The following is a 72,089-nucleotide window of genomic DNA, read 5'->3' as shown; positions in this document are numbered from 1 at the left end:
GAGGAATATGATTGACTGGTTCAGCACTTCCATGATTCTGTGAAGAACGCCACGAGAGAGATAGCCACAAAAAGACGCCTGTCTTTGAGAAACTCTTGAGCTCATTTGCCAATGTGGCTTGGTACAAGCCTCAGGCAACCACAAGCGAATGCCTGAGCTTGCAAAACAGTGCAGAGAGGCGATAAAGGAAGATCTCAAAGAGAAAAGAGGTGCAGTGCTGGCAGATGCTGTAGAAGTCGGGAAAAGCATTCGCAACACCCGCTTGTCTTTCGCCAACAACAAGAGCAAGATGACTGCTCTTTGATTTCCTGATGAATCTGTCACATCTTTCAGAAGGTCAATGGAGAAGAATATTCATGACTTCTACTAGGATCTCTTCTATAGCCACGTCGACCTGCCCTCATACCAAATTCTGCAGGATAAATATGTCATTCCCAACATTCTCCCTTCCAAAATACGACATGCCATTTCATTGGTAAAGATGTGAACAGCACCAAGCCCAGACTAGGTCAGACCCGAACACCTGAAGAATCTGCCATCCGGTACTCATCAATACACTGTCTGGGCTCTTCAAACACTACTTGTCTAAATGCAAGTTTCTGTCCCAATGCAAAACCAGCTGGACTGTACTACTGTACAAGAAGGGAGAAATCCATGACATTGGCAACTACCACCTGATCTGCCTATTGTCTGTCATCTACAAGCTGCTCACTAGAGTCAACCTGAATAGGATTGGCAGAACACTAGATGAAGGACAACCACGCGAGCAAGTGGGTTCCGCAAATGATTCAGCACGATGGACCATATGCACATGATAACCAAGCACATTGAGGTTTCTCAGGAGTTCAAGATGCCTCTCTGTCTAACCTTCATTGATTTAAAGAAGGCCTTTGATTTTGTTGAGACGGAAGCAGTCATTGAAGCCCTAGCCAAACAGGACATTCAAACTCAATACATCAGGATCCTCCGTGAGCTGTATTACGGATTCACTACCAGGGTCTCACCATTCTACAGAGAAGTGATCATTGACGTCAAGAGAGGTGTTTGGCAGGGTGATACCATTTCACCAAAACTCTTCAGTGCCACCCTCAAGAACGTCATGCAACGACTGGAATGGGAAGGAATGGAAGTGAAGATAGACAGTCGGTAACTACACTACCTCCGCTTTGCTGATGACATCGTTCTAATAACACCAAACATTAGCCAAGCGGCACAAATGCTGGCTGTCTTTGACCATGAATGTAGAAAGGTCAGACTACAGATGAATCTCATGAAGACAATGTTTATGAGTTTCATTCCTGATGTTCCATTCACTCTCAACGGAATGAACATCTTCGAATGCAACAGTTCTGTGTACCTAGGTCGAGAAATCAACATGACAAAAGACCTGGCAACTGAGTTGCACAGGAGGAAGAGAACAGCGTGGAATGCCTTCAAGAGAGTCAAATAAATAGTTAAGAGGATGAAGAACCTCTGGCTCTGGGCACATCTCTTCGATTCCACTGTTCTTCCTGCATTAACATACACCTCAGAGACCTAGGCCCTATGAAAACAGGATGAGAACGCTACTCAGGTCTCCCAAAGATGAATCGAAAGAGCTATGCTTGGAGTAACCCGCTTCACTCAAATGCAAGAAAGAATCCAGAGTTCCGACCTCCGTCGAAGATCAAGAATCAGGGATGCTGTCTCATTTGCCAAGGCGTAGAAAATCAGATGGGCTGAACACGTAATGAGATTTGGAAACGACCACTGGACTAGAGCCGTTACCGACTGGATTCCACAGGACGTCAAAAGATCGCGTGGCTGCCCACCTACGAGATGGTCAGACTTCTTCGTCAAGACCCTGAATGTTCGTTTTGAGGCTCTTCGTGTTCCTAGAACAAGCAGACACCATCGGAGTACACTAGCATGCGACAGGGACAAATGGAGACGTTACTGGTACCCGCTTGAGCAAATTGATGAGTAACGGGATGTCTAGTGATCAAGTAATAGAAGAAGAGAGGTGAACATGTACAATGGAAAATGACAAAACTAAAAAATTGCAAATGTTTTGTTTTGACAAGTATGAAGCCTGACAGTATTAAGCTCTATGAAGCAAATCACACAACAAAGACAAGTAATTTATGATTTTATTCATTTGTTTAAAAGGTAAAGGTAAAGGCCCTCCCGTTGATCGTCGATTTGCTCGAGCGGGCCCAGTAACGTCTCCATTGGAGACTTTGTTGTTACTGTGTTTGGCATATCGAATACTCTCGGTAGCTTGCCGGGCTCTCCGAGAGGGGCGGAGGAATCAAACTCGGGTCGGCCATGATGGTTGCTTGTAAGGCGAACGCCCTACCTGCTGTGATATCGCTCCACCCAATTCATTTGTTTAAAAAATTCATTTGTTTAAAAAATGAAAAAAGAGGGCAGGAGAAACTGTACTGAGGGTAGGGTGTTAGCTTAGGTCGTGTCCATGTGAACTTCAGTACCCAGCATCCAGTATGATTCCCTAAGCCTAAACAGGAATTATCCCTGAAACCAAAGCCAGGCGTATCCCTGAGCAACATGATGAGTGTCCCATATAGTCCTCTCCATCCACCTCAAATGATCAATGAAAACAAGACTTTAGACAAGATAAAATAAGATAAAAACTACTATTAAAATATTGCTGATTAGCACTCTTTACAATAGCCAGAATCTGGAAAAATCCTGAGTGCCCGAGAACAGATGACTGGTTAAAGAAACTTTGGTACATTTACACAATGGAGTACTATGTAGAGGTTAGAAAAGATGAAGTCATGAAATTTACATACAAGTGGTACTACATGGAAAGTATCATGTTAAGCGAAATGAGTCAGTAAGAGAGAGATAGACACAGAAAGATTGCATACATCTGGGGAACATAAAGTAACAAAATAGGAGACTAACACTCAAGAATGGCCAAGATTAGTACCAGGTACTTTCCTCCATGGCTTTGAGGCCAGCCACACATGCTAGGGGAAAATGGCAGCTCAGAGAAGGGAGCACCAAATAAAGGGTGTTGGGAGGATCCTCCCAGGATGGGAAAAGCATGCTGAAAGTAGAGTATAGACCAAACATGATTGCCACTCGTTGCCTGTTTTGCAAATTACAACACCCAAAAGGAGAGAGAGAACAAAAGGGAATGCCCTGCCACAGAGGCAGGGTGGGATGGGGAGGATGGGTGGATGGGAGGGATACTGGGATTCGTGGTGGTGGGAAATGGGAATTGGTGGAGGGATGTGTATTTGATCGTTGTATAATTGAAACCCAAGTACAAAATTTGTAAGTCTACAACTGTACCTCATGGTGTCTCACTAATAAAAAAATAATTTTAATAAAAATTAGTTACCTTGACTCTTCACGCTGCACTGATCTCGTCCCAAACCCAGGTCAGTTGATCTGCCGGTTCTTGAACCCGGGACTTGCATCTCCCCCTTCAAGACCCCAGGCGTCCCCTCAGACGACTGTAGAAAAGCAGCTCTGAGCGTCTGCCCTCCCCTCTTCACTCCTCATGCTGCATTGATCTCATCCCAAACCCAGGTTTCCGAAGGGGCGTAGCCACTTCACAAGTAGGCATGGCTTCTGTAGAAGTGGGCGTGGTCAATGAACAACGCTATTGTGGCCGCAGGTAGTTTAGCCATACTAAGGAACCTAGTCCCCAAGGAATCTAGTCCCCAACCTACACAGCAATATAAAGAAACAACGCAAATCCCCACCACAAGGGGAGGACAACAAAAACAATCTAGAGGACTGTCGATAATGCTCACCTAAGGGACCTCTCTGACATAGAATTCAGATACAAAGTCATGAAGATGTTCAATCAACTCAATGAAACAGTCAGACAGAAATCCAGTAACATGACAGAAAAAATAAAATATTATGCGAAGAAATGAGAGCAGAAATGTCACCATTAAAAGATTCCGTAGATGAAATGAAAACTCAGTCTCTTCTCTCAACAATAGAATGACCGCAGCTGAAGAGAGAATCAGTGAGCTGGAAGATTAGCTGAATCAAGCCAACAGGCAACAACAAACAGTGGCAAGGGACCTCAAAATATCTCTACAGAGAATCAGAGTCCTAGCAGATGATTCCAAGAGGAACAACATTAGAATCATTGGAGCACCAGAAGCTCAGGGAAACAATCCCAATGAAAAAAACACAGTGAAACAAATCACTGCTGAAGAATTCCCAGGCTCCACAATGCAGCCATTCAGGTTCAAGGAGCCCGAAGGGTGCCAGCTAAAAGAGACCCTAAAAAAAAACACTCCAAGACATATCATAGAATAATTGATGCTGCCGATAGACATACAATAATGCAAGCAGCAAGGGCAAAAAAGGAAATCACATACAAAGGAGCACCCCTTAGATTCACAGCAGATCTATCAGAGGAAACCCTCCAAGCCCTAAGGCACTGGCGAGATATAGTGAAAAAACTCACTGAAATGAATGCTTCACCAAGAATACACTATCCGGCAAAACTCTCACTCAAAATCGAAGGAAAGGTACACTATTTTCTAGAGAAACAGCAGCTCAGGAACTTCATAGACTCAAAACCAAACTTAAAACAAGGGCTAAAGGGGCTACTATAAGACAAGACAAACCCTACAACTACATCACACCCTCACAGAAAGATGACACAAAACCACGTAACAAAGACCTCTCTTAATGTCAAGGGTCTAAATTCACCATTTAAGAGACACAAAGTGGCAAAATGGATTCAGAGACAGAACCCAACATTCTGCTGCCTACAAGAAACACATCTAAACAGTCAGAGCAAACACAGAATCAAAGTCAAAGGGAGGAAAACAATTGTGCAAGCAAACAGCTCCCTCAAAAAAGCTGGGGTGGCCATACTAGTATCCGACAGCATTAATTTCGCATTGAAAAAGATTAGAACGGACAGCGAAGGCGATTTTCTCTTCATCAAGGGATACGTACAACAGGAAGAAATCACACTCTTAAATGTATAGGCACCAAATGAGGGAACAGCTAAATATTTAAAACAACTGCTAACAGATTTTAAAGAGGACATTGTTAGCAACACAATAGAAGCTGGAGACTTCAACATCGCCTTATCACCTCTGGATAGATCAACAAGAACAAAACTCAGCAAGGAAACATTGGTTTTGAAAGAAGAAATAGAAGAGAAAGGGCATATAGACCTGTACAGGGCTTTACATCCCAAAAAGAAAGAATACACATTCTTCTCCAGTGCGCATAGATCATTTTCCAAAATAGACCATGTCCTAGGCCAAAAAACATACCTAAATAGAATCAGGAAGATAGAAATAGTATCAACAATCTTTTCAGACCATGATGCACTGAGGATAGAAGTGAATCACACACAGACATGGAGAACCAAATCAAACACCTGGAAATTAAACAACTCAATTAACCACGAGTGGATCAGGAAGGAAGTCAAGGACGAAATCAAAAGATACATGGAAGTAAATGAGAATGAAGACACGAGTTACCAGACCTATGGGATGCAGCGAAAGTCATTTTAAGAGGAAAATTTATAGCTCTGCAAGCATATCTCAGGAAAGAAGAAAGCATGCACATAAACAACTTGACTTCACAGCTCAAGATCTTAGAAAAGAATGAACAGAAAGAGCCCAAATTGGGCAGAAGAAAAGAGATCATAAAACTTATAGCAGAAATCAATGGCATAGAAACCAAAGAAACAATTCGAAAGATAATTGAAACTAAGAGCTGGTTCTTTAAGAAAACAAATAAGATAGATAAACCACTACCAACACTCACAAAGAAACAGAGAGAACCCTAATAAATCGAATCAGAAATAAGAATGGGATATCACAACAGAAACCAAAGAAATTCAAAAGATCATCAGAGACTACTTTGAAAGTCTGTATGCCACGATAGAAGAAAACCTAAAATAAATGGATAAATTCCTAAATTCCTATCATCTCCCAAAGCTGAATCAAGAAGATACAGAGTACCTGAATAGACCTATTCACATCAAGGAAATTGAAACTGTAATCAAAAGTCTTACCAAAAACAAAAGCCCAGATAGATTTACTAGCGAATTTTTTCAAACATTTATAGAGGACCTATTGCCAGTTCTTCTCAAGATTTTCCAGGAAATTGAAAAAACGGAAACTCTCCCAAACAGTTTCTATGAAGCCCATATCTCCCTCATACCAAAAGGAAACAAAGACACCACAAGAAAAGAAAACTACAGGCCAATATCCCTGATGAACACGGATGCGAAGATTCTCAACAAAATACTAGCAAATAGAATTCAACAACTCATCAAAAAGATCATACATCATGACCAAGTGGGATTCATCCCGGGGATGCAAGGATGGTTTAACATTTGGAAATCAATCGACATAATCCATTATATCAATAAAAGAAAAGATAATAATCATATGATCATATCAATAGATGCAGAGAAAGCATTTGACAAGATACAGCAGCCATTTATGATGAAAACTCTTGCCAAAATGGGGATAGAGGGGACTTTCCTCAATACAGTTAAACCATCTACCACAAACCTACAGCAAATATCATCCTCAATGGGGAAAGACTGAGAGCCTTCCCCCTAAGATAAGGGACGAGACAAGGATGCCCACTCTCTCCACTACTGTTCAATATAGTACTGGAAGTACTTGCAATAGCGATTAGGCAAGAAAAAGATATTAGGGGAATTCAGGTAGGGAATGAAGAAATCAAGCTCTCACTATTCGCAGAAGATATGATACTATACTTAGAGAACCCAATAACCTCCACCAAAAAACTCCTAGAAACAATGACTTGTATAGTAAAGTTGCAGGCTATAAAATCAATACCCAAAAATTCATGGCTTTCCTATATGCAAATAGTGAAAGATAAGAAAGTGACATGAAGAAAAACAATCCTATTCACAATTGTGCCCCAGAAAATCAAGTACCTGGGAATCAGCTTAACTAAGGAAGTAAAGGACCTGTACAAAGAAAACTGCAAAACGCTACTTCAGGAAATAAAAGAGGACACGAGAAAATGAAAAAATATCCCCTGCTCAAGGATGGGGAGAATCAACATTGTCAAAATTGCAATCCTTTCCAAAGCACTGTACAAATTCAATGTGATCCCTATAAGGATACTCATGACATTCTTCAAAGAAATGGAGCAAACACTCCTAAAATTTATATGGAACAATAAGCCCCATGAATAGCGAAAGCAATTTTACGGAGAAAGGAAATGGGAGGAATCAACTTCCCTAACTTCAACCTCTACTACAAAGCAGTAATAATTAAAACAGTATGGTACTGGAACAAAGACAGAGCTGCAGACCAATGGAACTGAGTTGAATATACTGACATCTCCTCCCAAGTATATGATCATCTAATCTTCGATAAGGGGGCAAGAAAAGTGAAATGGAGCAGGGAAAGCCTCTTTAATAAATTGTTCTGGCAAAACTGGATGGCTACATGCAAAAAAGTGGGCTCAGATCTCTGCCTAACGCCATGCACAAAAGATCAAAATGAATTTATGAACTCATCATCAGACCGGAATCCATAAAGTTTCTTGAAGACAAATTTGGCAAAACCCTCCATCATATTGAAAGCTCATGTTATCTTCAAAGATGTCACGCCACTGGCCAAGCAAGTGAAAACAGAGATAGACAAATGGGACTATCTTAATCTAAGAAGCTTCTGCTCCTCTAAAGAAACAGTGACCAAAATACAAAGACAGTCTACAGAATGGGAAAGAATATTCGCCGAATACACATCTGACAAGGGGTTGATATCAAGGTACTGGTTGAACTCCACAAGAAGAAATCACCCAATCCCATCAAAAATTGGGCGAGGAAATGAACAGAAACTTTCGCAAAGGAAAAATCTAAATGGCAAAAAGGCACCTGAGAAAATGCTCTACATCACTAATCATCAGAGAGATAAAGATCAAAACAACAATGAGATATCATTTCACACCACCAAGACTGGCCCACATCCACAAGAACAAAAGCAACCAGTGCTGGCACCAATGTGGCAAGAAAGGGACCCTCTTTCACTGCTGATGGGAATGCCGACTGGTCCTACCCTTTTGGGAAACAGTATGGACGATTCTCAAAAAATTAGAATTTGATCTCCCTTTTTACCCAGCAATACCACTCCTGGGAATATCCCAGAGAGGAGAAAAAGTATAGTCTAAGTGACATCTGCAATTGTTTGTTCATTGCAGTACTCTTTACAATAGCCAGAATCTGGAAATAACCTGAGTGCCCGAGAACAGATGACTGGTTAAAGAAACTTTGATACATTTACACAATGGAGTACTATGTAGCTGTTATAAAAGACAAATTCATGAAATTTACATACAATTGGTACTATCTGGAAAGTATCATGTTAAGCAAAATGAGTCAGAAAGAGCGGAATAGACACAGAAATATTTCATTCATCAGGGGAACATAAAGCAAAAAAATGGGAGACTAACACCCAGGAGTGGCTGAGATTAGTACCAGGAATTTTGCTCCATGACTTGGAGGCCAGCCACAAGTGCTAGAGGAAAAGGAAGTTCAGATAAAGAAGAGCACCAAATAAAAGGTGTTGTGAGGATCCTCCCAGTGTGGGAAAAGCATGCTGAAAGTAGACTATAGACCAAACATGATTGCCACTCAATGCCTCTCTTGCAAAACACAGGACCCAAAAGAAGAGAGAGAAAAAAAGGGGGAATGCCCAGTCACAGTGGCAGGGTGACTGGGGGGGATGGGTGGTGGGATGGATGCTGGGACCCGTGTTGGTGGAGGATGGGCGCTGGTGGAAGGATGGGTACTTGATCATTGTATAACTGAAACCCAAGCACAAAAATTTGTAAGTGTATAACTTTACCTCGTGGTGTTTCACTAATAAAAATTAGTTACCTTACCATAAAAAAATAAAAAAATAAAAATATTCTCTCTGCCTCTCCCTTTCCGCCACCCAAGCCGAGCTGGTCTCTCCTCTCCACCCCCCCCCACATCAGTTTTTGCGCCGTTTCTCAAACTCGGGACTTGGATTTCACCGTGCAAGCCCCGAGGCATTCCTTGGACGCCGGGAGACAAAGCAGATCTGAGCCTCTCTGCCTCTCCCTTTCTGCAGCCCAAGACGAGCTGGTCTCTTCTCCCCACCCAGTCTTTACTCCCCGAACACACACCAGGTATCCGTGGGGGTGTGGCCCGTTTAGAAGTGGGAGTGGCTTTTAAAAAGTGGGCGTGGCCTAATTTTCAGCGGGTCAACGCTCACGCGGCTGCAGGTAGTTTACTCGAATCAAGAAATCTGACCCCTATACCTACACAAAAACATGAAGAAACAATGCAAATCCCCAACACAGGGAGATGAGGAGGATACAAGCCCAGAAGCCTCAGTAGGTGCTAGCCACCTTAGGGACCTCTCTGACAACGAATTCAGATATTCAATCAACTCAATCAATCAAATCAATTCAGATATTCAATCAACTCAGATATTCAGATATTCAATCAAGTCATTAAGATGCTCAATCAACTCAATAAAACAGTCAGACAGATATCCGCTAAATTGAAAGATGACATGAAAGAAACAATCGACAAAATACAGGAAGAAATGAGAGTGGAAATTGGAAAGCTTCGCACAGAAATGGCACGGATCACAGATTCCATAGATGAAATCAAAAACTCACTCTGTGCCCTCAAAAATAGAATGACCACAGCTGAGGAAAGAATCAGTGAGCTGGAAGATCAGCAGCACCAAGCCAACACGCAACAACAAACAATGGCAAGGACCTCAAAATAGCTCTACAGAAAATCAGAGTCGTAGGAGACTATTCCAAAAGAAACAATATTAGAATCATTGGACTACCAGAAGCTCAGGGAAACAATCCCAATGAAAAATCCATGTTAAACAAGTCATCGCCAAGAAATTCCCAGAGCTCCACAATACAGCCATTCAGATTCAAGAAGCCCAAAGGGTGCCAGCTAAAAGAGACCCTAACAGAAACACTCCAAGACATATTATAGTTAGAATGATCGATGCTGCCGATAGAGACACAATACTGCAAGCAGCAAGGGCAAAAGGGAAATCACATACAAAGGAGCACCCCTGAGATTCACAGCAGACCTATCAGAGGAAACCCTACAAGCTCGAAGGCAGTGGCGAGATATAGTCAAAAAACTCACTGAAATGAATACTTCACCAAGAATACTCTATCCGGCTAAACTCTCACTCAAAATTGAAGGAACGATACATTATTTTCTAAATAAACAGCAGCTCAGGAACTTCATAGACTCAAAACCAAACCTAAAACAAGGGTTAAAGGGTCTACTATAGGACAAGACAAACCCTACAACCACAACACACCCGCACAGAAACATGACACAAAATTCCATAACCATACTCTCTCTCAATGTCAATGGTCTAAATTCACCATTTAAGAGACACAGAGTGGCATAATGGATACAGAGACAGAACCCAACATTCTGCTGCCTACAAGAAACTCATTTCAACACTCAGAGCAAACACAGACTCAAAGTCAAAGAATGAAAAAAAATCCTGAAAGCAAACAGCTCCTGCAAAAAAGCTGGGGTGGCCATACTAGTATCCGACAACATTAATTTCACCTTGAAAAAGACTAGAAGGGACAGTGAAGGCTATTTTCTCTTCATCAAGGGATACGTACAAAAGGAAGAAATCACACTCTTAAATGTATACGCACCTAATGAGGGAACAGCTAAATATTTTAAACAACTGCTAACAGATTTTTAAGGAGGACATTGCAAGCAACACAATAGTACTTGGAGACTTCAACATTGCCCTATCACCTCTGGACAGATCAACAATAACAAAACCCATCAAGCAATCATTGGATTTAAAAGAAAAAATAGAATAGAGAGGGCTTATAGACCTATACAGGGCTTTACACCCCCAAAACAAAGAATACACATTCTTCTCCAGTGCGCACGGAACATTTTCCAAAATAGACCATGTGCTAGGACACAAAACATACCTCAACAGAATCAGGAAGATAGAAATAGTATCAGCCATCTTTTCAGACCATGACGCACTGAGGATAGAAGTGAATCACACTCAGACATGGAGAACCAAATCAAACACCTGGAAAATAAACAACTTAATGCTGAACAACGACTGGGTCAGGACGGAAGTCAATGACAAAATCAAAAGATACCTGGAAACAAATGAGAATGAAGATACGAGCTACGAGAACCTATGGAATGCAGCGAAAGCCGTATTAAGGGGAAAATTTATTTATTTATTTATTTATTTATTTATTTATTTATTTATTTTTATAATTTATTTATTTATTGAATCACTGTGGGAAAAGTTACAGAGCTTTCGGGTTTAGTTCTCAGTCATGTAGATACCAAACACATTTCCCTTTACCAATACTCATTTTTAACCCCGAACCCCAATAGACCCCCACCTCCCACCCCTCCCAATTCTTGTGAGGCAGATGAGTTCTAGTTAATACTCTATCTACTTTGACTAGATAGATTATTTCGATAGAAGATGCACAATTATTGTTTAGAGTTTACGACCCACCCCCCCCCCCCCCAATCAGACATGCTGAAACAGCGTTGTGAAATGATTTGCTTTCTACAACTTGGTTTAAGAATAAAATGATGTTTTGAATTTCTGCTATTTTACTTATTGACCCTGGAAGAATTTCTATTAAAAGTTAGCTAGTTAAGAGATTGATTTCTGTGCCCTGGAGTCGTGGCCGTGCCGGAGAGCCGCTCGTGGGGGGCAGCTGGCGACCTCGGTGGGGCGTGGGGGACGGCCCACAAAGCCCCCCTTCCCATGAGGTCCCCGCCGCTTCCCCGAGCCCGGCTCAAACCCGCTTTCCACAAGGCTCCCGTGCGGCCGCCATCTTTCTTTCCAGAGAGGAGCGGGCGGGCTGGTCAACGCCCTTCCCCCTCCGGGCAGGCTTGGTGGCGCGGATCAACACAAGTCCATTTGCTTTTCTGCTCCAAGCGGCTGGTTCTCTGTGCTAAGTCCTTGTGCCTCCGGGGCCGTGGCCGTGCCGGAGAGCCGCTCGTGGGGGGCAGCTGGCGACCTCGGTGGGGCGTGGGGGACGGCCCACAAAGCCCCCCTTCCCATGAGGTCCCCGCCGCTTCCCCGAGCCCGGCTCAAACCCGCTTTCCACAAGGCTCCCGTGCGGCCGCCATCTTTCTTTCCAGAGAGGAGCGGGCGGGCTGGTCAACGCCCTTCCCCCTCCGGGCAGGCTTGGTGGCGCGGATCAACACAAGTCCATTTGCTTTTCTGCTCCAAGCGGCTGGTTCTCTGTGCTAAGTCCTTGTGCCTCCGGGGCCGTGGCCGTGCCGGAGAGCCGCTCGTGGGGGGCAGCTGGCGACCTCGGTGGGGCGTGGGGGACGGCCCACAAAGCCCCCCTTCCCATGAGGTCCCCGCCGCTTCCCCGAGCCCGGCTCAAACCCGCTTTCCACAAGGCTCCCGTGCGGCCGCCATCTTTCTTTCCAGAGAGGAGCGGGCGGGCCGGTCAACGCCCTTCCCCCTCCGGGCAGGCTTGGTGGCGCGGATCAACACAAGTCCATTTGCTTTTCTGCTCCAAGCGGCTGGTTCTCTGTGCTAAGTCCTTGTGCCTCCGGGGCCGTGGCCGTGCCGGAGAGCCGCTCGTGGGGGGCAGCTGGCGACCTTGGTGGGGCGTGGGGGACGGCCCACAAAGCCCCCCTTCCCATGAGGTCCCCGCCGCTTCCCCGAGCCCGGCTCAAACCCGCTTTCCACAAGGCTCCCGTGCGGCCGCCATCTTTCTAAGGGGAAAATTTATAGCTCTGCAAGCATACCTTAGGTCTGCAGAAACGATGCACATAAACAACTTGACCTCACAGCTCAAGACCTTAGAAAAGGATCAACAGAAAGAGCCTAAATCAGGCAGAAGGAAAGAGATCATAAAAGTTAGAGCAGAAATCAATGACATGGAAACCAAAGAAACAATCCGAAAGATCAATGAAACCAAGAGCTGCTTCTTCAAGAATATAAACAAGATAGATAAACCACTAGCAACACTCGCAAAGAAACACAGAGAGAGAGAACCCTAATAAATCGAATCAGAAATGAGAAGGGGAATATCACAACAGAAAACAAAGAAATCCAAAAGATCATCAGAGACTACATTTAAAGTCTGTATACCACGAAACAAGAGAACCTGGAAGAAATGACAAATTCCTGGACTCCTATTATCTCCCAAAGCTGAATCAAGAAGGTCTGGAGTATCTGAATAGACCTATTAATATCAACGAAATAGAAACTGTAATCAAAAGTCTTACCAAAAACAAAAGCCCAGATCCAGATGGATTCACTAGCAAATTTTTTCAAATATTTAAAGAGGACATACTGCCAGTCCTTCTCAAGCTTATTCAGGAAATTGTAAAAATGGAAACTCTCCCAAACAGTTTCTATGAAGCCCATATCTCTCTAATACCAAAAGGAAACAAAGACACCACAAGAAAAGAAAACTACAGGCCGATATCCCTGATGAACACGGAAGTGAAGATTCTCGACACAATACTAGCAAATAGAATTCAACAACTCATCAAAAAGATCATACCCCATGACCAAGTGGGATTCATCCCGGGGATACAAGGATGGTTTAACATTCGGAAATCGATCAACATAATCCACCATATCAACAAAAGAAAAGATAAAAATCATATGATCATATCAATTGATGCAGAGAAAGCACTTGACAAGATCCAGCACCCATTTATGATGAAAACCCTAGCTAAAATGGGGATCGAGGGGACATTCCTCAATATAGTTAACGCCATCTACCACAAGCCTACAGTAAGCATCGTCCTCAATGGCGAAAAACTGAGAGCCTTCCCTCTAAGATCAGGACGAGACAAGGATGTCCACTCTCTCCACTGCTGTTCAATATAGTACTGGAAGTACTTGCAATAGCGATTAGGCAAGAAAAAGATATTAGTGGCATCCAGGTAGGAAAGGAAGAAATCAAGCTCTCACTATTCGCAGATGATATAATACTATACTTAAAGAACCATAAAACCTCTACCAAGAAACTTCTAGAAAGAATAGACTTGAATAGTAAAGTTCCAGGCTATAAAATCAATTCCCAAAACTCTATGGCTTTTCTATATGCAAATAGTGAAAGAGAAGAAAGTGACATGAAGAAAACAATCCCGTTTACAATTGTGCCCCAGAAAATCAAGTACCTAGGAATCACCTTAACTAAGGAAGTAAAGGACCTGTACAAAGAAAACTACAAAACGCTACTTCAGTAATTAAAAGAGGATACAAGGAAATGAAAAAGTATCTCCTGTTCATGGATCGGGAGACTTAACATTGTCAAAATGGCAATACTTCCCAAAGCACTGTATAAATTCAATGCAATTCCTATTAGAATGCCCATGACATTCCTCAAAAAAGTGGGCAAACACTCCTGAAATTTATATGGAACAATAAGCCCCCACAAATAGCTAAAGCAATTCTTGGGAAAAAGAAAATGGGAGGAATCAACCTTCCTAACTTCAAACTCTACTACAAGGCAGTAATAATTAAAACAGCATGGTACTGGAATAAAGGCAGAGCTGTAGACCAATGGAACAGGGTTGAATATACTGACATCTCACCCCAAGCATACGAGCATCTAATCTTCGATAAGGGTGCAAGAAAAGTGAATTGCAGCAGGGAAAGCCTCTTTAGCAAATTATGCTGGCAAAACTGGACGCCTACATACAAAAAAAATGGGCTCATATCTCTGCCTAAAGCCATGTACAAAGTAAGATCTAAGTGAATTAAAGACCTCAACATCAGACCGGAATCTATAAGGTACATTGAGGAAAAAGTTGGCAAAACCCTTCATGACATAGAAGCTAATGGTGTCTTCAAAGATGTCACACTGCTGGCCAAGCAAGTGAAAACAGAGATAGACAAATGGGACTATCTTAAACTAAGAAGTTTCTGCACCTCAAAAGAAACAGTGACCAAAATACGAAGACAGTCTACAGAATGGGAAAGGATATTCGCCAAATACACATCTGATAAGGGTTTGATATCAAGGATATACAAAGTGCTGGTTGAACTCCACAAAAAGAAAACATTCAACCCCATCAAAAAATGGGGAGATAAAATGAATAGAACATTTCACAAAGAAGAAATCCGAATGGCTAAAAGGCACATGAGAAAATGCTCCACATCATTATTCATCAGGGAGATGCAGATCAAAACCACAATGAGATATCACTTCACACCACAGAGACTGGCCCATATCCACAAGAACAAAAGCAACCGGTGCTGGCGCAGATGTGGTGAGAAAGGGACACTCCTTCACTGTTGGTGGGAATGCCAACTGGTTCAGCCCTTTTGGAAAACAGTATGGACAATTCTCAAAAAGTTAGATATTGAGCTCCCATTTGATCCAGCAATACTACTCCTAGGAATGTATCCCAGAGAGGCAAAAAAGTGTAGTCAAAGTGACATCTGCAATTGTCTCTTTATTGAAGCACTCTACAATAGCCAGAATCTGGAAAAAACCTGAGTGCTTGAGAACAGATGACTGGTTAAAGAAACTTTGGTACATTTACACAATGGAGTACTATATAGCTGTTAGAAAAGACGAAGTCATAAAATTTACATAGAAGTGGGACTACATGGAAAGTATCATGTTAAGCGAAATGACTCAGAAAGAAAGAGATAGACATAGAAAGATTGCATTCATCTGGGGAACAGAAAGTAACAAAATAGAAGACTAGCACCCAAGGATGGCCGAGATTAGTACCAGGAATTTTACTCCATGGCTTGGAGGCCAACCACAAATACTAGGGGAAAAGGGAGCTCAGATAAAGAAGGGAACACCAAATAAAGGTGTTGGGAGGATCCTCCCAGGATGGGAGAAGCATGCAGAAGGTAGACTGTAGACTAAACATGATTGTCACCCATTGCCTCTTTTGCAAACCACAACACCCAATGGGAGAGAGAGAACAGAAAGGAATGCCCTGCCACAGAGGCAGGGTGAGATGGGGGTGATGGGGGTTGGGAGGGATGCTGGGATCCGTGGTCGTGGGAAATGGGCACCGGTGGAGGGATGGGTATTTGATCATTGTATAATTGAAACCCAGGCACAAAAATGTGTAGGTCTGCAACTGTATCTCATGATGTCTCACTATTAAAAATTTTTTATTAAAAATAAAAAAAATAAAAATATTGCTGATCACCTCAGTAGGTTTGGTTCAGGTAAAAGGAGGGATTGTTTGGTGATGAATGGAAGCTCGAGTTTGAGGGGAGACCACAAGGATGTCCTCTGGGGCACACTGGAAACACGGTCCCGCTCTAAATTGATGCCCATCAATATTAATGAATTTTCATATGAAGGAGAGAACATCATTCCAGTGGTTGATTTTTACCCCCTTTTTCTATTGAAGGTGATTTTTGTCATTAGAAATCTCAGAGATCTTATTGTATCTGGACATTTGTTCTGGAAAGGCTTAAAATATTTTCAAGAAGCAGAACCAATGGAACAATATTTGATCGGTTCCTCAAAGGAAATGGTGAGTGACTGTAAAATACAGTGGTTGTGTGGGGGATGCGAGGGTCCTTTATGAGATCTCATGTTACACCCAGATGATAACTCAATGATTTCCCAACAAATGAGCACACGGTTTGTCAGTAAGGAACCCAATTTTTCTAGGTCCCAATTCTCTGCTTGAGTGCAGCCTCACAAACCTCCAGCATCAGGTCCTATTGGACACACTGGAGTGTCATTCCTCCCTTCCTTGTTCCCCTTGGGGGTAGAGCCTGGGGGTCAGCTTTTCATCCAATACCTGAATGAAAGAATCCCTACTTCCCATTACATCATGGGGTATATCTTTGCCAAGCATCCATAATCTCCTGTCCCATATGGAGGAGTTTCATGGTTGAAGTCTTACATTCAATATTTGAACCATTTTGGTACTAGAGAAACCACAGAGTGGTGAGGCACTTGACTCACACATGTCGGACCTTCATTTGATTCCTGGCACCCCATATAATTCACTGAGCTTGCCGGGAGTGAATCATGAGCACAAAAACAGGACTAAGTCCTGAGCAACCCAGATGTTAATCAAAACTCAAATTTTGTACCATTTTGATTCAAAGATTTTTAGTTATGTAAGACAGACATTGGGGTCACACATTTCCATCCTGTAACCCACTTTTAGCAGCAATACTTATCTAACAATCATCTGAGCCATTATTGTCCTCTTGCTGTTCTTGTTTATGACTCTAATGTGTGATTACTAAAAGCTGATGACTGGATGATGTCTGCATTTTCTTGAGCCCACTAGATGAGATGCCTACTAGAGGACAGAACTATAATGTATTGATGCCAAAGCTTTGGGATCAGATTAAAAATCAGGGTGTGTGAAGCCTCTAGTTTTGTTCCTCTTTTTCTTTTCTTTTCTTTTTTTTTTTGAGAGAGATCTGGTTACTTAAAGCCTTTTCTACTTTTCATGTTGTAGAAACACACTTCTATGTCTGTGGAAATGTCATGGAATTTTGAAAAGAAATGCACTCATTCTCTAAATCCCTTTGTACTCTGCACACATCCACCACAGCAATGCTCCGACAGATTCAAGAACACAGGTGCCTTTTCATTGATTTTTGTTTCCTTCACACCCTTCCATCAATGACTTGTTGTCTTAACTGCACAGGTTTGTGTCCTCCTTTCATTTTATTGAGTACCTTGGAATGGAATTTGTTTCTTCTTTTCCCTCTAATATAATTCATAATTTCTATATAGAGATTCACTGTCCTCTGCATTTACTGACAGAACATTAGAATTGATGTTAGTTACTGATCAGTGATTTTCATGCTTACCTGCCCTCGTATTATTAGCCTAACTTTACAGCTCATGTTGGCCAAATTATCTCTGTCCTCACTCCCTTTCTACCTGCTTCTTTTTGAGGTGCTAGGAATGTGAATTCTGTGCTCTGTCACTAAGCCACATCCCAGCTCCTAGTTTTGTCATCCTGCTATCTGTCTTGCACAACTAAATTAGGATCAATATTTCCATGCTTATATGCTTATATGCTTATATGAGCTGCTTATTCATTTTCATATCAATTATGTAGCTTTTGAATAAATAGGAAAATTCGATTGGGTGCAAGTATGACAAAGAATCATGTTCTTTCCTGATCTTTGTTTCATATCTTAATGAATCAGATAAAGTTTCATATATCATAAATCAGATTTACACTCACAGTCCACTTTTAAACATAAAAGTTTTATGTTAGTATTTGAAAATCACCTCTTTTGAGATTGCTGTATTCTCATGAGAAACACATACCTGAAACCCATACTGATCAATACGGTGTGCATCAACAATACCCCCATGCATGCTAGCTTGCCTCATACTAACTTCTCATATGCTACTCATTGCTATTTATAGAGCGATGACATGCTTAATTATAAATGAATACAGTCATTCACACTAACGATACAAGTTAACTATAAATGAATAAAATAGGCATTCACACAGAGCTGTCAGAGAGGGACAGAGAGAACATAGACAGAGATCATTTCCTAAGAGAAAATAATTAACAAAGCAACTGTCAAAGCCATAAGAGAGTCAACATATTCAAGATCCTCTACTGTGTCTCTCCATCCGTTTTTGGGTCGCTGGGAAGAAAATTCATAGAAACTCAAAGCTGTGCAGAGCTCACTTGAGCGGGAGACTCCTAGGATGTTGGAGCACTGTGTGCCCACTTCCTCTCGTTCAATCAGTGATTCCTAGGAAAGGCCCCTGTAGGCAGAGGCTCGAGAAATGTTGCCTGAGTTTCGACATTCAGAGGATCCTAAGCACCATGGTGTTGTGACCCACTCCTTTCTCTGCCTTCACACTCTGCATGCCCTATGCATCGTGGTTCGATCATAGCCATGGCTGGATGCCCAGGAGAGATTGGGAGAACTTCCTGATGCTGAGTTATGAAGAGCTGAAAAGGGTAACTCTGGTTCTTGTGGTCAGAACCCGCAAACTATCTGCACCTTATGACGTGTTCCTCCTCCTGTGTCTCAAACCAACACCTCTATAGACATATGATGGGTCCTCATGGGGAGGACTCTCGTGCCAGTCCCCAGACAACCTTATTCATGACCGTGGTTCTTTGCTCCTCTTAGGAACATTAAAAAGACATGACCGCCACACCAAAAATGGGCGATGCATGAGAGTCACATGGGCACTGGGTCCTCTCCTTTTGTCTCCCTGGGTGTGCTGCTCATGGGAATGAGGAATGATGGGATATGTGTGGAAGAAACTTGAAAGTTGCTCAGATGCTTCTGCAGGAATTTTCTATTTCCCAACAATGCATCCCTAGCACCTATATTTCCTTCTACACCCACTCCTGTTCATCCTCTGACTAGGTTTTCAGCCAGAAAAAAAACTTTCCTGAAAGTTATTACTCACTTTTGTAGTTTTCTTATGGAACAAATCAAGACACATGAAAAAAGTAACTTGAAAAGCTTCTTAGTTGTAGGAGAAAACTCTATGAATCACAGCAAAGTCCTTCCAGACACATCATCTTCCTTTTCATCTCCTGTCAGTGCATGCACGCTCCCAGTATGTCACTGACATTGTGCATAGGCGACACTGTATATGTGTTTGACCCTCAGTTTGTAAGTCTACAAATGCCTCGAGCAGGCCCCAGTAATGTCTCTTTCATCCTAGCCCTGAGATTATATTCAAGGCTCTTTAGGAGAATGAGACCCATCATTGTTACTGGTATTTGGCATATTTGGTATGCCACGGGGAGTTTGCCAGACTCTGCCCTGTGGGGACTCTTCCCAAATCTAGAATAATTCTACCTCATAGTAAGTATAATCAATAAGCATCAACGTTTAATATATTCATCCTGTCAACTATGAGTTTTACTTCTGAATTACAAGTTATTAATATCTTATTATTAATAAACCTTTACCAAAAGAGGAAAAACTCAATCCTCAACTGAAAAGTCCTATGAAGTATATACTGTTATTTTTCTTATTAACAGACAAGAAAATTGATGGCGGTTAGGACAATGATACAGTACTATACCCACTGGGGTATAGTACATTCATCTTGCATATGGTCAACTACAATTTAATGCCTGGCATCCCATACAGCCAAACTCGCAAGCTCACCAGGAAAGATTTCTGAGTGCAGAGCAAGGAATGTTCCCTCCTGAGCACTGCCAGGCGAGGTCCAAAAAAAAATTAAAAAACAAAACAAAATCGAGGGGCTGGAGTAATAGCACAGCGGGTAGGACGTTTGCTTTGCACGCGGCCCAACCTGGGTTTGATTCTCAGCATCCCATATGGTCCCCCAAGCATGGCCAGGAGTAATTCCTGAGTGCATGAACCAGGAGTAACCCCTGTGCATCGCTGGATGTGACCCAAAAAGAAAAAAAAACAAAAACAAAAACAAAACAAAATCGAGACCCAGAGAGGTTAAGTAGCAAAGCTGAAAATCTAAACGTTTCTTGACCAGAAAGCTGATATTTTGAAATCATATATTTCTTCTAACCTGATCTTTTAAATTCCCAGTCCCACAAATCTAAGAAGATTTTTATTCAAATATTTACTGAGTTTCAACTTTGAGTGATCTATTTTAGAAGCTGACACTATAGCAGTAAAACAAAGCAATTTTTAAGATCTGTCTTTGCAGGGGCTGGAGAGATAGCACAGCGGGTAGGACGTTTGCCTTGCACGCGGCCGACCTGGGTTCGATTCCCAGCATCCCATATGGTCCCCTGAGCAACGCCAGGAGTAATTCCTGAGTGCAGAGCCAGGATTAACCCCTATGCAAGTCTACAAAATTGTAAGTCTACAAATTTATAAGTCTACAAATGTACCTAAGGGTGTTTCACTACTAAAATTTAAAAAAATTCTCTGTCATGGTTAGATAAAAGTGAAAACAAGTCACACTGGACTGGAGATAATCATTTATATGGGAAACACGATTATTGGAATTTTCTCTTTATGCACATATGCAGGATAATGCTAACTGTGCTGTCTTACAATGGGAAAGTCAATTTAAAGGGTACTTGACAAAGTAACCTCTGTGAGGTCATTTACAGTGGGACCAAGGCCCTGAGGAGGTCTTTCTCCTTTAATTAAATCAAAAGCTCTTGCTTTAAGAAACCATCAATGAGGGTAGGTAAGACAGAGGACAGACCAGTTTGACAATGAGAACTGCGCATTATCATGCTGAACAAGATCTGAAGGCTAAAAGCAGGTAAGGGATAAACTTTATAACCTTTCAGTATCAATATTGCAAACCATAAGCCCCAAAATGTGTGTGTGTGAGAGAGATAGAGATACACACACACACACACAGAGAGAGAGAGAGAGAGAGAGAGAGAGAGAGAGAGAGAGAGAGGATTTGTAAGGGTCTATCTCACAGTGATTCAATAAAAAGTAAGAGAAAGAAAGAAAGAAAGAAAGAAAGAAAGAAATCATTAAGCATCAATTGCTGGAGAAGTGAAGGTGTGAAGGTGATATGATGGAACAGGTTTCATCCTTCCTAGAACCCCACTCAATTGGAGCAGAATGGAAGCCTAGTCAAATCATCAACTTCCTTGTTTCACTTTTTACCTTTCTGTGCCCCTGGAAACTCATACCTGACAAAATTGCCAGAAAGAATTTTCTCTGTTGTCTGCCTTAATCTATGAACCCCAGTTGCCTTTCACTGCTCCCCAAATTGACGTGCTTTGCCTTGTCATTGCCTCTTGTGTCTTCAGGTTGAGATGAAAACGACCACAAGAGAGAAGAGCATAATTTTATTCACTCAGTTTAGGAATAGTTTTTTTTTTTCCAAATGAGCACTTATATGTAACTTGTGAGAGTGAAATCAAATTAAATATTTAGAAATTAAACTCATATATATCACAGAAAGGGGGTAGGTGGTAGATGCACAAAGACTACGGGATACATTCAAATTCATTACAAAGTGCTCATTCAGGCTGCACTCCTGGAATTCTCTGTCCTAATGTCCTATGCTACAAGGGTCAGTTAGCTAAATTGAATAGTGTACTTCCCAGAAATATTTAATGAAATTGTATTATTAGTCAGGGACTGTTAATAATTTACAGAACACTTCTTTTGCATGTATGAAGTGCTGGTTTTGATCTGTGTCCTAAACAACCAAAGTAAAAGGGCTTCATTACTAGGGCCAGAGACATAGCACTTGCCTTGCATGTGGAAGACCCTGATAGATCTCAAGAATGAGATATGGTCCTGGAGCATGGCCCGAGGTTACTCTTGAGCAGAGTCAGGAGAATTCCTTGCTCTCCACCAAGTGTGACCCCAATGTCTCCCTCAAAGCAAAGAAATAAAAAGTTTTAATGAATACGTGTGAAAACAATACAAAATAATGGGGCTGATGTAGGAGTACATAGTTTACTTGCATTGCATGTGACTGACTAGTGTTCCATCTATGGTATATCTTGTGGCACACTGAGACCTGCCAGTGCAGAGCCAAGAGTAATCCCTAAACACCTCCAGTTTTCTGCACCCCTCTCCATGAAATTTTTGTCCAGGATCTGAGGAACTAGTCACAGGGAGAGTTACAAATCACAAGAGCATATTCAAGTCAGGATTGTCACATCGTCCTAAAATCTGTCTCTATTCTCAGGAAGTCAGTGGCATTTTAGTCACTAAAAATTTGTATTGGAGCAGAGATGCCGACAGAGCCCATGGCAGGTTGAATCATCCGGGACACCCCAGAACGGAGTGGGTGAGCCAGTACCTACCCGAACAGAGTTTTGGCAGCTGAGAACTTCCACACTCCAATCACGGCCAGCCTCACAGCCAGACTTCAGAGCTTTGGATGAGACTCCTCCAGAAATGAATCTGTTTAAAAACTCATGTATGTGGGTTTTGTGACTGAAATCTCCAGGCTCTCATGGAGTCAGGGATGGCATACCTTCTCCTATTCTTCTGGAAGCCTAGCAGTCATGCCCTTAAACTTCCTGCTGTGTTCAATAATTTTATTAACCAGCCATGATCCAGAGGCTCATAAAATCTCAAAAGAGACCAACAAGATACAGAGATTTTCCAGATCCCACACCAGGCTGAGCGATACAGGGCACCCAATGTCACAATTCAGTCCATATTTAACTCTGCTGTATCACACCATTTAAAATTTTGAATTACAGGAAAGCAATTTACATTCATCCAAACTTTACATACTGATAAACTAGAAGTAGCACTCCACATTGGATGGGGTGTAGAGTAGAAGGAAACAAATCTTGACCAACAAGATAAAAACCACAAGGCTTAACTTGTAACAACAAGTTAGTAATCTCTTATACAAGGGATTAAGGGCTCCATGGTGAAATATGACAATCTTCACATACCTTCTTCTAAGAAAATGTTTCTTGATAATTTTTCATGAATTATGTATAACAACCAATATAAAATAAATTACTCAGTTCCTGCTATAGGGATAGTCTTTTGGATGGTTGGGAAAATTGGAAATAATGGTGGTGGGAAGGTGCATTATGATGGGATTGGTGTTGGACTATTGAATGTAACAAACCATCATAAACAAATTCATTTTAAAAAATTAGAAAAATTTTATATCGACCTAAAGCCTGAGAAGATATCTTTTTTCCTTCTTCTTTGCCCTGAACACATCACCACTTTTTCTTTTTTCTTTTAATGTAGTATTGCTATTTATTCAGGCATTGATTAGGCTGATTGAATTGGGTTCGAACTCCACCTTACTATTTTTTTCTTTTTATAAATTTATTGAAGCAGCGTGAGGGCAGTTACAAAGCTTTTGGGTTATGTCTCAGTCATATAATGATGAAACACCCGGCCCATAACCAGTGCCCATTTTTCACCACCGAAAACCCCAGTATACCCCTTTTCCACACCCTCCCACTACCTGTGGAGCAGATGATTACCACATTACTCTCTCTCTCTCTACTTTGATTACATTCAATATTTTGACACCAGACCTACCATTATTATTTGGGATTTTACCCCAATACTCTGATCTGCCGAAATGGCAACTGTAGGCAATTTGTTTTCTATTGCTGATTTTAAATAATATATGATGTTGTGTGGCTGCAGTAGTGGCCATGCGATTTTGCAATCTCAAAATTTTAACAATTAAATCTGGAGGGATTTTGGTCAAAACCTGCTGGGTTCTGAGATTTGTTCCTGAGTCTCTGGGATCTTGACTGTTAAGCAGCTTGATCAGGAGCCAGAAAGACTGCGTGGGCGACGACTTGCGGTCTTATGGGGGCGGGGAGGAAGGGTCCGGCTACACCTCCATCCAGTGAGGCCCCTCGTGTCTCATAACTGTGAGCCCAATCCTGACTGTTCAATGGCATCTGGAGGACGGCGGCCACGAGCCTCCAATGCGGAGTAGGCGGAGGGACAGCATCCTTTCCCACCAGGGGTAGCCCGGAGACAATAACCTACTGCGTAGACTGGACACATTTCTGCCAAAGCCGCTAGGTTCCGAGATTTGTTTATGAGTCTCTGGGATCATGACCTTTAAGCAGTTTGATCAGGAACCAGAGTAGTCTTGCCTACAATTATATAGCTGAGATGAAGGTGGTTTGTGGGTGTGTCTCTCAAATACCTAACTTTTGTCCATTTACTTCCTTGGTAAACTTGGTCCAAAGTTGTTGGGGTCTAGTCAAAGGCACAGCAGCAATTTTGGGTATCTAGAAGTCTGAAGGCACCAGCTGGCTGCTGACGTAATTGCCTCACAGGTACAGATTGACCTGCTGGCAGCACAGTATCCCACTTGAAAATATCACCACTTTAATGATGTCAAACAAGAAGGCAGGCACAGGACCAACCTTTGTTGGTGCAGCTGTCTTTGCTAACTGGTTCTCCAGCCTCTCCTTCATTCACGGAGCAAATCCATGACCTGCCCATTTCTCCTGAGACATCAACATGATCTTTCTGCGTCCAGCAACTTTTGGAAAAATACCATCATTGACAGTGAGTTTGCATTTTAGGATACAGTATTGCTCACAGATATGCAAAACATCCTAAGGGCCCATATCTCTACAAATTGTCCCAATAGTATTAGAGATGATGCCTTGACTTCTCTGTCAAATGCCAGGATGGAGTCAGTTCTGCAGGATTTCTTATGGAAACCTTGCTGAGTGGATCTCAGTGGATTGAGATTTTTACCCAGAGCTTGAAAAACACTGTCTAGTGGTTTTCTAAACTTGCTGTGGACAGGTTTGACGGTGGGGGACCTTGGACTACTTTTCATATCCCAGGGATTGTTCAGGCTTGTGAATAATTAATAGGTTTCGAGCTTTAGAAAAAATTGAATTTAAAAATCATATATTAGACTGAAGATACCTTGGTCGAATGGTCTAGCTTTGACGTCCATCTTTATGTTTTTGGTGGGTGCTAGAGAAGGACTGCCTCCAATGCTCAGAGATCATTTCTGATGAAATGTGTAGGGGACCATGGGATGTTGGGGATCGAACTCTGGTTGATCACGTGCAAGACAAGTGCCCTCCCCACTGTGCTGTAGCTTTGTCCCTGCCTTGATATTGATGTGCATTTACCAATTCAGGGGATTTTGAAAAACTCTTCTCATGGCCTTTCACTTCCAAACTAAAAAGCATCTGGCAGTTCCAAATACCTTATTCATTCCAAATCATTGCTCTCGGGGACGATATGTCAGGATCAAAAGGAGCACATACTTGAAATTCCCCAGGTTTCAGTTCCTAGTTTTAGTTCCCCCAAAAATGTGTGTCTAAAGTTCAATGCTATTATCTGATGATGAGGTGCTACTTGGTTCCTTTGGGAGCAGGGGTGACCCAGGTCACACTGGTGGTTCTCTGGCCTTGGGTGCTGTACCTGGGATATTCAGGAAGTCAAGTGAGGGCAGGATTTGAGCTGGATCAGGCTCATATTATTGTAGTATCTCCCATTTCCTGTTTAGTGTATTTTCTTTATTTACTATATTTTAGTAAGTAGAACTTACTTCAAAGTATGCAAATCATGTCGCTTAATAATTGCTTGATAGAATGAAGTTTTCCAAGTAGATCAACCCATGTAATACAAGCAATCACATGCTGAAAACTTTTTGTCCTCTCAGAAAGCCGATTTTGTGCCTTCAGTCAACCAAACACTAACCATCTGCTGTTTTTGTTGTTCTTCACTGAAGATTTGTTTGGTCTGTTCTACAATGTTATATAAGTAAAACCGCAGAGAATGTTCTAAAAAAGTGTGTCTGATTCTGATCTTCATTTTCAAAGACACACAGTGGTTCTGTGTGGCAGTGTAAAGCCAATTGGATTGGCCCCTTTGACCTGCATTTTGCAGGGTTGATGGCAAAGAATGAGACAGATGAATGCAGTGGCATATCCAGGTGTAAAGGTTGCCTTGGCAGCCCCAAACAAGGTCCCAAGCTGGTTATTTAGTGAACACAGTACCTGCATCCCCCCACAACTCTCTTGTTCCAGACCAGTGAGCCATCATAATGGTAACAGACACCTTAAGGACATTACCGGGTACATGGAGTGCAAGGCCTGGGGTATTTACAGAACTCGATCAAAGGGCAATGCAGCATCAGCAAGAGTCTTTCAAGTACAGTACAAATGATAATTTGTGTTGCCAGAATGATAGCACAGCAGTTAGGACAGTTGCTTGCATACTGTGATGCAGATTCACTCTTCAGCATTCTGTAAAGTTCCCACAACTCTGAGTTTAGAGCCAATAGTAAGCCCTGAAAACTGCTGGGTGTGGACCCCAAACAGAAATCAAACCATGATAATTCCTTATTCTCTTCTTGCCTGATTGCACCTTTGCTGCCTTCATTGTAACTAAGCTAGACTTATTTAACTGAGATGATTATCTCAACATTGGATTTCAAATGAAGAGACTGATTTCCCACCGATGTGCCTAATACTATTCTTCCTCTGTTTTTTTGACAACTTGTTCCATGTGTTCTTGGAAGTTGCCAGGTGTTGAGGGCATAGATCTCTGGGTGGTAACAAGACTAATAAAAGATGTGAGGGCAGGAGGGCCAGGAGGGCAGAAACTTGAGTGCACTCAGGCCTTGCTGAGGTGAAGGTGGACTCGGTGACTGAGAGACTCCACCTGAGTCACAGATGCCTCTCCAATCACATCTCAGCCCCTTCTGGAAGAAGCTGACTCAGTTTCAGGGGAGAATCCCTGGTGTGTGTACATTTTTTTGTGTATAGAAGTGTTCAGGAACATGACTAGGGAACCACAATCAGATCTGCCCCAACACTCCCTTGGCCTGAGCTTCTCTCTCTGGATCCAGTTGGCTCTATGCGATTGGTCTCAGTGTTCCCTACCTCAGTCACTGGGCATCAGCAGGTGCCCTGATTATAGGTCCAAAAGCACATGAGGCCTAAAACACAAAAAACCATTTTCACAGCCAAGATGATCTTCACATTATATCCTCCCCTATCTCCTTCTCCTCTGTCTCCTCTTCCCCCTACTCCTCCTCCTTCTCCTTAGCTTCATCCTCCTTCTCTTCTATCTTAACATTTTTCTACATTGCCTCTTTTTGTTTTTCTTTTCTTTTTTGTCAATGAATCACTGAGAGATAGTTACAGACTTACAAACTTTTCTGATTATATTTTAGTCATACAATGATTGAATACCTATCCCACCACCAGTGCCCATTGTCCACCAAAAATATTTCCAGTATCCCTCCTTCCCCCATAACCATCTCTCCACAACTCTGTGACAGGTATATTCCTGTTTATTCTGTCTCCTTTTGGATGTTATGGTTTGCAATATAGGTACTAAGTGTCCATCATGTTTCATTAGACAATAGAAAACAAATTGTCTAATGTTGCCTTTTCGGCAGGTCTGTGTATTGCGGGGAAATTCTGGATAATAATGGTAGGACTGGTGTAGAAATATTGAATGTAATCAAAGTAGAGAGAAAGTAATGTGGATATTTTCTGCCACACGGGTGGGTGTAAGGGTGGGTAGGATAGGGGAATATATTGGGGTTTTTAATGGTGGAAAATGTGCATTGGTGAAGTGATGGATGTTTTATCATTGTGTGGCCGAAATTTTAACATGAAAGCTTTGTAACTGTTTTCATGGTAATTCAATAAATAAATTTTTTACAAAAAAAGAAAGAAAGATAATTGTGGGACAGTTCCAATTGCATATATAAATAAGCAAGCAAATAAACTGACAAAACAAAATTCTCTGTTGAAAAGAAATAGAGCTATATGGGAAATAAGAGGATTCAGAAAAGAGAAGAAATAGACTGTAGGGAGTTTGCCTTGCGTGAAGCCTGCCAGGCCGAGCTGGGTTCGATTCCTTCGCCCCTCTCGGAGAGCCCGGCAAGCTACTGAGAGTATATCGCCCATATGGCAAAGCCTGGCAAGCTACCTGTGACGTATTCAATATGACAAAAACAGTAACAACAAGTCTCAAAATGGAGACGTTACTGGACCAGCTCGAGCAAATCAATGAACAAAGGGAGGACAGTGAAACAGTGAACTTGAAATAAATTAAGTCTATCATTATTGGAAAAAAAGATTCATACTCAGATTCCACTTAATGTCTTTTGAGTGACCTCACAGTTGCATAATATCATGATCCTTGCACCAGCCTTAGTGATTGTTTGGACTTAATTATAATGTGGAACTTACAGTAAATGGAGCAACCTCCAACTGTGGATAACACTTTCCTCCAAAGAAAGCAATCAGAATGTCTGTTGAGAAAAGGATTAATGGTGTACTTTTTCCGACCGTGATTTTCACACCTGCTTTCATGACAGAAGAGTGGCATAATTTTTTGTTTAAGGATGAAGATGTCTTGCTGCTAACCTACCCTAAATCAGGTAAGGCAGCTGGAGCAGGTGCAGAGATGGGTTGTGGCTTTGTCTGTGGGCATTAGGGAAAGAAGAGAGGCTTTCTATAGGCCAGACCACCAGTGTCCAGGGAACTGGACGTGGAACAGGAACAGAGACATCCTAACAGGCCTTGGGTGGGGGATACCCAGGCTCTAGGGAGCCAATAGGACAGAATCCTAAGACATTATCAAGTGTTTCAACTAGGACAAGATGCAGAAATCTAGACGGAGCTCATCAAAGACCTAGAAGAGAGTTTGTTGATTTGCTGGGACTGTAGCGACTTCACTACACACTACATATAGTCCTGTGATCAGGCTATGTCCTGTGAGTAGAGTTTCACTTTTCAGTTGTAAAGTGGATTAAAGACAATTTTTTATTAGTGAAACACCATGAGGTACAGTTATAGACTTACAAATTTTTGTGCTTGGGTTTCAGTTATACAATGATCAAGTACCCATCCCTCCACCAGCGCCCGTCCTCCACCAATACGGGTCCCAGCATCCCTCCCACCCCCCATTCACCCATCCCACCCTGCCTCTGTGGCACAGCATTCCCTTTTGTTCTCTCTCTCTCTCTCTCTCTCTGGGTCCTGTGGTTTGCAAGAGAGGCATTGAGTGGCAATCATGTTCGGTCTATAGTCTACTTTCAGCAACTTCTCCCACCATGGGAGGATCCTCACAACACCCTTTATTTGGTGCTCTCTTCTCTATCTGAGCTTCCTTTTCCCCTAGCACGTGTGGCTGGCCTCCAAGTCATGGAGCAACATTCCTGGTACTAATCTAGGCGACTCCTGGGTGTTAGTCTCCCATTTTTTTGCTTTTTTGTTCCCAAGATGAATGTAATCTTTCTGTGTCTATCCCACTCTTTCTGACTCATTTCGCTTAACATGATACTTTCCATGTAGTACCACTTGTATGTGAATTTCATGACTTCGTCTTTTCTAACAGCTATATAGTACTCCATTGTGTAAATGTACCAAAGATTCTTTAATCAGTCATCTGTTCTCGGGCACTCAGGGTTTTTCCAGATTCTGGCTATTGAAAAGAGTGCTGCAATGAACAAACAAGTGCAGATGTCACTTCGACTATACTTTTTTTTTCTCTCTGGGATATATTTCCAGGAATGATATTGCTGGGTCAGATGGGAGCTCAATTTCTAAATTTTTGAGAATAGTCCATACTGTTTTCCAAAAGGGTTGGACCAGTCGGCATTCCCACCAGCAGTAAAGGAGGGTCCCTTTCTCACCACATCCGTGCCACATCGGTTGCTTTTGTTCTTTTGGATGTGGGCCGGTTTCTGTGGTGTGAAATGATATCTCATTGTTGTTTTGATCTGCATCTCCCTGATGATTAGTGATGTAGAGCATTTTCTCATGTGCCTTTTAGCCATTCGGATTTCTTCTTTGCAAAAGTTTCTGTTCATTTACTCACCCCATTTTTTGATGAGTTGGGTGTTTTCTTCTAGTGGAGTTCAACCAGTACTTTGTATATCCTTGATATCAAACCCTTGTCAGATATGTATTTGGCGAATATCCTTTCCATTCTGTAGACTCTCTTTGTATTTTGGTCACTGTTTCTTTTGAGGTGCAGAAGCTTCTTAGTTTAAGATAGTCCCATTTGGCTATCTCTGTTTTCACTTGCTTGGCCAGTGGCATGATATCTTTAAAGATACCATTAGCTTCAATATCATGGAGGGTTTTTTCAACTTTGTCTTCAATGAACTTTATGGATTCCGGTCTGATGCTGAGGTCATAAAGCCATTTTGATCTTACTTTTGTACATGGCATTAGGCAGAGTTCTGAGCCCACTTTTTTGCATGTAGCCGTCCAATTTTGTCAGCACAATTTATTAAAGAGGCTTTCCCTGCTCCATTTCACTTTTCTTGGCCCCTTATCGAAGAATAGATGATCATATGCTTGGGAGGAGATGTCGGTATATTCAATTCTGTTCCATTGGTCTGCAGCTCTGCCTTTGTTCCAGTACCATGCTGTTTTAATTATTTCTGCTTTGTAGTAGAGATTGAAGTTCGGGATGTTGATTCCTCCATTTTCTTTTTCCCAAGAATTGCTTTAGCTATTCGTGGGGGCTAATTGTTCCATATAAATTTCAGGAGTGTTTGCTCCATTTCTTTGAAGAATGTCATGGGTATCCTTATAGGGATTGCATTGAATTTATACAATGCTTTCGGTAGTATTGCCATTTTGACAATGTTAAGTCTCCCGACCCATGAGCAGGGGATATCTTTCCATTTCCTCATGTCCTCTTTTATTTCCTGAAGTAGCGTTTTGTAGTTTTCTTTGTACAGATCCTTTAATTCCTTAGTTAAGCTGATTCCCCGGTATTTGATTTTCTGGGGCACAATTGTGAATGGCATTGTTTTCTTCATGTCACTTTCTTCTCTTTCACTATTTGCGTATAGGAAAGCCGTGAATTTTTGGGTATTGATTTTATAGCCTGCCACTTTACTATACAAGTCTATTGTTTCTAGGAGTTTCTTGGTAGAGGTTTTAGGGTTCTCTAAGTATAGTATCATATCATCTGTGAATAGTGAGAGCTTGATTTCTTCCTTCCTACCTGGATGCCCTTAACATCTTTTTCTTGCCTAATCACTATTGCAAGTATTTCCAGTCCTATATTGAACAGTAGTGGAGAGAGTGGGCATCCTTGTCTCGTCCCTTATCTTAGGGGGAAGGTTCTCAGTTTTTCTCCATTGAGGATCATGTTTGCTGTCGGTTTGTGGTAGATAGCTTTAACTATATTGAGGAAAGTCCCCTCTACCCCCATTTTAGCAAGTGTTTTCATCATGAATCGGTGATGAATCCTGTCAAGTGCTTTCTCTGCATCTATTGATATGATCATAAGATTTTTATCTTTTCTTTGGTTGATATGATGGATTATGTTGATTGATTTTCAAATGTTGAACCATCCTTGCATCCCCGGGATCAATCCCACTTGTCATGGTGTATGATCTTTTTGATGAGTTGTTGATTTCTATTTGCTAGTATTTTGTTGAGAATCTTCACATCTGTGTTCATCAGGGATATCGGCCTGTAGTTTTCTTTTCTTGTGGTGTCTTTGTTTCCTTTTGGTATGAGGGAGATATGGGCTTCATAGAAACTGTTTGGAAGAGTTTTCGTTTTTTCAATTTCCTGGAAAATCTTGAGAAAAACTGGCAGTAGGTCCTCTTTAAATGTTTGAAAAAATTCGCTAGTAAATCTATCTGGACCTGGGCTTTTGTTTTTGGGAAGACTTTTGATTACAGTTTCAATTTCCTTGATGTGAATAGGTCTATTCAGGTACTCTGTATTTTCTTGATTCAGCTTTGGGAGATGATAGGAATCTAGGAATTTATCCATTTATTCTAGGTTTTCTTCTATCGTGGCATACAGACTTTCAAAGTAGTCTCTGATGATCTTTTGAATTTCTTTGGTTTCTGTTGTGATATCCCATTCTTATTTCTGATTCGATTTATTAGGGTTCTCTCTGTTTCTTTGTGATTGTTGCTAGTGGTTTATCTATCTTATTTATTTTCTTGAAGAACCAGCTCTTGGTTTCATTGATCTTTCGAATTGTTTCTTTGGTTTCTATGCCATTGATTTCTGCTATAAGTTTTATGATCTCTTTCCTTCTGCCCACTTTGGGCTCTTTCTGTTCATCCTTTTCTAAAATCTTGAACTGTGAAGTCAAGTTGTTTATGTGCATGCTTTCTTTTTTCCTGAGATATGCTTGCAGAGCTATAAATTTTCCCCTTAACATGACTTTCGCTGCATCCCATAAGTCTGGTAACTCGTGTCTTCATTCTCATTTACTTCCATGTGTCTTTTGTTTTCGTCCTTGACTTCCTTCCTGATCCACTCGTTGTTAATTGAGTTGTTTAATTTCCATGTGTTTGATTTGGTTCTCCGTGTCTGTGTGTGATTCACTTCTAATCTCAGTGCATCATGATCTGAAAAGATTGTTGATACTATTTCTATCTTTCTGATTCTATTTAGGTATGTTTTGTGGCCTAGGACATGGACTAATTTGGAAAATGATCTATGCGCACTGGAGAAGAATGTGTGTTCTTTCTTTTTGGGGTGTAAAGCCCTGTATAAGTCTATAAGCCCTTTCTCTTCTATTTCTTCTTTCAAAGCCAATGTTTCCTTGCTGAGTTTTGTTCTTGTTGATCTATCTAGAGGTGATAAGGTGATGTTGAAATCTCCAGCTACTATTGTGTTGCTAACAATGTCCTCCTTAAAATCTGTTAGCAGTTGTTTTAAATATTTAGCTGTTCCCTCATTTGGTACGTATACATTTAAGAGTGTGATTTCTTCCTGTTGTATGTATCCCTTGATGAAGAGAAAATAGCCTCCGCTGTCCATTCTAATCTTTTTCAAAGCTAAATTAATGCTGCCGGATACTAGTATGGCCATCCCAGCTTTTTTGAGGGAGCTGTTTGCTTGCAGGATTGTTTTCCATTCTTTGACTTTGAGTCTATGTTTTCTCTGTCTGTTGACATGTGTTTCTTGTAGGCAGCAGAATGTTGGGTTCTGTCTCTGAATCCATTTTGCCACTTTGTGTCTCTTAATTGGTGTATTTAGATCGTTGACATTGAGAGAAATTATTTTTATGGGATTTTGTGTCATCTTTATGTAAGGGTGTGTTGTGTTTGTAGGGTTTGTTTTGTCTTACAGTAGCCCCTTTAGCCCTTGTTTTACGTTTGTTTTTGAGTCTCTGAATTTCCTGAACTGCTGTTTGTCTTGAAAATAGTGTACTGTTCCTTCGATTTTGAGTGAGCGTTCAGCCGGATAGAGTATTCTTGGTGAAGTATTCATTTCATTGAGTTTTTTCACTATATCTCGCCACTGCCTTAGGGCTTGGAGGGTTTCCTCTGATAGATCTGCTGTGAATCTAAGGGGTGCTCCTTTGTATGTGATTTCCTTTTTTGCCCTTGCTGCTTGCATTATTGTATATCTATTGGCAGCATCAATCATTCTAACTATGATATGTCTTGGAGTGTTTTTGTTAGGGTCTCTTTTAGCTGGCACCCTTCGGGCTCCTTGAACCTGAATGACTGCATTGTGGAGCCTGGGAATTTTTCAGCAATGATTTGTTTCACCTTGTTTTTTATGTTGGGATTGTTTCCCAGTGAAAACCAGAGATTCTAATGTTGTTCCTCTTGGAGTCTTCTGCTAGGACTCTGATTCTCTGTAGAGCTATTTTGAGGTCCCTTGCCACTGTTTGTTGTTGCCTGTTGGCTTGATGCAGCTGATCTTCCAGCTCACTGATTCTCTCTTCAGCTGTGGTCATTCTATTGTTGAGAGAAGAGACTGAGTTTTCATTTCATCTATGGAATCTTTTAATCATGACATTTCTTCTTACATTTCTTTGCGTAATTTGTCGATTTTTTCTGTCATGTTACTAGATGTCTGTCTGACTGTTTCATTGAGTTGATTGAACATCTTCAAGACTTTGTATCTGAATTCTATGTCAGAGAGGTCCCTTAGGTGAGCAGTATCGACAGAGTCTTCTGAATTCTTTCCGCTGTCCTCCCCTTGTGGTGGGGATTTGCGTTGTTTCTTCATATTGCTGTGTAGGTTGGGGACTAGGTTCCTTGGGGAGTAGGTTCTTCAGTATGGCTAAACTACCTGCGGCAGCATGAGCATTGGCGCACTGAAAAATATGCCACGCCCACTTCTACAGAAGCCATGCTGACTTGTTTAGAGGCCATGCCTCCCACGAAAACCTTGGTTTGGGAGGAGATCAGCGCAGTGTGAGGAGTGAAGAGGGGAAGGCAGACACTTAGAACTGCTTTTCTCCAGGTGTCTGGGAGGACGCCTGGGTCTTGCAGGGAGAGATCCAAGTCCTGGTTTCAAATACCGGCAGATGAACAGACCTGGGTTTGGGACGAGATCAGCACAATGTGAGGAGTGAAGAGGGGAAGGCAGACGCTCAGAATTGTCTAAAGACAATTTAAAGAGAAGAAAAGTTTCATCTGTTTGAGATGCTAAGAATGAATGTGAACAACTAAGCACCAACCTGCTCAGGAAATCCTCAATAATTCAGTAACAACATTATGAAATTATAACAGTGAAAACCAATGAACTTTTATTGACCTTAGTTTGGATCATTTCATTAGCCTTTGTGTTGTAATAATGCATAGGAAGTAAAATTGATTTACCTCCTAAGCGATACCGTGAGATGGTGGGTGGGTTATCAGGGACATCGGTGGAGGGAAGTTCACACTAGAGGTAGGCATGTTGTTTGAACATTTAATACCTGAAATAATTGTATTTTGAACAATATGGTAAATCATGGTGTTTTATATATATACATATATTTACATATATATGTATATTTAAAAGTGCATGTAAAGGGAGAGTTTATATGGATTCAGTAGAAGGTGCTGCTTGAATGTTTATAACCAGGTATGAAACTCCTTCTCGTAAGTCAAGACTGTCTTACAAAGAGAACTATGGGGAAATGGGCAGAGAATTCCAGACATGTCCCCAGCACTGAGACATTTCATTGTTTCTTTGCTTACTGAGGTACCAAAGTGTTTCAAGAGTATAAATGTTTCTGTTTGGGGATACACTGCACCATTCCAAATTCAACACCAAATTGGCAACAGCCCTGCACCGCTGCTCAACCACTCGTCCCTCAATAACGTCAAAACGATGGGTGCAGGCTAAGGGGTACCTTTCCCAGAGTCCCACTGCTTTATTTTCGTATTTATTTTATTGATTGATTATCAGCTATATAACCCGGTATCTATTTTTTATTCATTTTATTTTTATTCACGATCACAATCACCCTGTTGTTCATTGATTGCCTCGAGCAGACACCAGTAACGTCTCCTTTGCCCTAGCCCTGAGATTTTAAAAAGTGCCATATTCAATTATCTTTCAGGGTTAGGAGAATGAGATTCATCGTTATTGGTATTTGGCATATTGAATATGCCAAGGGGAGTTTGTCAGACTCTGCCGTGCAGGCAAGATACTTTCGGTAGCCTGCCGGGTTCTCCAAAGTAGGAACGAGATAATAAGATGTTGTGCCACCGTTAATGCGGCTGCACACTTCCGGGAGCTGGGTTTTATAGTCTCTGGGTCTTGGCCATTGATGGGATTACCTGGCGCCAGGGGCAGTTGGTGAGTGTGACGCCTGCCTACTGGAAGATGGAGGATTTTGGTGGAGGATGCTCAGCCCCGATCCGAGCAGGCTTGGAGATCTCAGTCCCAGGACCCGCATGCCTGGGTTCCTCTGCCGGTTCCTTCATGCATGAGGCCAGGACGTGTGGCAGGAGGTCTCAGCATGGCTGTGGCATTATTTTTATCATTATTGTTTTAATTTTATTTTCATAAGATTGTTCACATTAGTTCATTACATTCAATATTAAAACACCAATCTTGCCACCATTACACCTTCGCACCACCATTATTTCGAGTTTTCCCACCACCAGTCAAGCCATCCTGACAAGGCCAGATGCTAAATAATTTATTTTCTACTGCCCATTATGAATATCATGATATTTTATATATGATATATAGAATATATGTTATATAAAAAAGGTAAAGGTAAAGGCCCTCCCGTTGATCGTCGATTTGCTCGAGCGGGCCCAGTAACATCTCCATTGGAGACTTTGTTGTTACTGTGTTTGGCAAATCGAATACTCTCGGAAGCTTGCCGGGCTCTCCGAGAGGGGTGGAGGAATCGAACTCGGGTCGGCCATGTTGGCTGCTTGTAAGGCGAACGCCCTACCACTGTGATATCGCTCCAGCCCTATATGTTATATAAATATATTTATATATAATTATATAAAATATATATGATAGCCTATAAGAATATCATGATAGGCTGTGAAAGGGGCCATGTGCTTCTGGAATTTTTATATTGTAAATGGTTGGGGTCCAGAGGCATCTCTGTGGGGAGCTAATTCATTTTGAGATTCATTTGGGCAATTCTGGATCAAGGCTTATGATGCCCTGAGATGGCACCTGGAGGCAGATCGTGGGTGTGGCAGACAGGACCCCAAGTGGGCAGGGAGACAGGAAGGGAGGGCCAATCTCCATGCTATCATGTGACCTGGAGTCTTAGTTCTTGAACCCCAGCACCTGGGTTTTTCTTCTGGAAGCTCATAGCCACCAGGATTTTATCTGGAGCAGGCAGAGAGGACACACCCACTCTATCTGAGGTGCCGTGGTTGAATTGACTCTGTATGGGGTCTGGACAGAACTCTGGCAAGCTGTAGTCTTCCGGAATTCAATGCTGTGTCTCTGTCACCTGGTATTTAATTTCTCCATTACTTCCACATGAGATGAGAACAATTGGACGTCATCTAATCTGCCAGATGACCAGAATTCCTCACTATCTGTACAATTCTCATCTTTTTAATTCACTTATTGTTTGTGGGAATTGGGTTGCTTTCAGATCTCAATTTTTTCCTTAAATTTTTATTAGTGAAACACCATGAGGTACAGTTGTAGACTTACAAATTTTTGTGCTTGGGTTTCAGTTATACAATGATCGAATACCCATCCTTCCACCAGTGCCCATTCTCCACCACCACCAGTCCCAGTATCTCTCCCAACCCCCTTCCCCCCATCCCACCCTACCACTGTGGCAGTGCATTCCCTTTTGTTATCTCTCTCCTTTTGAGTGCTGTGGTTTGTAAAAGAGACATTGAGTGCAATCTTGTTCGGACTATAGTCTACTCTCATCACGCATTTCCCATCCTGAGAGGAACCTCCCAACACCCTTTATTTGGTGCTTCCTTCTCTATCTGAGCTGCCTTTTCCCGTAGCGTGTGCGGCTGTCCTCAAAGCCATAGAGTAATCCTCCTGGTACTTATCTCGGCTATTCTTGGGTGTTAGTCTCCTATTTTGTTACTTTATGTTCCCCAGATGAATGCAATCTTTCTATGTCTATCCCTCTCTTTCTGACTCATTTCGCCTAGCATGATACTTTCCACGTAGTACCACTTGTATGTAAATTTCATGACTTCATTCTTTCTGACAGCTACATAGTATTTCATTGTGTAGATGTACTAAAGCTTCTTTAACCAATCATCTGCTCTTGGGCACTCAGGTTTTTTCCAGATTCTAGCTATTGTAAACAGTGCTGAAATGAACAGACAACTGCAGATGTCGCTTCATCTATACTTTTTTGCCTCTCTGGGGTATATTCCCAGGAGTGGAATTGCTGGGTAAAATGGGAGCTCAATTTCTAGTTTTTTGAGAATCGTCCATACTATTTTCCAGAAGGCTGAACCAGTCGGCATTCCCACCAGCAGTGAAGGAGGGTCCCTTTCTCGCCACATCCACGCCAGCACCAGTTGCTTTTGTTCTTTTGGATGTGGGCCAGTCTCTGTGGCATGAAATGATATCTCATTGTTGTTTTGATTTGCATCTCCCTGATGATTAATGATGTAGAGCATTTTCTCTTGTGTCTTTTAGCCATTCGAATTTCATCTTTGATGAAGTTTCTGTTCAGTTTGCCGACCCATTTTCTGATAGGGTTGGATGTTTTCTTCTTGTGGAGTTCAACCAGTACTTTGTATATACTTGATTCAGATCTCAAATTTTGTTGATAGAATTGCGATGCACATGTGAAAATGGTGTCTTTTTTGTTCCATATTTAGTACAATGCATTTTTAAAAATCAAAGAAAATTTCCGATTGTCATTTTCTGTCCTTTATTTAGGAACAAACTGGATGATAGAGATTCTTTCCCTGATTCGTTCCAAAGGCGACCCCAAGTGGATTCAATCTGTGCCAATCTGGGACCGTTCCCCCTGGATAGAGACAAAAAAAGGATTTGAGGTATTAAAGGATCAGAAAGGTCCACGATTTATGACTTCCCACCTTCCAATTCAATTTATGCCCAAGTCATTCTCCAATGCCAAAGTGAAGGTGAGTGCATGGTGGTCCTTGTATATGTGATCAATGCTTTTTAAATGTCGGTATGCCCAGAGGTTAACAGAGACTGTGGTGGAGATGCAGAGTCTCTTTCAAGGGGCTGGAGTGGGGTCTGTGATTCCGTGTTGGATGACGTTACTGTGCATTTCTGAGTGCAATATGTTAATCACTCCACAGGGTTTCTGGTAGCCAAGTTAAAATGCAAATAAAGAGTTCTTTTCTGTGCTATGTCACCCCACTCTGTTAAGATGCTACTTAAATTAGGTCAGGTTGTAGCCCAAAGAGCTATCCATAGGAGCATGCTGGGAACATTCATGAATGAGCCCCACCCCAGGGTGAGTGGTTGGTACCCCTCCCTGAATTTTCTGCCCCTTTGTCTCTACTAATTGTCAATGTCTGTTAAGTTCAAAGGTCTAACACATCTCTCATGGAAATGACAAGTGACCCACAGGGATCATATAAAAAGTAATATACTGTGTAAATGTAGACAGGAGTTAGTTTTAGATGAACAATAGAGCCAAGTGAGGAAGAGTGAGTCTATATGTGGTTAGACAGGCGCACCTCAGCCTTCTCATCTCTGGGTCTCTCTATGTGTCCTGGACTCACAATCCCTTCATTTCCTCCTGAAATGAAACAATGGAGAAGTGAAGGGTGTTTTGGGTCTTGAAATTTCTGATTTTTGTTTTCCTAGAAGTCCCTCTGTCTCCAAAACTCAGTTCAGCGGAAACTCCGAGTATCAAAGTTGGCATTCAGTAGCATGGAGATCCAGGACTGGGTATCTTTGAAACCTTGTTGGGTTGAACTAATTCTTTCACCCTTTTTTAATTAGAGGATTTCAGTCATACAATATTGCAACACCTATCCCTTCACCGGTATACATTTTCCACCAGCAATGTGCCCAGGTTCCTTCCCACTCACCCCTAAGCCTGCCTCTATAGCAGGCAATTCTCTCTCTCTCTCTCTCTTTCTCTCAATCTTTCTATCTTTCTCCTTTTGAGCATTTTGCTTTGCTATACGGGCACTGAGAGGAAATGTGTTTGTTCAAGAAGTTCAGTATTTATTTGAGAAAGTACAATTGAAGTGGATTTTTTTTAACATTTTTTTTCTTTTTATTAGTGAAACACCATGAGGTACAGTTGTAGATTTACTTTTTTTGTGCTTGGGTTTCGATTATACAATGATCAAATACCCATCCCTCCATCAGTCCCATTTTCCACCACCATGGATAATATCCCTCCCCCGCCCCCATCCCACCCTGCCTCTGTGGCAGGGCATTCCCTTTTGTTCTCTCTCTCCTTTTGGGTTTTGTGGTCTGCAAAAGAGGCATTGAGTGGAAAACATGTTCAGTCCATAGTCTCATAGTCTACTTTCAACATGTATCTCCCCTCCTGGGAGTATCCTCCAAACACACTTTATTTGGTGCTCCCTTCTCTATCTGAGCTGCCCTTTCCCCTAGAATGCCCGGCTGGCCTCTAAGCTATGGATTAATCCTCCTGGTGCTGATCTCAGCTATTCTTGGGTATTAATCTCACATTTTGTTACTTTATATCCCCCAGATGAATGCAATCTTTCTATGTTTATCCCTCTCTTTCTGACTCATTTTGCTTAGCATGATACTTTCCATGTAGTACCACTTGTATGTAAATTTCATGACTTCATCTTTTCTAACAGCTACATAGTACTCCATTGTGTAGATGTACCAAAGTTTCTTTAACCAGTCATCTGTTCTCGGGCACTCAGGTTTCTTCCAGATTCTGGCTATTGTAAACAGTGCTGCAATGAACAAACAACTGCAGATGTCACTTCGACTATACATTTTTGCCTCTCTGGGATATATTCCCAGGAGTGGTATTGCTGGGTCAAATGGGAGCTCAATTTCTAATTTTTTGAGAATCGTCCATACTGTTTTCCAAAAGGGTTGAACCAGTCGGCATTCCCACCAACAGTGAAGGAGTGTTCCTTTCTCCCCACATCCGCGCCAGCATCAGTTGCTTTTGTTCTTTTGAATGTGGGCCAGTCTCTGAGGTGTGAGATGGTATCTCATTGTGGTTTTGATCTGCATCTCCCTGATGATTAATGATGTAGAGCATTTTCTCATGTACTTTTTTGCCATTCAGATTTCTTCTTTGAGAAAGTTTCTGTTCATTTCATTGCCCCATTTTTTGATGGGGTTGGATGTTTACTTCTTGTGGAGTTCAACCAGTACTTTGTATATTCTTGATATCAACCCCTTGTCAGATGTGTGTTCGGCGAATATCCTTTCCCATTCTGTAGACTGTTTTTGTATTTTGGTCACTGTTCCTTTGGAGGTGCAGAAACTTCTTAGTTTAAGATAGTCCCATTTATCTATCTCTGTTTTCACTTGCTCGGCCAGTGGCGTGGCATCTTTGAAAATACCATTAGCTTCAATGTCATGGAGGGTTTTGCCAACTTTGTCTTCAATGTACCTTATGGTTTCTGGTCTGCTGTTGAGGTCTTTAATCCATTTTGATCTTACTTTTGTACATGGTGTTAGGGAGAGTTCTGAGCCCATTATTTTGCATTAGCCATCCAGTGATGCCAGCACAATTTGTTAAAGAGGCTTTCCTTACTCCACGTCACATTTCTTGCACCTTTATCGAAGATTAGATGATCATATGATTGAGGGGAGATGTCAGTGTATTCAACCCTGTTCCATTGGTCTGCAGTTCTGCCTTTGTTCCAGGACCATGCTGTTTTAAATATTACTGCTTTGTAGTAGAGTTTGAAGTTAGGGAGGTTGATTCCTTCCATTTTCTTTTTCCCAAGAATTGCTTTAGCTATTCGTGGGGGCTTATTGTTCCATATAAATTTCAGGAGTGTTTGCTCCATTTCTTTTAAGAATTTCATGGGTATCCTTATAGGGATTGCATTGAATTTATACAATGCTTTTGGTAGTATTGCCATTTGGACAATGTCAAGTTTCCCGGCCCATGAGCAGGGGATATATTTCCATTTCCTCATGTCCTCTTTTATTTCCTGAAGTAGCGTTTTGTAGTTTTCTTTGTACAGGTACTTTACTTCCTTAGTTAAGCTGATTCCTAGGTACTTGATTTTCTGGGGCACAATTGTGAACGGGATTGTTTTTTTCATGTAGCTTTCTTCTCTCTCACTGTTTGCATATAGGAAAGCCATGGACTTTTGGGTATTGATTTTATAGCCTGCAACTTTACTATACAAGTCTATTGTTTCTAGGAGTTTTTTGGTGGAGGTTATTGGGTTCTCTAAGTAGAGTATCATATCATCTGCGAATAGTGAGAGCTTGATTTCTTCCTTTCCTACCTGAATGCCACTAATATCTTTTTCTTGCCTAATCGCTATTGCAAGTACTTCCAGTACTATATTGAACAGCAGTGGAGAGAGTGGACATCCTTGTCTCGCCCCTGATCTTAGAGGGAAGGCTCTCACTTTTCCCCATTGAGGATGATGCTTGCTGTAGGTTTGTGGTAGATGGCTTTAACTATGTTGAGGAAAGTCCCCTCTATATCCATTTTGGCTAGGGTTTTCATCATAAAGGGGTGCTGGATCTTGTCAAATGCCTTCTCTGCATATGCTTTTTATCTTTTCTTTTGTTGATATGATGGATTATGTTGATTGATTTTTGAACGTTAAACCATCCTTGCATCCCTGGGATGAATCCTACTTGGTCATGGTGTATGATCTTTTTGATGAGTAGTTGGATTCTATTTGCTAGTAGTTTGTTGAGGATCTTTGCATCTGTGTTCATCAGGGATATCGGCCTGTAATTCTCTTTCTTTGTGGCATCTCTGTCTGCTTTTGGTATCAGTGTAATATTTGCTTCGTAGAAACTGTTCGGAAGTGTTCTTGATATTTCAATTTCGTGGAAAAGCTTAAAGAGGATTGGTAGTAAATCCCCTTTAAAGATTTGGAAGAATTTACTAGTGAATCCATCCGGGCCAGAACTTTTGTGCTTGGGTAGAATTTTTATTACCATTTCAATTTCCTTGATGGTGATAGGTCTGTTCAGGTATTCCAGGTCTTCTTGGTTCAGCCTTGGGAGTCTGTAGGAGTGTAGGAATTTATCCATTTCCTCGAGGTTTTGATGTTCCGTGGCATAAAGCTTCTCAAAGTATGGAGTGGATTTTTAAATGGGTGACAGACTCTGGGAATGCACTGGGCTAACTCCCTCCCTCCCAGATGCATGGGAAGATTAAATCATGCGCCTGTCTTTTTTTTTTATTAGTGAAACACCATGAGGTACAGTTGTAGACTTACAAATTTTTGTGCTTGGGTTTCAGTTATACAATGATCCAGTATCCATCCCTCCACCAGTGCCCATTCTCCATCATTTACATTTGCTTTTTTAAAATTTTTGTTAGTGAAACACGATGACGTACAGTTATAGATTTACAAATTTTTTGTGCTTGGGTTTCAATTGTACAATGATCAAATACCCATCCCTCCACCAGTTCCCATTTTCCACCACCACGGGTCCCAGTATCCCTCCCACCCCCCATCACTCCATCCCACCCTGCCTCTGTGGCAGAGTATTCCCTTTTGTTCTCTCTCCTTTTGGGCGTTTTTGTTTGCAGAAAAGGCATTGATGGCAATAATATTTGGTCTATAGTCTACTTTCAGCATGCTTCTCCATCCTGGGAGGATCCTCCCAACACCCTTTATTAGGTTCTTCTTTCTCTATCTGAGTTCCATTTTCCCCAAGAGTGTGTGGCTGGCCTCCAAGCCATGGAGCAAAACTCCTGGTACTAATCCGTCCATTCTTGGGTGTTAGTTTCCTATTTTGTTACTTTATGTTCCCCAGATGAATGCAGTCTTTCTATGTCTATCCCTCTCTTTCTGACTCATTTCGCTTAGCATGATACTTTCCATGTAGTACCATTTGTATGTAAAATTCATAACTTCATCTTTTCTAACAGCGACATAGTAGTCCATTGTGCTTATGTGCCAAAGATTCTTTAACCAGTCATCTGTTAGCAGGCACTAGGGTTTTTTCCAGTTTCTGGCTATTGTAAAGAGTACTGCAATGAACAAACAAGTGCAGATGTCACTTCGACTATACTTTTTTCCTCTCTGGGATATATTCCCAGGAGAGTTATTGTTGGGTCAAATGGAAGCTCGATTTCTAATTTTTTGAGAATCGTCCATACTATTTTCCAGAAGGGCTGAACCAGTCGGCATTCCCACCAGCAATGAAGGAGGGTCCCTTTCTCACCACATCTGTGCCAACACCGATTGCTTTTGTTCTTTTGGATGTGGGCCAGTCTCTGTGGTCACTTAATCACTTAACTTCCCGTTATCGTCGATTTGCTCGAGCGGGCGCCAGTAACGTCTCCATTTGTCCCTGTCGCGTGCTAGTGTAGCCCAATGGCATCTGTTCGCTCCGGGAACATGAAGGGCCTCAAACCGATCGTTCATGATCTTGACGAAGAAGTCTGACCATCTGGTAGGTGGGCGGCCACGCGGTCTTTTGACATCCCGTGGAATCCAGTCGGTAACAGCTCTAGTCCAGCGGTCGCCTTTAAATCTCATTACGTGACCAGCCCATCTGATTTTCGACACCTTGGCAAATGAGACAGCGTCCCTGATTCTTGATAGTCGACAGATGTCAGAACTCCGGATTCTTTCTCTCATTTGAGTGAAACGTGATATTCCAAGCATAGCTCTTTCTATTCTTCTTTGGGAGACCTGAATAGCGTTCTCATCCTGTTTGCATAGGGCCCAGGTCTCTGAGGCATATGCTAACGCATGAAGAACAGTGGAATCAAAGAGATGTGCCCGGAGCCGGAGGTTCTTCGTCCTCTTAGCTATTTCTTCGACGTTCTTGAAGGCCTTCCAAGCCGCTCTCTTCCTCCTGCACAGCTCGGGTGCCAGGTCATTTGTCATGTTGACCTCTCGACCTAGGTACACATAGCTGTTGCATTCGGAGATGGTCGTTCCATTGAGAGCGAATGGGGCGTCAGGAACGAGGCTGTTTCTCATAAACATTGTCTTCGTAAGATTCAGCTGTAGTCCTACCTTTCCACACTCACGGTCAAAGTCGGCCAGCATTTGTGCCGCTTGGCTGATGTTTGATGTTATTAAAACAATGTCATCAGCAAAGCAGAGGTGGTGTAGTTGCCGACCATCTATCTTCACTCCCATTCCTTCCCATTCCAGTCGTCGCATGATGTTCTCGAGGGTGGCACTGAAGAATTTCGGTGAAATGGTATCACCCTGCCACACCCCTCTCTTGACATCAATGATCACTTCTTTGTAGAATGGTGAGATCCTGGTAGTGAATCCGCAATACAGCTCACGGAGGATCTTGATGTATTGGGCTTGAATGCCCTGATTGGCTAGGGCTTCAATGACCGCTTCCGTCTCAACAGAATCAAAGGCTTCCTTTAAATCAATGAACGTTAAACAGAGCGGCATCTTGAACTCCCGAGAAACCTCAATGAGCTTGGTTATCGTGTGGATATGGTCGATGGTGCTGAATCCTTTGCAGAACCCAGCTTGCTCGCATGTTTGTCCTTCATCTAGTGTTCTGCCAATCCTATTTAGGATGACTCGATTGAACAACTTGTAGATGACAGACAATAGGCAGATCGGGCGATAGTTGCCAATGTCATGGATGTCTCCCTTCTTGAACAGTAGTACGGTCCTGATGGTTTTCCATTGGACGGAACCTTGCATTCATACAGGTAGCGAGTGAAGAGCCGTGCCAGTGTGTTGATGAGTACTGATGGCAGGTGTTTCAGGTGTTCAGGTCTGACCTTGTCTGGGCCGGGTGCTGTTTGTTTCTTTACCGACTAAATGGCATGTCGGATTTCGGAAGGGAGAACGTTGGGAACGACATATCCATCCTGTGGAATTTGGTATGTCGGCAAGTGGACATGGCTATCGAAGAGATTTGAGTAGAAGTCATGGATAATCTTCTCCATTGCCATTCTGGAGGATGTGATGGATCCATCAGGACGTCGGAGGGCAGTCATCTTGGTCTTGTAGTTGGCGAAGGACAGGCGGGCGTTACGAATACTTTTCCCGGCTTCTGCCGCATCTACCAGTACTTCTGCTCTTCTCTCTTTGAGGTCTTCCTTGATCACATCTCTGCACTGCTTTTCGAGCTCGGACCTTAGCTTGCAGTTGCCTGAGGCATGCGCCAAACCACGCTGGCGAATTAGCTCAAGAGTTTTCGAAGATAGGCGATTTTTTGTGGCTACCTCTCTCCTGGCGTTCCTCACACATTCATGGAGATGCTGAACCAGTCGATCGTATTCCTCGTCAATGTTGTCAACAATGGCATCTTCCCATGTTGCCGCAATAGTACCAAAGAGTTCCCAGTTGGTGGTTATTCTGGGAGTTGTCTTTTTGAACTTTGCAGCCCTTTCTCCCCGCTCTGTGAAGTACAATTTTGCACGAAGGAGACGGTGGTCCGATACCGTTCGAAATTTTGGGACAACAGCGACATCAGTCAGGCAAAACGTCGATTGAATATGATGTGGTCTATTTCGTTGTGGAATCGTCCACCGGGAGACTCCCATGTCCAACATTTAGATTCTGCCTTCTGGAACTGTGAGTTACCATGAATGGTTTTGGTCGACATGATGAACTCAGACAGTCTCTCGCCCTGTTCGTTCCATTCTAGGCCATGGGTCCCGATGTGAAGTTCTTCAGCTGATCTTCTCGGTCCTATCTTGGCATTAAAATCACCCACAATGATCTTGTAGAAGGTGTGGTCTTCTTTATAGAACTTCTCCAGCTCCATGTAGAACTTCTCGATTTCTCTTTCATCATAATGAGATGTTGGTGCGTAGACAACGAAGATAGAAACTGCAGGCAGTGAGCCACATCTATTCAAATGTAAACGTCTGATTCGGGTTGTTAGGCATTCGAATGAATCAATGCTCTTGGCCAACTTTGTGTTGACAAGGACACCAACGCCTCCAACACCTCTTTTATCACATGTTCCGAGGAACAATTCTTCTCCAGTGTCGAAAATGGCATGGTGAGATTCGTGCCTTCTTGTCTCGGTCAGACCAATGATGTCATACTTGATCATTCGCGCTTGTACCATCAGGTCCTCGATGGATGCATCTGATGCTAGCGTACGTGCATTGAAAGTACAGACGATCATTTTTGTCTTCCTTCGTTGTGGCAGCCTAGGTCGGCCTTGAGATTTTGTCGGCCTCTCCTTTCTCATCCTTCTCAGTGCTGCCATGTCGGTGAAGCCTTCAGAGTCAGGTGAATGAGACCAGTTGTAGTTACTGGTTTTGGCGTATCGAATACACAACGGATAGCTTGCCAGGCTCTTCCGTGCGGGCGGAATACTCTCGGTAGCTTGCCAGTCTTTCCGAGAGGAATAGAGGATTTTGGGGCGACCTCTAATCACCCTTGTAGGTGTTACCATATTTGAACCCTATCAAATACCCTATTGTCATACCGTAGTCTTTGTGGTGTGAAATGATATCTCATTGTTGTTTTGATTTGCATCTCCCTGATGATTAATGATGTAGGGCATTTTCTCATATGCCTTTTACCCATTTAGATTTCTTCTTCTTTTTATATATATATTTTTAAATTTTTATTAGTGAGTCACCATGAGGTACAGTTGTAGACTACAAATTTTGTGCTTGGGTTTCAATTATACAATGATCAAATACCCATCCCTCCACCAGTTCAACTGGGATCTGTGGTGGCGGATTTCTTCTTTGAGAAAGTTTTTGTTCATTTTGTCACTCCATATTTTTATGGGGTTGGATGTTTTCTTCTTGTGGAGTTCAACCAGTACTTTGTATATCCTCAATATCAACCCCTTGTCAGATATGTATTTGGAAAATATCCTTTCCCCATCTGTAGACTGTCTTTGTATTTTGGTCACTGTTTCTTTTGAGGTGCAGAAGCTTCTTAGTTTAAGATAGTCCCATTTGTCTATCTCTGTTTTCACTTGCTTGGCCAGTGGTGTGACAATTTATAGATACCATTAGCTTCAATATCATGGAGGGTTTTGCCAAATTTGTCTTCAGTGTACCTTATGGATTCTGGTCTGATGTTGAGGTCTTTAATCCATTTTTATCTTACTTTTGTACATGGCATTAGGCAGAGATCTGAGCCCACTTTTTTGCATGTAGCCATCCAGTTTTGCCAGCACAATTTGTTAAATAAGGTTTCCTTGCTCCACTTCACTTTTCTTGCCATTGAAGATTAGATGATCGTATGCTTATGGGGATATGTCAGTATCTTCAACCCTTTTCCATTGGTCTACAGTTCTGCCTTTGTTCCAGGACCATGCTGTTTTAATTATTACTGATTTGTAGTAGAGTTTGATGTTAGGAAGGTTGATTCCTCCCATTTTCTTTTTCCCAAGAATTGCTTTAGCTATTTGTGGGGACTTATTATTCCATATAAATTTCAGGAGTGTTTGCTCTATTTCTTTGAAGAATGTCATGGGTATTGTAATAGGGATTGCATTAATTTGTACAGTGCTTTGGGAAGTATTGCCATTTTGACAATGTTAAGTCTCCCGATCCATGAACAGAGGATATTTTTCCATTTCCTCGTGTCCTCTTTTATTTCTTGAAGTACGGATTTGTAGTTTTCTTTGTACAGTTCCTTTACTTCCTTAGTTAAGCTGATTCCTAGGAACTTGATTTTCTGGGGCACAACTGTGAACGGGATTGTTTTCTTCATGTCACTTTCTTCTCTTTCACTATTTACGTATAGGAAAGCCATGAACTTTTGGGTATTGATTTTATAGTCTGCAACTTTGCTATACAAATATATTGTTTCTAGGAGTTTCTTGATAGAGGTGTTAGGGTTCTCTAAGTATAGTATCATATCATCTGTGAATAGTGAGAGCTTGATTTCTTCCTTTCCTACCTGGATGCCCTTAATATCTTTTTCTTGCCTAATCGGTATTGCAAGTACTTCCAGTACTAAATTGAATAGTAGTGGAGTGAGTGGGCATCCTTGTCTCATCCCTGATCTTAGGGGGAAGGATCTAGTTTTTCCCCATTGAGGATATTGCTTTATGCACCTGTCATAAACAATTTGCTGAAGCTTTTTAAAAATCTCTTTTGAGATTTATTTAGACAGTCTTTGGAGCAAGCTCGGTAAAAGAGCTTATGTGGCAATACCAGAGCTGGTTGGGGGGCATGTCTACCCCTACCTAAATTTTGGCAACCTAATTTGTCATAAAAATATATCCTTTTTTATGTTGATGGAGTCTGGCCAGAGGCATAGCGCTGATTTTTGGGTTGTCAGGTAGCCCAGGGGCACCACCGGGCTTCTGATGCTCTCGCCCAGCAGGTCCAGGTTGCCCCAACAGCAGTGCCGCAGACTTTGGGCCCCAGGAGTGGTGGCAGTAGCAACCCTGGCCAGAAACTCTGTGGGTTGGGTAATCTCGGAAGGCGTCCACAACCAGTGCAGCAGAGCCTTTCCAGGGGCCCTTGCTCCTGTACTGAGTCCAGTCTCCAGGCGGTTGGAGCTCAGGAAGATTTTCCTCCAAGATATGAAACTATGGCCCCTGCTGCCTGAGCTGATCTGGGGAGACTGTGTGAGGTCTGTGGGGGTGGGGAAGTCCTGGCAGAAGCGAGCAGGTGAGGCCATCAAGTCTCCCCTCCATGGCGGGAACTTGCGGGCCATCTATTCAAGGGTCCATGTGACACAGAGTTGCCAGGATGGACCTGAAGATCACTGTTTATTCCATATAGGTTCTGTGACTGCAGCGGCCTGCTGACATAGCACACATAACTGCAGAGCCTCTGCCAGCGCCGGTACCTGCAGCCTCACTGCGGCCTTCTTCAGGGGGTACATTCCTGGACAGTGCTCCACAGTGGGCGCCAGGCTGGTTCTGAAGATCAATGTTTGAGGGAGAATATTCAAAGGACACTTATGTTCTTTCAGGCAGAAATTTTGTGATCACAGCACGCCACTGTCAGAGTTGAGAGCTCTACCAACTCTGGCCTCTTGGAGACATGCAGCCACCATCTTCTTCCATCACCCGCCCACCCCACCCATGGTTATTTTGTATTGTATGGTGTTTTCTTGGATTATATAAGAAGAGAGGTGAACATTTAGAATGGAAAATGACCAAACTCAAGATTAGCAAATGTTTTGTTTTGTCGAATATGAAGCGTGACAGTTTTAAGCTCTATGAAGCAAATCACACAACAAAGACAAGTAATTTATGATGACGACGGCTTGGAAACTGGCCTCACATGCTGGGGGAAAAGGCAGTTCAGATAGAGAAGGGACCACCAAGTAAAGAATGCTTGGAGGACCTGCTTCGATGGGAGGTGTGTACTGAAAGTAGACTATAGACCAAATATGAGGGCCACCTAACACCTGCATTGCAGACCACAACACCCTAAAGGAGGGAGAGAGAGTAAAAAGGGAGTCCGCCTGATACAGAGCCGGGGGTGGGGGGGTGGGGATGTGAGAGGGATACTGGGAACATTGGTGGTGGAGAATGGCCACTGGTGGAGGGGCGGTTACTCAATCATTGTATACTGAAACATAAGCACGGAAGTTTATAGGTCTGTAATTCTACCACATGATGATTCACTAAAAAATAAAAAAAATAAAAAAATTAAATAAAAATGAGCAAAGAGGGGAGGTACAATAATGCAGAAGGAAGATGTTTGGTTGTTACGAGTGCCAACTTCAATCCCTAGTGCCCAATATGGTCCCCTAAGCCCAACCAGAAAGATTCCTGAAACCAGAGCCAGGAATATGCCCCAAGTGATTGATGTGTGTCCCACACAACCTCCACCCATCCACCTCAAATGATTAATGAAAAGAAAACTTTAGGTAGAAAAAAATTACTATTAATAACATTGGTGATCACTTCAGTAGGGGTAAGTTCAGGTAATGGGAGGGATTGTTTGGTGATGTGTGGATGCTCAGATGCAAGGATATCCTCTGTAGCACACTGGAAACACGGTCATATTCTAAACTGATAGTCCTCTATATGAATGAATTTTCAAAGGAAGGATAGAACATCATTCCAATGGTTGATTTTTACCCCCTCTTTCTATTGAAGGTAATTTATGTCATTAGAAATCCCAGAGATGTTCTTGTGTCTGGACATTTGTTCTGGAAAGGCTTAAAATATGTTCAAGAAGCAGAATCAATGGAACAATATTTTGATTGGTTCCTTCAAGGAAATGGTGAGTGATTGTAAAATACAGTAATTGGGTAGATGATGTCAGTGTCCTTTATGAGATCTCATGTTACACCCTGATGATAACTCATTGATTTCCCAACAAATGAGCACCCAGTTTGTCAGTTAGAAACCCAATTATCTAGGACCCAATTCTCTGCTGGAGTGCAGTCTCACAAACCTCCAGCATCAGGACCTGTTGGACACATTGGAGTATTAGTCCATATGTTCCATGAGCTTGCTGGGAGTGAATACTGAGCACAGAAACAGGACTAAGACCTGAGTACTCCAGATGTCAATCAAAACTCAAATTTTGGACCCATTTTGTCTCAAAGATTTTTAGTGGTGTAAGGCAGACGTTGGGTTCGTACTTTTTCACCCTGAAACCCACTTTTTGCAGCAACACTGATCGAACAATCATCTGAGCCATTATTGTACTCTTGCTGCTCTTGTTTATGACTCTGATGTGTGAACACTAAATGCTGCTGACTGAATGATGTCTGCATTCTCTTGAGCCTACCAGATGAGATGCGTGTTTGAGGCCAGTACTGTATCGTATTCATGCCATAAGTTTATTATTAGAGTAGAAATCATGGTGTGTGAAGCCTCTAGTTTTGTTCTTCTTTTTTTTTGAGAGAGATAGCTGGTTAATTAGAGCATTTTCAATTTTGCATATTGTAGAAACACATTTCTATGTCTGCAGAAATGTCATGGAAATTTGAAACGAATTGCACTGATTCTCTAGATCCCTCTGTACTCTGCACACATCCACCACAGCAATTCTCCCGAAGATCCAAGAACACAGGTGTATTTTTATTGATTTTTGTTTCCTTCACATCAGTGTCTTGTCTTAACTGCACATGTCTTTGACATACTCTTATTCTCTGGGTATTCCTGAAATGGGATTTGTTTCTTCATTTCCCTCTAACACAATTCATTGCTTTGATATAGAAAATCGATGTCCTCTGCATTTACTGACAGAACATTAGAATTGATGTTACTGATCAGTGATTTTCATGCCTACCTGCCCTCATATTATTAGTCTAAATTTACACCTCATGTTGGCCAAATGACCTCTGTCCTCACTACCTTTGTACCTGCTTATTTTTGAGGTGCTAGGAGTGTCAATTCAAAACAGGAGCCACATCTCTGCTCCTAGTTTTGTCATCCTGCTATCTGTCTGGTATAGCTGAAATAGGATCCAATATTTCTGGTGTTAATATGAGCTGCTTATTTATTTTCTTATCAATGATGTAGCTTTGGGCTGGAGCAATAGCACAGTGGGTAAGGTGTTTGCCCTGCACGTGGCTGACATGGCCTCCCCTCTCAGAGAGCCCAGCAAGCTACCGAGAGTATCTTGTCCACATAGCAAACCCTGGCAAGCTACCCGTGATGTATTCAGTATGCCAAAAAGAGTAACAATAAGTCTCACAATTTGTTGTGAGACCTTACTGGTGCCCGCTTGAGCAAATCAATGAACAACGGGAGGACAGTGCAGTGCAGTAGCTTTTGACTCTATTGGAAACTATAATTGGGTGCAAGTATGACAAACGAGCCTCACGCATGAAGGAACTGGCAGAGGAACCCAGGTGTGCGGGATCCCGGGCTGAGATCTTCAATCCTGCTCGGATCGGGACTGGGTCTCCTCCACCCAGATCCCCCATATTCCAGTAGCTAGGCATTACACCCACCAATTGCCCCTGGCGCCTTGTTATCGCATCAACGGCCAAGACCAAGGGACTATAAAACCCAGCTCCCAGTTTAGTTTATCGTCTAGTTCTCACTCTTAGAGAAACTGACAGGCTACCGAGTGTATCCTGCCAGCACGGCAGAGACTGGCACGCTCCCTGTGGCGTATTCGATATGCCAAAACCCAGTAACAATAATGGATCTCATTTCCCTGACCCTGAAGGAGCCTCCAATGTGGCACTTGCTAAAATCTCAGCATTAGGACGAATGGAGACGTTACTGGTGCCTGCTCGGGGAAATTGATGAATATGGGATGACAGTGATGACAAACAAGTCATGTTATCTTCCTAATCTCTGTTTTATAGTTTAACAAATCAGAATTCTCCTTTACATTCAACAGTCCACTTTTAATAAATCAGACAAGATTTATGTTAGTATTTGGAAGCCACCTGTTCTGAGATTGCTGTGTTCATGAGAAAACACATGCCCAGAAATCTGTACTTATCAATACGTTATGGGCTAATAAATGCCCCTATGCGTGCTAGTTTGCCTCATATGACCTCTCAACAATGATCCTCATTCCTCTACACAGAGCGATGATAGTAGTTAATTATAAATGAACATAGTCATTCACAGTGATGATACAAGTTAACTATAAATGAATGTAGGCATTCACACCAATGATACAAGTCAATTTTAAATGAGCCCAGTAAGAGATAACAATCCAAATAACCACAAGGTAGAAAGACTATAAATAGATACTCATCAAAGGAATATGATGTGGGTCTGTCTTGGTTTTAAAAGTGACACATTTCTGTGCTCAAGCTCATTGTGATGATAGGTGGGAAGTGGAGGGAGAAAAATGATGCAGGTAAGGAATTGAAGGGAAGGAACTGATGCACCCACAATGTTTCCTATGTCAAGACAGACTTTAAATCGCAAAGCTGCAGTTGGACAGACCCCAGCATGGAAAGCACATGTCTGTGCCTTTCTGATAGCATTTTGCAACAATCATGTTTAGTTGTGTCACTTCCCAGGGCCAGGCCAGAGATCTTTTAGTGTCAAAAGATTATATTATTTACTAGGAAACTTGCACAATTATATGCATTTTGTTCTAGGAATATGAGGAATTTCTTCTATTTCTCCTCCATTTTTTTCTCTAAACACTTTTCATTCTCCTCTCTCCCCTCATTTCTAGTTTCTTTTAATGTTTTGGGAGGGGGGTTGTTTTTGAAAGGGCCGAACAGCTGTACTATTTCACCTGCCTTTATCCCCTCGATTCTTCGACATGAATGGAAAGTTCTTCATCTCCTTTTCCCCAGCCATTTCTAAATGTCATATTTTTAAGATCCTTTACTCCCGGGTCCCAAGAACTTCGACTAAGCATGTTACCTACACAACTCCTCATGCTATGTTGCTTGCTTTTTGCTCAGACTTGAGTGTCAGTTACTCCATCAATTTCCATTTTACTGTGGCCAAGGCAGACATCTGCAGACTCTCTGTAATGAAGCCAGGATGACTTGTTCCTCAATCGACATTATATTGTCCGATGCACAACTCTGATGTGCAACTACTGACAGGAAATTAATACGCAAATATCTCTGTGCACAAAAAAACTTAATTTGCAAAAGGAAATCAAAGTTGGGTCAAATTGCCTATGGGGATCAATTGGATCCAAGATTTTGGAAGACACATGCTTTAATGAATGATTAATTCATTTTTAAATGTTCTCAAAATGAATTTATAAACATGAATTACACTCAACAAAATTCTCAGAGTGGCTTTTGAGTCTCAAATGTGCTCAGGAAGGAGAACAATGAAACTTCCGCCCACGTTTCATAGTATTTTTCTGAAAATGTTGTGGTCTATGGAAGAGTAAGATATTCTGTCTATATTTTACTTGAAAAATGAGCCTTTGTTTAGGATCCTTCTCAAAGGACAACTAGAGTGAGCAGAAGACACAGGCAAAGGGATTCCCAAGAGCACACAACAGACAGAATAGCTCAGACATGCTCTACACCCGTTGAACCCAGTGCAATCAGGATTAGAGGAGAGACACCCAAGCAGGGAAGCAACGGGACTTGCATGCAGCCAATTCTGATGTGATCCAAAGTCCTTCATGGCTCCCCACGCCTGGAACGCAGATCCAGAGTAATCTCTAAGCACTGCAGGATGTGACTGCCTCCCCTCCTCCCCACCACAACCCAACAAAGAAAGTACACCACATTTGAGGTAACCCCTAGTGGAATGCTAGACCTTCCAAAATCACATAATATACAAGAAAAGGCATTCCCCAAGGAAACACGTCTGAGAAAATCCTGAATCGACAGAGCTGAAAGCCCACCACTATCACATAGACACATTATACAATTCCCCAGGAAACAGTAGTTGAACATGGAACAGAGCTCTCAGAACAGAATAGGGGAGATAGACAAGTAGAAAGAGACCGCGAGATAGAGACAGAGAGGGACAGAGAGACATAGACAAAGATCATTTCCTAAGTGAAAATAGTTATTAAAGCAACAGTCAAAGCCGTAAGAGAGACAATATATTCAAGATCCAATACTGTGTCTCTCCATCCTTGGTCGGGTCACAGGGCAGGAACTTCGTAGAGACTCAAAAAGCTGCTGCAGAGCTGACTCGGGCAGGAGACCCCCAGGATGTTGGAATACTGTGTCCCCACTTCCTCGTGCTCAATCAGTGACTCCTAGGAAAGACCACACTATGGAGAGGTGTGAGCAATGTTGCCTGAGTTTTGACATTCAGAGGATCCTAAGCACCATAGTGTGGGACCCACTCCTTTCTCTGCCTCCCCACTCTGCAGTGCCCTATGGATCGTGGTTCGATCATATCCATGGCTGGATGCCCAGGAGAGACCAGGAGAACTTCCTGCTGCTGAGTTATGAAGAGCTGAAAAGGGTAACTCTGGTTCCTGTGGCCGGAACCCCCAAACTATTTGCACCTTATGACCTGTTCCTCCTCCTCTGTGTCTCAAATCAACATCTCTGTAGACATATGGTAGGTCCCCAGAGGGAGGAAAGCTTGTGCCAGGGGTGCCCCCCTTTGGAAGAGCACTCCCCAGACTCCTTACTCTTGACTGTGGTTCTATGCTCCCTTTAACATTGAAAGAGTGTCTGCCCCACCCAAAGACAGGCAATGCCTGAAAGTCACATAGGTACTGGCTCCTCCAATGTGGTCACCATTGAGGATGCTGCTCATGGGGGTGGAAATTATGGGCTGTGGAAGCAACTTGAGCTTCCCAAATGTATCTGCAGTTATTTCCTATTACCCAACATACTTCCCTAACACAAGGGTTCCGTCTGACACCCACTCTCTTCCCCTGGAGAAGTTTCCATCCACTAAAACAACTTTCCTGACATCACTTCTCATGTAAGAAATTACCTTGTGAAACATAATCAAGACTCATGGAAAAAGAACGTAAATTGCTTCTTAGTTCTGGGAAGAAGTAAGGTCCATTAATCACAACTAAGTCCTTCCAGAGTTGCATCGTTTTTCTTATCATCTCTCACTGGTGCTTTGTGCACCCAGTCCAATGACTGACACTGTTTATAGGATGGCACTGTGCACATGTACGTTCCTCAGTCGGGGTTTCTGGACAGCCTTGACAGCACCACGAGAGCTGCAATTTATCCCTTTCACCGTGTCAGCTTCTCACTGGACCTGTCTTGAGTGACTCTGACCACAGGTGTCTAAAGTCTTTTCAGCATCTTGTGTTCTGGACTCTGTTTGGCAGGAAGGCTTACTTACCCCTCAGAGAACCGAGGGGACCTGCCTTCTTCGCACTCCCTGTGTTCCCTCTGACTGTTTCCAGCCTGTCCAGTTCCTGGGCAGTCAAATTTCAAAGTGCGCTTCTGCTCCTACTCCCCATTTCCCTTTGGGGTTTCTGCCCTCTTATCTCCTCTCTGGCATCTTTCAAATCATTGCTCTTGTCTGATCTTCTTCAAGGACACAAGAAACAGTGTGCAGAAGATCTGCCGATTTCTGGGCATGGAATTAGGCCCAGAAGCCCTGGATTCAGTCCTCGAGAATTCTTCCTTCCAGGCTATGAAAGACAACAAGATGTCCAATTATTCTCTGGTGGATGGTGTTGCTATTGATCTAAAGACATCAACCATGATGAGGAAAGGTAAAGCAAAATGCTGTGTGTATGGCAGGACAACAGGGCTGATAGCAGAATAGTTTAAGTTCATGAATGGACATTGTCAATCACTCATTGCCCCTCTCCCTGACCTGGGTGAAGATCTCTCATAGTCATGACGTGGGCTAATGGCACTGGCAGATGCTGATTCCTGCTTTGGGATCATCTGAGTTCTGTGATGTCAGTAGATCTATCTCTCTTCTAAGAAATTGGCATGCAGATATTCAGCTTACAAAGGGGTCCTAGTGAATTTCCTGACCAAAATTAAACAGACCAGGATGGAAGACCTGGGGAAGAGAGTGAAATTGGGCATGGTCTTGTTACTGTCCCGAACTAATAAATGTCTAGCATTTTCATCCTTTGAGAGGACAGATTAGGTGTTTCACTCTGCAAAAGGCTGTGTTCCTACAAGTTTGTGTCAGACCCTGTGTAATAAAATTTGATGAATTCCCTACCCTCGGGCTCAAGATGAAGGGTTTCTCAGGCATAGACTTGGAAAATTCCAGCTTCAAGGATGTGAGGCTAGAAGAAGGAAGGAAATGATTTCCATACTCAGCCAGGCCAGGCTGTCACCCAGGGCTGTGGTGTCAGGTGACACACCATGGTGGCCTAGAGGTTGTGCAGGAATAAGAGGCTTTCCTTGATGCTTAAACTCTAGGAGAATTTGATGTGTTTCTCTTTTTTGGGGGTGGGTGGAAATGAGGGATGGTGTGAGCCATGCCAGTGATGTTCAGTATTTACTCTTGACACTTCACTCAGGAATTACTCCTAGTGGTTCAGGGGGACCCTGTGGGATGCCAGACATAGAAACTGGTAGGGCCATGTGGAAGGCAAAGGACTAACCCCTGTGCTATGGCTCTGGCCCCTGCTCAGTGACTCCTAGTCAACTACTATTTTTCTGCAATGTCTGGCTTGATTCTGATTCTTTCCTTTGGAAAAGAGACCTGTGTTCTGCAGTTCATGATGTTGCATATGAAAAAAGGTAACATGAATCACAGGCCACTTGAGGAAAGCTGTTGCTTTAGAGGGTGGGAACATTTTGGCAGCTGGGTGAGAATACTTCTTTTCTGGTGTGAGAAGGACGATAATTTTGTGGAGAGCAGAATGAGGCGTGTTCCAGGCTAATTTCCTCTTTGAAGTGACTCCCGTTCCCTGTTCAGGACTTTAGAACTAGATTTGGAGATACATTCTGTAAGGAGTCATTACCACAAGGAGATAGTAAGACTCAGTCCTGGACTGCTACGACTTATATCCTTATAAGCAGATAGTGGACAAAAGCGTGTCCAGGTAATTACTGGAAGGATCACTTCCTGTCATGGAGAGCAATATCCCTCAGATCCCCAAGTATTCTGACATAGAAATCCTGGTCAGTGACCTCCAGGCCAAGATTAGTCTGAAGAAAAATTAATCTAGTATTTTAAAGAAACAGAAGGAACTGGAGAGAAAACACAAGATAGCAGTCACTTGCATAGCATGCAGCCGACCTAAGGTTGGTGCAGCAACGTCTACCTGAGTTGAGCCAGGAGTGATTCCTGAAGAGAGTCCCAAGAGGATACCCTGACATTGCCAGTTGTAGCCCAGAAACAAACAAATAAAAAAATGAGAAATGGTTCTCTCACATTCCTAACCAGTTACACTCAGTAAAGTGAAGAAACCTAGGACAGCATGACAGTGTTTGATCTTAGTTTTCCTTTTCGCATCAGTACATGACAGAGGTAAGTTTTGTACCCAAGCCAGGAGAAGACGTCTTGGTGTCAGCAGAGCTGAAATCATCTAATCAGAGTCTCTTTTTTATGTTTATCAGGTGTATATGGAGACTGGAAAAATCACTTCACAGTTGCGCAAGCAGAAATCTTTGATGAAATATACCAGGAGAAGATGAAAGATCTTCCTCCAGAGCTATTCACATGGGAATAAATTTCTAGATTTTTCTGGATCTCACATAGATGTTTATCATCTTTCTGTCTTTGCACAAGTGCATGCCAGGGGGATGATTGTTTATGATCATTCATTTCTCCCTGGTACCCTAATGAACTAGTCATTGCATCTTGGTGACGTTGCTTGCATTGATTTGTGTACTGCTCTGCATATAATGCAACCCACTTTGAAAAAAGAAGTATGGATGGATGTTTCTTAGACGGAGAAAACATGAAATGTCAATAGTTCAGGGAAGCCAATGAACAACCTGTTTATTTTAGTCTGACATTTTCTGAAATAAAACATTATTGCAAGCGTAAATAAATCACAAAGTGAATCCTGAGATATATTAAAAAATATTACAAGTAATGGTGTTAATATTGTTTTATTCTAAATGTGGCTAAACCAAGGTGCGAAGATCAGAGAGTTGTGTTGGGGGCTCGTGAGTAAGAGCTTTCCCAATATTGCAGGCTGAGGAAGTGCTTGCTAGTTGTGTGGTTGCCACTTTCAAATCTGCAGCATCATCGATACCCTGAGCACCACCCTGAGTCAGTCCTGATCACAGAGGAAGAAAGAGGCCCAGAGCATTTTCAGGTGAGGACCCCATAAAAAAAGTAAAATTCAAAGGGTATTTTGACACAATTTGCAGAGAACATCAGAATAAAATAAATTTAATCCCACCCCAGAACACACACTCACATACACTCCTCACTGGTAGGTCTTCTTAGACATGGAAACTCCCCCTTCTTCCACATGGTCAGCTACCATATCAGCAATACTCATCAACTTTCACACTCAGACTCACAAATCAATGCAAAGTCACCCATTTGGTCATGACTATATCAAAATATCTATGAGCATAAGATTGTATTTTAATTGGGGAACAAGCATGCCTGTATTCTGAAATTTGTGAATTTGAGACTGGCAAGATAGACTCATGTGCTCCCATCAAAATTCTCTGTCATGGTTAGATCAAAGTGAAGAGGAGGGCACACTGGACTGGAGATAATCATTTTTGTGAGAAACACCGTTTTTGTAAATTCTCTTTATATACATAGACAGGATAATCCTACCTGCTCTGTCTTTTACTCTGTGAGGTCACTTAGAATGGTACCAAGAGCCAGATGAAGTCTTTCTCTTGGAATTAGACCAAAAGTTCTTGCTTTAAGAAACCACAGATGAGGGTAGGTGAGACAGAGAAGAGATCTGCATGACAACAAGAGCTGTGAATGATTATGCTGGACAAGATGTGAGGGCTAAAAGCAGGTAAGGGATAATCTGTATAACCTTTCAGTATCAATATAGAAAACTACTTCCCCTAGGGGTGAGAGAGAGAGAGAGAAGGATGTGGGGGAGAGAGAGAGGCAGGCAGGGGTAGGGGGTGGTGTGTGATGGGAGGGAACCTGGGGACACTGGTGCTGGGAAATATACACTGGTGGAGGGAGGTGGTTTGTTATAGTATAGGACTGAAATTCAACCATGAACGGCTTTGTAAGGGTCTATCTCACAGTGATTCAATAAAAAAGTAAAAAAAAAAGATAAGGATAAAACTATCAGGCATCAATTGCTATAGAATTGAAGGGGATATCATGGAACAGGGTTCATGCTTCCTAGAACCCCACACCGTTGGAGCAGAATGAAAGTCTATTCAAGTCATACCCTTCCTTCTTTTACTTTTTACTTTTCTGTGTCCTCCAGAAAACTCTGACTTGACAAAACCTCCAGCAAGAATTTTCTCTGTTGTCTGCTTTAATCTATGAACCCCAGCTTGCCTTTGACTGCTCCCCAGATTGACGTGCTTTGCCTTGTCATTGCCTCCTATGTGTTCAGGTTGAGAAGAAAAGGGCCACAAGAGAGAAGAGCATAATTTTATTCTCTCAAATTAGGAACACTTTTCCTTTCCAATTGAGCACTTAAATGTGGCTTGTGAGAGTGAAATCAAATCAAATATTTAGAAATGATAATCATATAGAACATCACAGAAAGTTGGTAGACGGTAGATGCACAAAGACTATGGGATTTACCCAAATCCACTACAAAGTGTCCATTCAGGCTGCACTCATGGGATTCTCTGTCCCAATGCCACATGCTACACGGTCAGTTGGCCAAACTGAATAGTGTACTTCCCAGAAAAATTTAACCAAATTATATATTATTAGTCAGAGACTGTTAATCATTCACAGAACACGTCTCTTGCATGTGTGCAGTGCTGATTTTGATCCGTATCCTAAAAACAAGCAAATAAAATTTCTTCATTACTAGGGTCAGAGAGATAGCACTTGCATGTGGAAAACCCTAGTAGATCTCAGGCATGAGATACGTTCACAGGAGCATGGCTCGAGGTCACTCCTGAGCACAGAGTCGAAAGTATTCCTTGCCCTCCACCAGGTGTGGTTCCAATTTCTCCTTCAAAAAAAAAAAAGAAATAAAAATTTCAATGGATAGGTATAAAAACATTAAAAAATAATATTTTTAAGTCGGGCACTTGCATTGCATGTGACCGACTAGCTTTTTATCTCTCATATAGCTTATGGCAGCCTGGGAACTGCCAGTCCAGAGCCAAGAGTAATGCCTAAGCACATCCAGTTTTGCTCACCCCCTCTCGAAATTAACTCCAGAAACTGAGTAGTCACAGGGAGAGTTACAAATCACAAAAGCAAAGTCAAGTCAGGATTGTCACATCGTCCTAAAATCTGTGCTCTATTCTCAGGAAGTCAGTGGAATTTTATTTTATTTTATTAATTTTTAATTTTTATTTGTGAAACACCATGAAGTACAGTTGTAGACTTACAAATTTTTGTGCTTGGGTTTCAGTTATACAATGATCGAGGACCCATCCCTCCACCAGTGCCCATTTTCCACCACCAATGATCCCAGTAGCCCTCCCACCCCCCATCCCCCCATCTCACCCTGCCTCTGTGGCAGGGCATTCCCTTTTGTTCTCTCTCTCCTTTTGGGTGCTGTGGTTTGCAAAAGAGGCATTGAGTGGCAATCATGTTCTGTCTATACTCTACTTTCAGCATGCATCTCACATCCTGGGATGATCCTCCCAACACCCTTTAATTGGTGATCTCTTCTCTATCTGAGCTGCCTTTCCCCCTATAATGTACGGCTGGCCTTCAAACCACGGAGTGAACCTCTTGGTACTTATCTCAGCTATTCTTGGGTGTTAGTCTCCTATTTTGTTACTTTATGCTCCCCAGATGAATGCAATCTTTCTATGTCTGTCCCTCTCTTTCTGACTCATTTCACTTAGCATGATACTTTCCATGTAGTACCACTTGTATGTAAATTTCATGACATCCTCTTTTCAAACAGCTACATAGTGCTCCATTATGTATATGTACCAAAGTTTCTTTAACCAGTCTTCTGTTCTCGGGCACTCAGGTTTTTTCCAGATTCTAGCTATTGAAAACAGTGCTGCAATGAACAAACAAGAGCAGATGTCACTTCGACTAAACTTTTTTGTCTCTCTGGGATATATTCCCAGGAGTGGCATTGCTGGGTCAAATAAGAGCTCAATTTCTAATTTTTGGAGAATCATCCATACTGTTTTCCAAAAGGGCTGAGCCATTCTGCATTCCCATCAGCAATGAATGAGGGTCTCTTTCTCGCCACATCCGTGACAACACAGGTTGCTTTTGGTCTTTTGGAAGTGGTCCAGTCTCTGTGGTGTGAAATGATATCTCATTGTTGTTTTAATCTGCATATCCCTGATGATTAATGATGTAGAGCATTTTCTCATGTGCCTTTTAGCCATTAGGATTTTTTCTATGAGAAAGTTTCTGTTCATTTCGTCGCCTCATTTTTTGATGGGGTCGCATGTTTTCTTCTTGTGGAGTTCAACCAGTACTTTGTATATCCTTGATATTAACCCCTTGTCAGGTGGTTTTTGGGTGAATATCCTTTCCCATTCTGTAGACTGTCTTTGTATTTTGGTCACTGTTTCTTTTGATGTGCAGAAGTTTCTTACTTTAAGATAGTTCTATTTGTCTATCTCTGTATTCTCTTACTTGGCCAGTGGTGTGACATCTTTGAAGATACCATAAGCTTCAATGTCATGGTGGGTTTTGCCAACTTTGTCTTCAATGTACTTATGTATTCTGGTCTGTTGTTGAGGTCTTTAATCCATTTTGATCTTACTTCTGTACATAGTGTTTGGCAGAGGTCTGAGCCCATTTTTTTGCATGTCCAGTTTTGTCAGCACAATTTGTTAAAGAGGCTTTCCTTGCTCCACTTCACATTTTATTCTCCCTTATCAAAGATTAGATGACCATATGTTTGGGGGGAGATGTCAGTATATTCAACCCTGTTCCATTGGTCTGCAGCTCTGCCTTTGTTCCAGTACCATGCTGTTTTAATTATTACTGCTTTGTATTAGAGTTTGAAGTTAGGGAGATTTATTTCTCCCATTTTCTTTTTTCCCTAGAATTGCTTTAGCTATTCGTGGGGGCTTATTGTTCCATATAAATTTCAGGAGTGTTTGCTCCATTTCTTTGAAGAATGTCATGGGTATCCTTATAGGGATCACATTGAACTTGCACAATGCTTTGGGTAGTATTGCCATTTTGACAATATTAACTCTCCCGATGCATGAGCAGGGGATATCTTTTCATTTTCTCGTGTCCTCTTTTATTTACTGAAGTAGCATTTTATAGTTTTGTTCGTACAGGTCCTTTACTTTCTTAGTTAAGCTAATTCCTAGGTAGTTGATTTTCTGTGGCACAATTGTGAAGGGATTGTTTTCTTCATGTCACTTTCTTCTCTCTCACTATTTGCATAGAGGAAAGCCATGGACTTTTGGGCATTGATTTTATAGCCTACAACTTTACTATACAAGTCTCTTCTTTCTAGGAGTTTCTTGGTAGAGGTTTTAGGGTTCTCTATGTATAGTATCATATCATCTGCGAATAGTGAGAGCTTGATTTTTTCTTTTCCTACCTGGATGCCCTTAATATCTTTGTGTTGCCTAATCGCTATTGCAGATACTTCCAGTGCTATATTGAACAGCAGTGGAGAGAGCGGGCATCCTTGTCTCCTCCGTGATTTTAGGGCAAAGACTCTCAGTTTTTCCCCATTGAGAATGATGCTTGCTGTAGGCTGTGGTAGATGATTTTGTGGAAAGTCCCTTATATCCCCATTTTGGCGAGGGTTTTTATCATGAACGGGTTCTGGATCTTGTCAAATGCTTTTTTCTGCATCTATTGATATGATAATATGGTTTTTATCTTTTCTTTTGTTGATATGATGAATTACGTTGATTGATTTCCAGAATGTTAAACCATTATTGTATCTCCGGGATAAATCCCACTTGGTCATGGTGTATGAGTTTTTTTGATGAGTTGTTGAATTCTATTTGCTAGTAAGGTAAGGTAAAGGCCCTCCCGTTGATCGTCGATTTGCTCGAGCGGGCCCAGTAACGTCTCCATTGGAGACTTTGTTGTTACTGTGTCTGGCGGGCGTTCGCCTTACAAGCAGCCAACATGGCCGACCCGAGTTCGATTCCTCCGCCCCTCTCGGAGAGCCCGGCAAGCTACCGAGAGTATTCGATATGTCGATATTTGCTAGTATTTTGTTGAAAATCTTCGCATCCGTGTTCATCAGGGATATCCACCTGTAGTTTTTTCTTCTTTTGGTGTCTTTGTTTCCTTTTGATATTAGAGAGATATTTTCTTCATAGAAACTGTTTGGGAGAGTTTCTGTTTTTTCAATTTCCTGGAAAATCTTGAGAACTGGTAATAGGTCCTCTTTAAATGTCTTGTAAAATTCGCTAGTGAATCCATCTGGACCGGGGTTTTGTTATTAGGAAGACTTTTGATTACAGTGTCAATTTCCTTGCAGGCACAGTGATTTCAACCAGTGTTCATCAGACAGAAGAGCTCAGACATGGCCGATAGCCACTGAACCAAGTGCCTTCAGGACTGGAGGAGAGACACCCTAGCGGCGAAGCAACTGTCCTTGCATGCAGCCAACTCTGATGTGATCCGAAGGCCTACGTGGCTTCCCAAGCCTTGAGAGTAGATCCAGAAGTAATCCCTAAACACTGCAGGATGTGACCTACTGACAACCCAACAAGGAATGCACAACCCATTCGATGTAACCCTTAGGGGATGCTGGACCTTCCAAAGACACATGATACACGAGAAAAGTCATTTCCCAAGGAAACATGTCTGAAAAAGTCCTGAATCAATGGAGCTGGAAGCCCACCATTATTGCATAGACACATTAGACATTTCCCTGGGAAACAGTAGTTGAACATAGGACAGAGATATCAGAGCAGAATAGGAGAAAAAGACAGGCAGAAAGAGACAGAGAGAGACAAGAGAGATATATAGAGAGATCATTTCCTAAGAGAAAATAATTATCAAAGCAACTGTCAAAGCCATAAGAGAGACAATATATTCAAGATTGTGGAATATAAAAATAAAACCATAACATAATATGAGACTGACACCCAAGGACAGTAGACACAAGGGTCAAGAATACTACCGTGTCCCTCCATCCGTGGATGGGTTTCTGGGAAGGAACTTTACAGAGAATATAAAGTTGTTGCAGATGTGACTTGGGCAGGAGACCCCCAGCATGTTGGAGCATGGTATGCCACTTCTTCCTGTTCAACCAGTGACTCCTAGGGAAGGCCCCAGAATGCAGAGGCTTGAGCAATGTTTCCTGAGTTCTGACATTCAGTAGATTCTAACCACCATGGTTTGGGGACGCACTCCTTCCTCTGCCTCCCCACTCTGCAGTGCCCCATGAATTGTGGTTCGACCATACCCATGGCTGGATACCCCTGAGAGATCGGGAGAACTTCCTGCTGCTGAGTTATGAAGTTATGCTGAAAAGGGTAACTCTGATTCTTATGGTCGGAACCCCAAAACTATCTGCACCTTATTAACGGTTCCTCCTCCTCTGTGTCTCAAACCAACATCTTTGCAGACATACGTTAGGTCCCTAGGGGAAGGACAGCTCATGCCAGGGGTGCCCCATTTGGGATGAGCACTCCCCAGACAACCTTACTCATGATCGTAGTTCTTGTCTCCTTTCAAGAACATTGAAAAGACATGCCCCCCCCCTCCCAGAGATGGGCGATGCATGAGAGTCACATTGGCACTGAGTCCTCCACTGTTGTCACCCCTGGATGTGCTGCTTATGGGGGTGAGGAATGATGGGCTGTGTGTGATGGACTGTGTGTGAAAGTTGCTCAGATGCTTCTGCAGGAATTTTCTATTTCCCAACAATGCATTCCTAACACCTATATTTCCTTCTATACCCTTTCCTGTTCATCCTCTGACTAGGTTTTCATCCAGAAAGGAATTTTCCTGACAGTTATTTAGTTATTTATCACTTTCAAAGTTTTCTTGTGAAACTTAATCAAGACTCAAGGGAAACGGAAATTTAAAAAATTTATTGAATTACCGTGAGATAGTTACAAGGTTTCATGTTTGAATTACAATCACACAATGATCAAACACCCATCCCTCCACCAGTGTACATTCCCCAGCACCAATATCCCCAGTATACCCCTCCTTTCCCACCCTCCTCCCTGCCTCCACGGCAGATAATATTCCCCATACTCTCTCTCTACTTTGGGCATTGTGGTTTGCAATAATGAGGTTAACATGTTTGGTTCTTTATCTACTTTATGCACACATCTCCCATCCCGACCGGTTCCTCAAGCCATCATTTTCTTAGTGATCCCTTCTCTATTCCAGCTGCTTTCTCCCGTTTGCTCATGAGGCAGGCTTCCAGCTATGGAACAATCTACCTATCCCTTGTATCTACTATCTTTAGGTGTCAGCCTCGTGTTATTTTGTTTTATATTCCACAAATAAGTGCAGTCCTTCTATGTCTGTCCCTCTCTTTCTGACTCATTTAACTTAGCATGACACTCTCCATGTCTATCCATGTATAAGCAAAGTTCATGACTTCATCTCTTCTGACAGCTGCATAATATTCCATTGTGTAGATGTACCATGGGCTGGAGCGATAGCACAGCAGGTAGGGTGTTTGCCTTTCATGCAGCCAACAAGGCCTACCCGAGTTTGATTCCTCCGCCCCTCTCAGAGAGCCCGGCAAGCTACCGAGAGTATCTCGCCCCCATGGCAAAGCCTGGCAAGCTACCTGTGATGTATTCGATATGCCAAACACAGTAACAAGTCTCACAATGTTACTGGACCCACTCGAGCAAATTGATGAACAATGGGAGAACAGTGACAGTGACAGATGTACCAAAGTTTCTTTAACCATTCATCCGTTCTAGGGCACTTGTGTTGTTTCCAGATGTGGGCTATTCTGAACTGTGCTGCAATGGACATATAGGTACAGATGTCATTTCTACTGTGCATTTTTGCATCCTCGGGATATATTCCCAGAAGTGGTATTGCAGGGTCATATGGAAGCTCAATTTCTAGTTTTTGAAGGACTGTCCATATTGTTTTCCAGAAAGGCTGGACTAGTGGGTATTCCCACCAACAGTGAAAGGGTGTCTCTTTTTCCCCACATCCACGCCAGCATTGGTTGCTTTTGAATGTGTTCTTTTAATGTGTGCCAGTCTCTGTGGTATGAGATGATATCTCATTGTTGTTTTGATTTGCATCTCCCTGATGGCTAGCGATGTGGAGCATTTTTTCATGTGCATTTTGGCCATTTATATTTCTTTTTTGATGAAACTTCTGTTCATTTCTTCTCCCCATTTTTTGATGGGGTTGGAAGCTTTTTTCTTGTACAATTCTACTAGTGTCTTGTATATCCTGGATATTAATCCCTTATCAGATGATTATTGGGTAAATATTCTTTCCCATTCTGTGGGCTCTTTCTGTTTTTTCTGGTCACGGTTTCTTTTAGGTTCAGAAGCTTCTTAGTTTGATGTAGTCCCATTTGTTTATGTTTGCTTCCACTTGCATGGTCAGTGTTGTTTCATCCTTAAAGATGCTTTTAGTTTCAATGTCGTGGAGAGTTCTGCCTACATTTTCCTCTGTGTACCTTTTGGATTCATGTATAATATTGAGGTCTTTAATCCACTTTGTTCTGACTTTTGTGCCTGGCACTAGATAGAGGTCAGAGTTCGTTTTTTTTGCAGGTAGCTATTCAGTTTTCCTAGCACCACTTGTTGAAGAGGCTTTCATTGTTCCACCTCACATTTCTTGCTCCTTTGTCAAAGATTAAGTGGTCATATATTTGAGGGTCTGTGAAACAATATTCAACTCTGTTCCATTGGTCTGCAGGTCTGTTTCTAGCCCAGTACCATGCTGTCTGAATTACTACTGCTATGTAGACAGTTTGAAGTTGGGGAGGGTGATGCCACTCATCTTCTTTTCCCCAAGGATTGATTTAGCTATTCATGGGGGTTTATTGTTCTATATAAATTTCAGGAGCTTTTTGTCTATTTCTTTGAAAAAATGTCCTGGGTATCCTGATAGGGTCCGTATTAAATTTGTATAGTGCTTTGGACAGTATTGCCAATTTGATAATGTTAATCCTCCCTATGCATGAGCAGAGGATGTGTCTCCATTTTCTAGTGTCCTCTTTTATTTCTTGGAAGTAGTGCTTTGTAATTTTTTTTTTAATTTTTAAAAGTGAAATACCATGAGGTACAGTTGTAGATTTACAATTTTTTGTGCTTGGGATTCGATTATACAATGATCAAATACCCATCCCTCCACCAGTGCCCATTTTCCACCACCATGGATAATATCCCTCCCACCCCCATTCCCCCCATCCCACCCTGCCTCTGTGGCAGGGCATTCCCTTTTGTTCTCTCTCTCCTTTTGGGTGTTGTGGTCTGCAAAAGAGGAATTGAGTGGCAAACATGTTCAATCCATAGTCTATTTTCAACATGCATCTCCCCTCCTGAGAGGATCCTCCAAAAACCCTTTATTTGGTGCTCCCTTCTCTATCTGAGCTGCCCTTTGCCCTAGAATGCCCGACTGGCCTCTAAGCTATGGAGTAATCCTCCTGGTACTGATCTCAGCTATTCTTGGGTATTAATCTCATATTTTGTTACTTTATATCCCCCAGATGAATGCAATCTTTCTGTGTCTATCCCTCTCTTTCTGACTCATTTCGCTTAGCATGATACTTTCCATGTTGTACCACTTGTATGTAAATTTCATGACTTCATCTTTTCTAACAGCTACATAGTTTCATTAACCAGTCATCTGTTCTTGGGTACTCAGGTTTCTTCCAGTTTCTGGCTATTGTAAACAGTGCTGCAATGGACAAACAAGTGCAGATGTCACTTCGACTATACATTTTTGCCTCTCTGGGATATATTCCCAGGAGTGGTATTGCTGGGTCAAATGGGAGCTCAATTTTTAATTTTTTGAGAATCATCCATACTATTTTCCAAAAGGGCTGAACCAGTCGGCATTCCCACCAACAGTGAAGGAGTATCCCTTTCTTGCCACATCTGAGCCAGCATCGGTTGGTTTTGTTCTTTTGAATGTGGGCCAGTCTCTGAGGTGTGAGATAGTATCATATTGTGGTTTTGATCTGCATCTCCCTGATGATTAATGATGTAGAGCATTTTCTCATGTGCTTTTTGGCCATTCTGATTTCTTCTCTGAGAAAGTTTCTGTTCATTTTGTTACCCCATTTTTGGATGGGGTTGGATGTTTTCTTCTTGTGGAGTTCAACCAGTACTTTGTATGTCCTTGATATCAATCCCTTGTCAGATGTGTATTCAGCGAATATCCTTTCCCATTCTGTAGACTGTCTTTGTATTTTGGTCACTGTTTCTTTTGAGGTGCAGAAGCTTCTTAGTTTAAGATAGTCCCTTTTATCTATCTGTTTCACTTGCTCGGCCAGTGACGTGGCATCTTTTAAGATACCATTAGCTTCAATGTCATGGAGGGTTTTGCCAACTTTGTCTTCAATGTACCTTATGGTTTCTGGTCTGATGTTGAGGTCTTTAATCCATTTTGATCTTACTTTTGTACATGGTGTTAGGCAGACGTCTGAGCCCATTTTTTTGCATGTAGCCGTCCAGTTTTGCCAGCACAATTTGTTAAAGAGGCTTTCCTTACTCCACTTCACATTTCTTGCACCTTTATCAAAGATTAGATGATCATATGATTGAGGGGAGATGTCAGTGTATTCAACCCTGTTCCATTAGTCTTCAGCTCTGCCTTTGTTCCAGTACCATGCTGTTTTAATTATTACTTCTTGTAGAAGAATTTGAAGTTAGGGAGGTTGATTCCTCCCATTTGCTTTTTCCCAAGAATTGCTTTAGCTATTCGTGGGGGTTATTGTTCCATATAAATTTCAGGAGTGTTTGCTCCATTTCTTTGAAGAATGTCATGGGTCTCCTTATAGGGATTGCATTGAATTTGTACAATGATTTGGGTAGTATTGCCATTTTGACAATGTTAACTCTCCCGATCCATGAACAGGGGATATCTTTCCATTTCCTCATGTCCACTTTTATTTCCTGAAGTAGCGTTTTGTAGTTTTCTTTGTACAGGTTCTTTACTTCCTTAGTTAAGCTGATTCCTAGGTACTTGATTTTCTGGGGCACAATTGTGAATGGGACTGTTTTTTGCATGTAGCTTTCTTCTCTCTCACTGTTTGCGTATAGTAAAGCCATGGACTTTGGGGTATTGATTTTATAGCCTGCAAATTTACTATACAAGTCTATTGTTTCTATGAGTTTTTTGGTTGAGGTTATTGGGTTCTCTAAGTATAGTATCATATCATCTGCGAATAGTGAGATCTTGATTTCTTCCTTTCCTACCTGAATACCCTTAATATCTTTTTCTTGCCTAATTGCTATTGCAAGTACTTTCAGTACTATATTGAACAGCAGTGGAGAGAATGGGCAACCTTGTCTCGTCCCTGATCTTAGAGGGAGGGCTCTCAGTTTTTCCGCATTGAGGATTATGCTTGCTGTAGACTTGTGGTAGATGGCTTTAACTATGTTGAGGAAAGTCCCCTTTATACCCATAGTGCTTTGTAATTTTACTTGTGTAGGCCCTTCACCTCATTGGTTAAGATGATTCCAAGTTGCTTGATTTTCTGTGGTACTATTGTGAATGGTATTGTTTTTTAAATGTCTCTTTATTCTCTTTTGTTATTTGTGTATAAGAAAGCCATGGACTTTTGGGTGTTGATTTTGTAGCCTGCCACTTTACTAAACTGACCTATTGTTTCTAGGAGCTTTTCTGTAGAGTCTTTAGGGTTTTCTAAGTATAGCATCATATCATCTGCATAGAGTTATAGTTTTACCTCTTCATTTCCTATCTGTATTCCTTTGATACCTTTCTCTTGCCTAACTGCAATGACCAGGAGTTCCAGTACTATATTGACTAGGACTGGTGAAAGTGGGCAACCTTGTCTTGTGCTCGATCTTAGAGGGTAGGCTTTTAGTTTTTCCCCATTGATAATGATACTTGCCATGGGCTTGTGGTAGATGACTTTGACTATATTGAGGAAAGTTCCTTCAACGCCTATTTTGCTGAGAGTTTTCATCATAAACGGGTGCTGGAGCTTGTCAAATGCTCTCTCTGTGTCTATTGATATGATCACATGGTTTTTATCTTTTCTTTTGTTGATATGATGAATGATATTGATTGATTTCCGAATGTTAAACAATCCTTGCATCCCTGGGACGAATCCTACTTGGTCATGGTGTATGATCTTTTTGAATTCTATTTGCTAATAGTTTGTTGAGGATCTCTGCATCTGTGTTCATCAGGTATATCGGCCTGTAATTCTCTTTCTATGTGGTATCTCTGTCTGCTTTTGGTATCAGGATGATATGTACTTCATAGAAACTGTTCGAAAGTGTTTTTGATACTTCAATTTTGTGGAAAAACTTAAAGAGGATTGGGAGTAAGTCTTATTTAAAGATTTGGAAGAATTCACTAGTGAATCCATATGGGCCAGGACTTTTGTGCTTGGGGAGACTTTTTATTACCGTTTCAATTTCCTTGATGGTGATATGTCTGTTAAGGTATTCCAGGTCTTCTTGGTTCAGCCTTGGGAGGCAATAGGAATCTAGAAATTTATCCATTTCCTCAAAGTTTTTGTGTTTCGTGGCATAAAGCTTCTCAAAGTACTCCTTGAGGATTCTTTGAATTTCTCTAGTTTCTGTCGTAATGTTCCCCTTTTCATTTCTGATTTGGTTTATTAGGGTTTTCTCTCTCCCTTTCTTTGTGAGTGTTTCTAGAGGCTTATCAATATTGTTCATTTTCTCGAAGAAGCAGCTCTTGGTTCCATTGATCTTTCGGATTGTTTTTGTTTTTTTGGATTTTTTTTTTTGCTCTCCATCTCGTTAATTTCTCCTCTGAGTTTTATTATTTCCTTCCTCTTGTTCGGATTGAGCTCCTTTTATTGTTCATTCTCCAATCTCTTAAGCTGTGAGGTTAGGTTACTTATGTGGGCTCGCTCCACCTTCCCGAGAAATGCTTGTAGAGCTAGAAACTTTCCTCTTAAAACAGCTTTTGCTATGTCCATAAGTTTTGGTAACTCGTATCCTCATTTTCGTTCGTTTCCAGGAAT

The 72,089-nt window shown here is 42.0% G+C and overlaps 1 protein-coding gene across 1 annotated transcript; it reads left to right on the top strand.

Annotated features, from left to right (window-relative positions):
- The first annotated feature begins 28,652 nt into the window (after nucleotides 1–28,652).
- LOC130043324 (sulfotransferase 2A1-like) lies at nucleotides 28,653–58,592 on the top strand. The gene is made up of 6 exons (XM_056135576.1): nucleotides 28,653–28,785; nucleotides 38,474–38,682; nucleotides 50,708–50,834; nucleotides 55,341–55,435; nucleotides 56,483–56,663; nucleotides 58,480–58,592. Exons 1-6 carry the CDS (start codon nucleotides 28,653–28,655, stop codon nucleotides 58,590–58,592), a joined length of 858 nt encoding a protein of 285 aa, XP_055991551.1.
- The last annotated feature ends 13,497 nt before the right edge of the window (nucleotides 58,593–72,089 follow it).

This window comes from Sorex fumeus, unplaced genomic scaffold (assembly GCF_029834395.1).
Source record: "Sorex fumeus unplaced genomic scaffold, SorFum_2.1 ptg000122l, whole genome shotgun sequence".
NCBI lineage: Eukaryota > Metazoa > Chordata > Mammalia > Eulipotyphla > Soricidae > Sorex > Sorex fumeus.
The sequence above is the reverse complement of the archived record's forward strand: the minus strand, read 5'-3'. Positions and strand labels throughout refer to the sequence as shown.

Excerpts from the sequence above, each read along its gene's own strand:
- LOC130043324 (XM_056135576.1), top strand. The coding sequence starts at position 28,653 with ATGTCTGTTGAGAAAAGGATTAATGGTGTACTTTTTCCGACCGTGATT. Across the intron at positions 50,835-55,340 it reads TTGGTTCCTTCAAGGAAATG|TGCCCTATGGATCGTGGTTC; the intron begins GTGAGTGATTGT and ends CCCACTCTGCAG. Across the intron at positions 55,436-56,482 it reads GTTATGAAGAGCTGAAAAGG|GACACAAGAAACAGTGTGCA; the intron begins GTAACTCTGGTT and ends ATCTTCTTCAAG.